The 60948-nt window shown below is 40.8% G+C and overlaps 2 protein-coding genes across 2 annotated transcripts; both read right to left on the reverse strand.

Moving 5' to 3' along the window:
- Positions 1–7750: 7750 nt before the first annotated feature.
- LOC126564049 (protein bicaudal C) lies at positions 7751–11741 on the reverse strand. The gene is made up of 8 exons (XM_050220957.1): positions 11531–11741; positions 11402–11451; positions 11191–11340; positions 10645–11097; positions 10135–10245; positions 9860–9967; positions 8745–9785; positions 7751–8384 (listed from the first exon to the last, which is right to left on the reverse strand). The coding sequence occupies exons 1-8, from the start codon at positions 11733–11735 to the stop codon at positions 7752–7754; spliced, it is 2751 nt and encodes a 916-aa protein (XP_050076914.1). The 5' UTR covers positions 11736–11741; the 3' UTR covers position 7751.
- Positions 11742–18503: 6762 nt separating this feature from the next.
- On the reverse strand, positions 18504–60618 carry LOC126565026 (uncharacterized). Its single transcript, XM_050222166.1, has 7 exons — positions 60556–60618; positions 34314–34519; positions 31842–31977; positions 27916–28049; positions 26593–26715; positions 24263–24455; positions 18504–18706 (listed from the first exon to the last, which is right to left on the reverse strand). The coding sequence occupies exons 1-7, from the start codon at positions 60614–60616 to the stop codon at positions 18573–18575; spliced, it is 987 nt and encodes a 328-aa protein (XP_050078123.1). The 5' UTR covers positions 60617–60618; the 3' UTR covers positions 18504–18572.
- Between the last annotated feature and the right edge of the window lie 330 nt (positions 60619–60948).

Here is a 60948-nt window from a genome sequence, read left to right on the forward strand (position 1 = left end):
CATCGAATTGCTCAGTGTCGCAAAAATGAGCTTTCCCAATCGAAATCGAATCAAATGCATCATTTTTATTTACTGCACTCTCCGGGACCATCGCACCATTTTCCTCCAGCACACACATACACATGCGAGCATCAATTCGCGTGTTTTCTTTTTATTTTGGAACACCAATCTTCGTACCTACTGGTGCTAGGTGGCAGGTAAACGCGTCCCAAACCGAAATGTCCGTCTAGAAATTGTAGACTTGGAAGCTTTCACCAATTTTACTCACATACAGACTTGCACACCGCATTGGAAATCACTTACCTGGTTTTGTTTTTTTCCTCGTCTGAGGATGGATGACAAGCGAGTGCACGAGGTCATCCGGTAGAATCAATTCAGAAGGTGCTTTTGAGGTTTTTTTTCAGATTTTTTTTTTTTGGAACGAAAAAAGAAAAACTTCAGCGACCTGGCATTGCCGATGGATGGAAGATCAGCATGGACTCGATTCGAAGTACTATTCTCCTATTTTTAGTTTCGATGCATGGAAGAAAAAAAGGGAACACAGCTCGGAGGTATGGAATTGAAAACTTTGTACCATAAATCTACGATCATAAATTTGCTCCAACAGAACTGCGTTTACTGGAGCAGCACGCCTTGCTGCAGGAGGTGATGTCTCTTCCAGGGTGAAGATAGTGCTTCACATTGCATTGGGCAACGGGACATGGCAAAGAGAAACGAAACAGGGAGATGCTCTCACACACGAGGTATTCGGTAAGCAAAACGTCACTTGACTGCACTGTGGATGAAAGGATTGCTGGGCCCCGACGAAATCATATTCCATATTTATTCACCACTGTTGGAATTTCTTGTTTTTCGTGAAGAACCATTTGGTTTATCGGGATTTTGTGAGGACAGGACAGTGAGGGTAGGTTTGTAAGCCGGTGGGATTGATGTCTGGTGTCGAATTTATTGTCGAAGGTGACATGAAGCGAAAGTGATGATCGTAAAAAGGATTTTTCTTGGTTAAAGGAAAATGAACATCCAGTCAAGTCAATAGCTAAGGACGACGGTAATGATGAAGAGTTCAGACACGTCAATGCTAGCTGAAGTGCACACAATTGACGTTGCGTTTTATGATGCTCAGAAATTATGGAGACTGCTGAAAGACTTTGGATGTTATAGTTAGAGAGCGAGTCACTTAAGAATCTATTTTTTGGGAATTTATTTAATAACTACAATTTTAAGGATGGTCACTTCAGAAGCAACTGCTTAAGTTTCAAATGACACCCTTGATGAATTTTACTGTAAGATCTCCTCTCTTGATTCTTAGTATCGCTTTCCACCGCTAGAAAATGAGCTCCACGAGTGGCCATTGAAAAATGCTTCACTCCTTTCCCGCTTTTGGCAGTCCTGTGAAATTCTGTCATCAAGAATACATTTATGTGCACTTCTCAAAACGACCACTGCTTACAACGTTGAACGATGTCCTCAAACGACTTTTTTATATTCTGGCGATTCATGTGAACCGTCCACTGTCTTTCACACAGCAAAAAAACTAGACTGTTTTGGGATAAACAATCGCATGCAAATCGAACCACAACGCAAGAAAAAACCTCCCGACTGAAGCTTCTCCCCAATTGCTGGCAGATGGCGCTCGGCAGGACTGATTATACAGCTTCAACAACTTTCAAATGGGAAACTGATCCCCTGATGTAGGGAGAATGGAAGAAAGAACGGGTAAAGATACCAACAACCTATATGGTACATTCGGTGGATCATCCTCAGATCCAACGAGATGGCTTAACGATACACGTCATGCTCCGTTTCGGGGGTTTCCGAAGTTCGGTTCATCATTTATGCAAATAATCAATACGAGTTTTCCAATTTTCCGAAACTACTGCTTTCCTGTGCCTCTTGACTTTCTGCGCCTCCCAACGGTGTGATGCTGACACGCAGTGACTGGTGCGTTATGGTTGGGGTTCCTTCCCTAACCTCCCAACGCCTGGAACGTGGTACGTTGTCGACCAAACGACCGAGCGACCTATCCGTCCGGTTGAATATCTGTTTTACGTTTTGCTGAACCGATCTTGGCCAAAAACCCAGCAAGAGGAAGGGAAAAGGTGCTAATACGCGTGTATGTGTGTTTCGGTACCGGTACACGCAACGAAGGATGCAGTTCTGATGGTTGCGTATGCAACCGACCGACTCGGCACAAGTTGTTGATGAGAAAATGCACTGCAACTGGTTCGAAAGGCAGACAGGGACAGGGGAGTTGCTGTTGCATACCCGGTGGCTCATCTACATTTAAATGAAGATAGCAAATCGAAGCGATCCCGATGACTGTGACTGTGGACAGTATGCGCTCGTGTACTCGTGAATATATTGGGCGGTACGAGGACTGCCACTAGAAGAAAAAAAACCTGTCGAGAACCCTCTCAAATCGTATCGTTGGAAGGCTTTTTGGTGACTGGTGTTTTCCTTTTTTTTCTGTGTATCTTCATCATAGAAATATTTGTCCTTTCGAGGGACAGTAATGGTGGGAAACTGATTCAACCATAGGACTCTCAACAGGAATGGGTGGAAGAAAAACAACAATCTTCTCCTAAGAGCTGACGAGTTGTTTTGGGGAATGCTGGCTTTTCAACTAACCAGGGAACGAGATTGGATCGGAATAGGTTCACGTCACTCGGGACGGTGGACGATTTTATGAGACGATGAAGCACCAATCGACCGGCAGATAATAGTTATGAAGGCTTTACGTATATGATTGCATGGCGTATGGGTTTTCGAAAACGAGTGGACGATACAATATCGTTCGAAATCGAATGGTACTGCTTAAAATATAGTTATTTGTAGAGATGTTGTGTATGATTTTTAATTTGAGGCTTGATTTGATTTGAATGACGTTGAGTTGGTGCTGTCGGCGCATTTATACTCTTGAATATATGCAATCATATATGGAGTGATTAATTTATTTTAGAAAATTATAACAACTGTCGCCAAGCGTAGAACCTGTACGCGCCCACAATGAGCTGCGAAGTGTTGGCACTAGCCAGGCACCTCATGTGCTGACCAGCAATATCGACTTGAAATTTAATAAATCGAACGCTGCAACATTAAAAAAAACGAAGCAAATGTAAGCAATTTTTAGGTATATGAGAACGAATAAATCGAGTAAACTTACTAGAACTCGGTCCCGACTAATGGAAATTCCGCCTAAATCTATCATAAGAAATGCTCTACCCGAACGCGACGAGACAAGAGCTTGGTCCTGGTCAGAAAAACTGCAACGACCAATGGCAACCTTATTGACAAAATTGCCTTCATAACCACTACTAACCACTTCCTTAGTTTGCGGATTGTATCCGGAAGATTTTGTCAAAAGATTTTGGAACTCTAACTGTTATCACCACGAAGATTGAATATCCCTCCGAATTTATTTGTCAAAAACATGATTAGTCTCTATTTGCTGCACTAATTACTTGTTCAGCCTCACCGTAAAACATATCAGAATTTTGAAACATTATTTGTTTTACAAATTCATTTCAGGTGTTGGTGTCTAAATTGTGGTACCTAGCCTACACATTTTTGAGATGATTGTACTCAATACTGCATACTCTGATTCTGATTGCCACAAGGTGTTATATCACAAGTTTTGTTAGGCTGTGTTCTATCAAGCATCGGACATTAGAAGATCGATAGGGTGTGTTGCTGAAGGGAACAAACCACAACATCCGCTTTGGGTGGACCGATCTCGCAAAAGAAAGACCGATCTCGAGCACTCGCGTAGTTTCTTGTTATGTCGACAGATCTACATGGATCAGACGTATAGGCTTTTTCCTGGATCAGTCAGGACTAGTTCCAACCAATGGTTTTGCGTATCCGAACCCTCGTGGCTAAGGCAAAACGGGACACTTCTCCCGGATTTCAAGGCTGGTCCGACGTCTCGGGCTTGCTCAAGTCGAGCGGGTTAACTGTTTTTCCTGGGCAAACCAGGAGAAGTATTGAACTGCGGCCCAAGCTTCCGAAAATGTGGGGAAGCACTGCTGAACCGCGGGACCAACATTTGTAGGAAAGGGAAAGGCGAAACTTTCCCGAATCCAAAGACTTACAGAGTGCTCTGGCACCTCTGGCACCATCGGTCTGTTGTTTTTTGAATTTTTTAATTTTGTATTTATGAAAATGTCGTCTATAGTGTGGTGTGGCTTTTTTGAGTGTATTTTAATTTTTTTTATTTCTTATCCAGGTCCAGGTTGTATTTCTATGTAGTGTATTTTACGTCAACACTGCAAAGATACCCCAAAAGCTTAATATTTGTTTATTTAATAAAGGATTGACCTGATTGTATTGCTAAAATACTTAACTTCATTACAATAAAATACTAAAATATTATAAGGATGGTTAATTGTGTATCTGTCAAACACTTGCATAACTTTAGGCGTTGCGCTCAGAAGAGAGCCTTTTACTGCTGCTATTCTTTGATACTTTGAAGCTTACAAAATACGTTTCGGTCATTCGCAAAAGATATGAAAATAATCCTGAAAGCAATTATTTAATCCATAAAATTTACCAAAATAACAATCCACACTAACAAATCTAATGCCATAATAAGTATAAAATAAAAATCAAATAGGTCCATTACGTTAAGCTTCACAGATCAGTTTATGGCTCGAAGATATCGACAAACTTTCAAACCGGTAAAGAATATATTTATGTTGTTGTAAAGATGTTGTAAAGTGAACGCATTGAACATAAACTAACATTATGCTGAATATTAATCCTTACATGTACACAGCAGTATCCCCTATACTTACATCACTTCCCGGTAAAACCAGCTCAAACACAGTACTCGGAAATTGAAACACCACTTAGGGGCCCAGGGTAGTTTCTCAACGCCAAACCCAACCCATCCCAAGCTATGAGCACTCTTTAATTACGGCATTATCCCTGCTTCTACTATTCCCGACCTTCAACAGCAACAACGCTAATTATATCATCTCGCCGATGGTTTACGGTTTCTGCGACACCTGCGTTTCCCGCAATTCACCTCACCGGAAGCAGGGTCCGTGCCCGTGAACACCAAGATCATCAGCTCAGTCGCTTGCGGAGGTTGCCTGGCTCAATAACAATTTTCTCCCGCACAGTTCGTGTTTGCCCGTTCAATTAGCTTCCTGCTGATTGCGTTTCGGTGTTGTTTAAGAAAATAATTCTTGCCGCTGTTTGCTTACCGGCACACAAAAGTGGGGTGTTCCGGTTCGGGTTGGGCTTAAAATGAAATGATAGAGTTTATTAATCCCGCTGACAACCGGCACATTCCAGGGCGAGTTCTCAACCTGTATAGAACAACTGTTTCGGATCTGTTACATCGTGGGAAAAGCTTTTTGTTCGTCTGCGCTTGTGAATTTTGCCCAGCAATCCAGCAGCCGGTAGAAAGTAATTAAATAGTTCCATCAGCCAGCAGAATGGTTCAGTAGCGAAAGACGCGTTGCAGATTTATAGGAATTTTATAAAGCATTAGGGCAGAGCGAGAGCATTAAGATGTGATTGAAACGTGCATTTTCGGATGATACGTAGTACTAACTCATGGAAACGAATCGCGGTGCTTTCGTGTAAACATGCAAAAATATTTTTTTTTCTTTTTATAACATAATTTCAGAACAATTGCTTCAACGATTTCCATATTCTAACAATCCGGTGTGGGAAAGGTGCAATCAACAAGCTGGCTTGATTTAACATGATTTTTTTTCTCGCGCGAATGTAAAATAGGAAGGAAGGAAATATTAAACGCATGCACTTGACAAAAAAGTGTGAGAATGAGATAAATTTCGAAAGGAATGCAGCAAAAATTATAGTTCTTATGGATAAAATGAAAAAAGGAAAAAAAAGATGAACATAACAAACGACAACACATTCGTACTAAACCGCACACACACACGTACACTTGCTAAGGGGTAGAAAACTTTTGTTCCTGGGTGGCAAAGAAGCAGCAGCAGCAAACTCAAAACCTTCTTGCACATAAAGCAACATGTCAACTAAAGTGTATGTCACCGGTAGGCAAAGCACAACCTGGATTTGTGCAGTGGAGTTTCTAACCGGAAGCAAATTCTAAAGAACTGACTGTTGATGAACCGTTGCTACCGGGTATGAAATGATTCATTATCTAAACTAGTGCCACAGGCACCACACGGGACACAAGAATCGTTATTTTGTTTCTTTTTGCTTTTACCCTCTCTATGCTTGGAATATGAATCTGAAGAATTGCTCCAACAAACGAAAAAAAAGAGCATGAAAAAGAATTAAATAAATTATTTTCAACACTTGTCCGCGCTTTAGTTTGTTTTGGCGTTTTTGCTTCTGCTGCTTGCATGGCCTCCCGGTAACAAAAATGCAACAAGCTTCGAAAAGCTTGCACCACCGACGACAGCGAACAGTAGTGATGCGGTTTTGTATCTATTCAAAATTAAAATCAATGCAATTATGTGAAAGGCATGCAATTAGAAAGATGCAGATGCAGCCTTGGGCTGTAAGGATCGTGCAACAACTGGGACAGCATCGGAGGGAACGGGAGGACGAGGAAGTTCGTGAAAGAGGGGTGCGGTTTTTTTTAGGATTTTTTCACGGCCGACTGAAGTCATTCTACTGCGTGTTGATTCCGAACGGTTGCTGAGTATCGTGCATTTAACGCTGGATGGCGCTTAATGGCGCTCCCGGGGAAGGTAGAAACGTATCCGTATCCAACGTGGGCGAAAGCGGAAAAGCAGAGCGTGGAGACACACTTCTCATTGCACTTAAAAGCTCGTGTTGCTCGTGTTGCTTAAGCATCGGAGATGGAATTAAAACAGAATTCAAGTATAAAAAGCGACTCCGGGGATTTGTCTTGTCTTGTGAGACTTGTGAGTGACTCCTGTGGGGGTTGACTAGCAGTTAGTGTGTTCGTTTGCGCGCACACACACACACGCGCATATGCTCGTGTACATATGCTTTTCCGACTTTTTTTTTTGTTGGTCTCTGTTTCCTTCCCACGCCAGTGATCGGAACTGAGCGTTGATCCGGTACCGGTGTTTCACAAACAGGATTAACGGAGCGGATGCAGTTGCATTTAATTGCAATTATTGTACCGGTTCCTTCAAGCGCTCGGGTCTCTTTTTACTTCCGTTTACTGTTTTTCCTCGGGGTACTGCCGTAGGAACGCTCGACCGTGGTAACATTTGGTCCGCAACATCCGGCTGTGTCAGTTTGAATTCGTGCCGCTCTTTGCACTTTTGTGACTGTCTTATTTTGGTCATTGGTTGCAGTGACTTCTTATTTCAAACCACCACTACCACGGCACCCGATATCGAACGGAAGAGGATTCCATTTTCCATTTTTCTGTCCTCTTTCCGAAGCCTTTTATCTTTACGATAAAAGACGATAGTTTGAGGGCTTGGTTGTTTTTTTTTTGTGTGTTGTGTTCGCTAGCTATTTCTTGGTTGGTGGTTTAGGAGCGTAAAATTTCACTTCCACTGAAGCGAGACACAGATGCGACACAGTTGGACATTGCAACGTGAGATATCCGGAATTGAAACTTCTTTAGAAAGCAGAATTGTAAGACATTCGAGTGACACTTCTAGCACCAATCGAACCTCATGAATTGCTGTGGTTTGCAGGATTTTTTGAAGAAAGCTTTTAATTAAACAGTAGTTTAATTATTTCTTCTTTTAGCGCTATGTTTGGCAAGCTGCCGTGTTGTCGTCCACAAACCAGCACCCAATTCCACTACTATCTCCATATCTCTACTGTCCACTGGAACTACGTCGCTCTGCACCGGGCGCTGCCGATCCGGAGAACCGGGACAGTGCCGACGGTAGTCCCGACGGTGACAATGCCGATGATCCAAACAGTCCACTGCCCGGCCGTGCACTCAAATCATGTATCGCCATCAGTATGCGGCGCCTTGCACCGAGCGGTTTAATGTCCAAATTAAGCAGATCCTGATCGGTAAGCGTCTGGAAGACGGTCATATCGATTTCACCGTTGATAAAGTTCTTTATGTAATGCTCCAATCCGAGACCGGTCAGTATGGTCGTGACATCGTTGTATTGGGCCATCTGTTCGCGCTGATGTCGTGGCGTCACCTCGATCATGGTGGTCGTCAGATTGTGGCGCGAATCGGTAGCACCACTGCTCGAGCTGCTCGTACTGATGTTGGCTGCCCCGTTGCCGCCACTACCGCTGGAGCTGCTCGTGTTAGCCCAGCTAAGATCGCATGCCTCGACTGGGGCTGGAGACGACTGACTTAGTCCTAGGCCCTGCCAGGACAGTGTCGGTGTGCGAACTTCGCCCTGCTGCGGTGATATGTGCATTGCCTTGTAACCGGCCACAACTCGCGGGTCAAGATTGAACAGGAATTTGTCGTTTAGGGAGCCCTGGAAGGAAACGGTATTGAACAAACGTTAGTGAACAGATTGCACAAATAATTTTAGTATACATGCAAAGTCCAATTTCTGGTAGTAATTTTGAAGAAGCTTTTTTGTTACAGTCTAGAAGCTTGATAATCAGTAAGTAGATTCACCTCAATATCATGAAGACTCTGAGCTCGCTTTATGATTTTAAAGAAAAATTATCGGTGCTGTTCTGTTAATGTCTTACAACGTAGTTGGAAAGTCGAAACGGTTCGGATGGAATTTGAACCTCGGTTCTGTGGTGTCCTCGCCGTTGTCACCTACCCGCACCATAAAATATGTAAGGACTGGAAATTACCAGAGCTCCCACACTTGTTGCCTTACCTTCTGTTCAAACGCTAGCGGCGTTCGTTGCTCCAAATCTGACTGATAGTGAGGACTTTCGGGCGTGCAAATGGAAAGACGGCAACGGTTCATACCACTCGTTCCCGAAACGCCCGGGCTCTGATGATCTGGCGAGCTGTTAAGAAGCGAATTTGAGGACACTTGTGACACTACCGATCCACCCGTGGACGAATTGTTCTGGTATTGCTGATCCAGTGAGTTACTGGAACAGTTCAAACTCTGATATCCACTCGAATGGATGTCGTTGTGGCTATTGTTCTGACTAATCGTTAGACTGGTAGACGTAGAACAGTTCCCGTTCGAATGTACCGACTGCTGGTTGCGTTGATGGTGCGAATGTCCCGAATGCTGATGATGGTGATGATGATGTGACAGTTGGTTCTGCAAGAAAGATCCACCACCACCGCCACCACCTGCTCCCGGAGGAACCGATAACAGGTGTGGGCTAGCGAGGTGGGTGAGCTTACTAGCAGAAGAGCTTCCGGCGATTGTACGATCCAGGCCGGGCGGAAGTGACAATGGAAGTAGTTGTTGATGATGAGGCGTCGGTAGCTTTGGCGACCCGTGTAAATGGAAATTCTGGAACTGTCCTCTCATATGGCCGAATGCGTAGTCCGCCGTGGGTAAAGCAGCAGGCGAGGCAGCTGACGTCGGTGAAGGCCATCCAACGAAAGAGAGCGCATTAATCGGAGACAGTGGCGAAAACGGTGGAGCAATCGGACCTGCCAGCAGTGCCGATATGTTCTGGTTCGTTTGCTGCGGATGTTCGTTCGGTCCGAAGTACGTGCGCGGTACTTCAGCAACAACACGTGGTCCCGAACACTTCAGCAGCTGATGACGTGCTTCGTAAATGTTGGCGATGAACTTCTCAATACCCTTGATCACGATACAAAGCGTACTTTGGCGCGATTTTTGGCGCACGGAGATGAACACGTCGTGCGTTAGCATGAGCTTGGTAATATCGTCCGAATCGACCGTGTTTTCCGGATAGTCGAAGATGAGTGCGATCGGTAGACTTCCCTGTTGTCGTGGAAAAAGGGAGTAATAATAGTTAGAAGGCAAAGAGGGGCAAATGGACACCGACTCCCACTTACTATTAATTGCTGCCTTGCGAGATAGACACCGTTGATGGAACCGGTTATGGTCACCTGGGAGCGCTTGATTGGCTTGATGTTCACATCGTTTGCATCCGGGAACATTATCTGCATTGTGGGGAATCCCACGAGAGAACCATGGGGAGAAAAGCGGATGTATTACACCCATGCTCGTAACATCATCATCATTATCACCGGTATGTAGTCGGTGTCGTCTATTCGAAGAATGGAAGAAGCTACCGCCATACCCATTTCAATATCGATTGGACATTTACCTGTGTACCAGTGCGGTTCATAATTTCTCGCAAATTGCACGATGCCCGTCCAAGTACGATCGGATGATGTTGGGTCGAGATTTCTAACTGCATCTGCACGGGTATTTGGCTCTGTAAATAAATTTATTACAGTTAGACAGGTGGAACGTACAAGCGCTAGATACGAGGATGATTGCAATAAACGCCCCAAGTTTCTTGAGGCCGTATGTCATTTTGTGCAAAAGGCTCACTTACTTATTTATGGAGGTATATTCTATTTAATACTAACTCCATGTTTTCAATAAATACAATACAATTAATTATGGACAGGTATTATCAACGAAACTATTTAATTATATTGAAGTTGCTTAAGAATTCAAAATAAAAAATCATTATTCAATTATTATTGCAGTTACCAAATGTCTTACTATACTGGGCCTTGAGTAATTATTGTTTTGGAGCTCTCTATCAAAAATATCAAAAAAGTTGAATGTTTTTTTATTTATTGTTACTGAAAATTATTTCACTTACCGCCATATTCTCACACATCAAGTCCATCAGCCGCCGTGTAGCTTCTTTCACCATGCGTTCCTCCTTCTCTGAACCCTTTACCAGCACCAGCGACGAGTGCAACTTCGGCCTGGTCGAAAAAATCACCTGCACACTAAACTCTGCCTCAACCTCCTTCACGTATGGCGTATCATTATCCGGCGGAGTTTTTCCCGGCGCCAGAATAGGCAGCTCGAAGGAAATCAACAGCGGTGTCGAGTTGCGAACTAACGATCTCGCCCGTTCGACACCTTCGATGCTGCCACACATCGACACCTGATTGCTCTTCTCGGTCGGATTCGAACGGTTCGAGTCCGGGAAGTGGATGTGGGTCGTCGTTTCTTCCATGATGCGTTTGATGTTATTGCCACCGCGCCCAATGATGAAGGAATGGTCCGTGTACGATACGTCCATCTTCATAATTACGCGGCTACCCTGTTGTTGGTCGTAGTAGCGTGGCGTACAAAAGAAGGATTAGTGACTGCAGTTTCACCCTCTAGAGTTAAGGAATCATCAACGGATAGTTACCCTGGAGTCAAGCCGGGACATCACTTTATCCTTTGCTCGGAGAACGTCCGGCATTTTGCCAACGATCCGAATGTGAGGATCCTTTTTCGTCTTCGCGCCAATCTTCAACCGGCATGGCCAGCTGACGTAGGTGGTGGTCTCCTTCATGATCTAGAACGATAAATTCACTAGGGTACCCAAGGTCTAGATGAAGCGACGAGTCAATACTTACATTCGTGAAGAACTCCTCTGCACTATTCATTCCCTCTGAATATGTTTCCACTAAATCGAACATGAAACAAGTATCAGTAACCAATTTGCCTTTAAGTAAGCTTCGTAAAAAAAATGCTACACAAATTACCCTTTATCATATCCTCCAGCTTCTGCCGGTCCACCTTGAAACGTTCAACGTGCAGATCGTCCGGATTGGCAACGCCCAGCTGCGCCGCTATCAGTCGCAGATCGCCCCAATCACTCTCCACCGACGAAATCTCGCTCGTCGTCTCGCTCGGTGGTCCACCATTCAGAAAGATGTGCTTATTGAAGGTCGAACAGGATGCCATCATTTTGCACACAAACTTCCGGTTTCGTAACGATGTTTGTCAGCCCTGATCGCAGCACGCAGTTTTAAGGTAATCAAGACTGGCGACTAGCTTGAACCAATTTTGGGGGATTTTATGAGCAGGAAATGCTTTTTAATCGGAAAACTAATAGAATGTTTCCCTCCTTGATCCGGAAGGACGGTACGTAATGTCACTTTGTGCCACAATATTCACGCTGCGTGAGTAATGTCTGTCGGTGGTCTATGTCGCTTGTACTATTCGCAACGGATGTCCATCAAAACGTGGTCAAAGTCTTCAAAACTGCCTGGTTACACTGGGTACGTTCAATCGTCGTCTACCAAACTGATAGCAAAGTAATGTGGAGGTGGACCCGGACCGGAAATTAAAAACCAAAGCAAAAATGTTAGTGTGGATTGTTCTTAGCGTTTATTAATATTGGTTTGGAAGTGAATGATTTTGAAACAATTTTCAATGATTGATTTACGAGGATGTTTTCTAAATGCGATGGATCAACTTCAACCACAGGACCCACTTATAAAGACATGAATTCTTGCTTGTACTTCCGATCCGAGAAAGAATTTGCTTATTTGTGTCGTATTTTCAATATATAAATATAAAGTTCCATCAGTTATCAGAAAACTTGGTCAAAAATAATCCAAGTAGAAGAGACCTGTTAGGAGCAGAGTTGTGTATATCTATGGTTTCAATTTTTCAACCCCGTTTTAATCCTTTTTCACACCCTGACGAGTTTTCACCACGTTCAAAAACAAATCATGCCCGTGACTGATAGTGTTGAAAGCAAAGGCAACATACAAAAAAAAACCCTCCAGAACTGCTTGCCAGAATTGCGTTTACCGTGAAAAAGGACGCGTCAGGAAAAGTCTGGATAGAACAAAAAAAAAAAAAATCATCACATCATAAAGCGTACCCAAACGAACGCGATAGCGATTATCAGATAACACATAAATCATACCGACAACTCCTCAGTCAGCGTGCATCCTTGCTGCCATTTGCCCGCCACTCAGAACTGTTGTTTAGCATCGGCCGTAGGCAGCAGTTGCTCTGCTCTATTTTTCCTAACACTGCTCACCATGTTCCACTGCGAGGGGTTGGAATTCGCCACATTCTAGGTCGAACCCTTTTCTGGTGGATGCAATACGATCCGCGTGTGTGCAACCACCGCGTACAGGCGTCCATGTTAACCGCCATAGTGTGACGTGTTTCCACCGGACATGGCCATTGCAAGTGGTCGGATGGTTGGCCTTCCGGGAAGCAAAAGGCACACACTAACACGAGTGACTAATAGCCGGCGAAGGCAATTTGTAACAGTTTTGAACGTGGAGATTTATACGTTTTCATTTGTAAAGTAATAAATGGTCAAATTCGAGGCGGAGGGTTTTGATGCTTCGTAAATCGATCAATTGTTGCTGTGCATTGGGCGAAAGATGAATGTTTGGCAGGATGCACATTCGTTCGGATGTGTTTGCATCTTATTGCAATAAGGCTAAACAGACAGCAGTTAGAATGGTTTAAATTTAGATACAAACACACTATCATTAAAATGATATACTGTGAGGATTTGAGCGATTAAGAAATTTAAGCTTCTTAAGAAATTATTATGCTTCCTTCCAGTTATGTGACTATCAAAGAAAATGGCACTCTATCGCTCTGTCTTTGAGCCATTAAAAACGGATTATTTTTAACTTGAAGATGAGATGATTACCTGAATTTTATGTTAAATTGAAACATGAGATTGTGTGATGAAGAGAAAGCGGATTAAATTTTCACGGATTCGACGCGGATTCGACTGATGATATCGATAATCATTTATTTTTGCAAAGATTATTGCATCAAGACATTTTACTTATATTTATAGTTTCAAAACATTCCAATTCTTGCACATTCACATCAGGTTAATCATCACGATCTATCGATCGTTGACCCAAAGGTAAGTTCATTGACCTAGCGGACCTAGTCAGCTTGGTACGAAAACAAACTGTTGCACACAAACTTGTACTAAGCAGTACGCACATTTATTCCTCATGAAACGACTTAGCTGCGTGCGCAGCTATTAGGTACGCAGAGCCCACACGATCACATTGCTAGTGCACAGCATCCTCACGCTGTCTCTCTCACTCGCTCTTTCGCTCATGCTGTCCATGTTCTAAATCCCAAACCCAACACCAATACACGCAAAATGAGAAATATTTACCTCAGAAAATCCTTCCCATTAATGCGCTTTTTACTAAGCAGCTGTCGGTCCGTTCCGTAGCTTCCACGGCTCGTAGTCAGTCACTCAATCACGTAGTAGTAGTGGTAGCTCAATGTCCAACGGCCACCATCTTTTTCACTTGCACTTCCAATCTTCGCAATCTGCGTTACACACAAAATTTCACGTGCCAAAGTCGCCGAACGCGCACCTTCAAAAACTTGGATCGCTGATCGTGCTTCCTTACCATAGGAAGTCAATTCGCTTCGCTCCTTCTTTCACTTGCTATTTTATCGTACTTTCGCAATTCCGATACGTACGATGCTACAAGTAAACGTTTGCTAGAAACGTTTTGCAGTGCCTTTTTTTTACAATTACAACACTGTACCGTCTCACGTGCGTGACTTTAGAGTCGTCTATGTTCTACATAGAATACTGATAAAATCTTTTTGTACTTTGGGAAATCGGAAAAGTAGTTTGATGGGATCGATCTTTTCATTGCGATCGTACCGGCGATCTGTGTTGAACTGAGTGTCTCCACTGGCCGGGCAGATTGATGCGATCACATTGGGATAGACAAGTCCATGTATAAGTGCGTGAGCTACTAGAGTTGATGGAGAGCACACAAAGGCACCAAGCGTATTGGGCTGTTTGTTTACATCCCTACCTTTAGTAGTTTAACTTAGTGTGCTGAATTAGTCGCTTAATCAACTGTGGTAATTGCAGGGGCTTTGTGATATTCAAAAAGAACTTTGAATGATAAACTTATCGAAACTATTATTTTTTTAAATTTAATCATTCACGTGAAAGTCACGCTACGTTCATCAATATAATAAAATGTGTCACTGTTGTTTGCATGTTTCTTACCATCATCCTGCTAAACGTGGAACGAAAACAACAATTTACTTTAGATGAAAAATCATGCATCTAAGCCTCGTGTCCTGGTAGACACTAGAAAGACACATTGCCTCCATCCGGTCAGCTCCATGTAGTTCCAGTCTGTGTGCATCATCGAAAGTGGATGGGAAAGACAGGGCACATGTAATAAACGAGCTCACACGTCAAATATGTAACATGTCGATAACGAAGCGCAACACCAAGCAGCAAGATCTCGACGGGCAATAAAAAAGTGACGAACTGAAAGTGAACACTAAAACACAAAAGCAAAAGGGAGCGAAAGCTTGTACTCCATACCTGCACCATGCGACAGCTTGTTAATTGAAGTGTCATTCTAGCCCGGACTTTGATTAAGCCGTTTTGGCGTGTGAGCTCGTTTAATTAACTACCGTGCATCACTAGTTTGTTACGCCGAGTGCGTGAAGGTGACGTGTAGAAGCGTTTTTTTTCCGTACATGTTTATGTTACATGTGCTTATCTTGGGGAAAAAAAAGAATGGTTGTGATGGTGATTCTGATTTATTTAATTAAGAATTTCATTTCAATATTGGATGAAGTTGTTAGAAGAAAGAATATTCCACAAAAAATTGAGCATTGTTTTTTTTGTAAACTTACACTTAAAGTTTAACTATTATTGAGTAAAAATTATAAAAAAGACAGAACATCTGAAAGTGCTTAAAGAAGAAATCCAATTCGTCTATATAGTCTAAAATCTTAATTACCATGCAGGTTCAAACCTACAAGTAGTGATGACATTTATATACAAAATAAATATTAGTTCTAGTTTCATATTATGTCGTCACCATGGGCATACCGACTATATTAGATTGAAGCATGCTTAAGCAATATGTCTTCTTCTTCTTGGCTTAACGATGTTCTAAGGTCATGCCGGCTATCGAAACGACTTACTCGACTCGCTGATATTACGTAGTTTGATAGTCAGTCCTCACAATACGAGGAAACAGTCTGGAATTCATTTGAACCCTGGTCCTGAATTATGAAAACCGGTGCCGTTGTCGGTGCATCATGCCCTGGTCGCCCTATGACTATGAACATGTAATTATATAAAAATAAATTTAAAAAACCACAAAGCTAGACTTGATTTATTTTTAGATAAAATAACAATCTACAGAAAAGTCCCTTAAATGTTATAAAGATTCATTAAGATTTACATTAAGTCAAAGTAAATTAAACTACTCAATGTTTCAGTGCAGTTCAGTTTCAGCGGTTGGAAAATATTAAAGCAATTGTAAGGAACTCTGAAAAAATCTATGCAAGAAGAGGTGACATCATGAAAAAATGTCTAAAATATCTATCTATCCGAATGCGAATATCTACCCCTTGTTAACACGTGAAAGAAATAAAAAGCTATTGTCCTTTATTTATCTCCCTTCTTCTTCTAGGCTTAACGCAGGCCATCGAATTGCTTAGGCTTACTAGACTTGCCGATACCGAGGATTTGGATAGTCAGTCCTCACTGCAAGGGAACGATCCGGATGGGATTTGAACCCCGGCTCTGTCGTTTGAAGACCGGTGTCAATGTACACCACCGGGCCACCCCTCGCACTAAAATGTCTTTTTATGTTAAATTGAACACATGACAAATTAAATGCTCCTAATTATTAGCTTGGATCAATTTTTCCCAACCATTTCATTACTTATTACATTCTCATTTGACCAACAAATTTTGATTCATTTATCAAACGATAATCAAAAAAACCAAACGTTTATTTAAAAAACAATTAGGTATAATACCAATTTTATTTTTGTACGAAAATTTTCACATAAAGTAATATTATAAACAAAAGCATTACGGCCAGGCAGTTCATACGAAGGAAAAATTGTTGTAAATGATTTAAAAATTGATCTTAGTCTAATTCATATAAAAAGCATCTAATTACTTCGCTTCGCCTCTACAGAAACAAGAAAATTTCTCTGCATGTCACTCAAATAATTTAATCCAAAACTTAAACCCAAAATAAGTGCATTATATTCGTTACCGTCAACGGAAGAAACTTCTTCCCCGCGGAAGCAAGTACATTCTTCAACAAAAGTAATATTTTTCCCCAAAAAAAATTAGACGTGTTCCATTAAAATTATTATCCGTTCGTCAGAATTTTGCCTCAATGGATATTGATCGCATTCGTAGTAAACCATTGGACCTGGCATTCCTGAGAGTCCAATTCTCCCATAATAGTTCACCGGAGTCCAGCTAGGTAGGCATAAAGAACAGGGAACACCGTTCAGTAGACTATACTTTAGTTGCTGGTTTTGCAATAGATGATTGTTCGGATCAAAAGGATTTAAAAAGCTTTCGTTAGTATAACATTAGGTTTCAGAATACTCATATTCTGTTGAGCGTACATTAAAACATTGCAGTTCAAGACTTTACTTGTGGAATTCGGCTTGCTTGTCTTAAAATCTTCCTATTTTACGACGTAGATGAAATTTTTTTTGAAGTTTATTTCGTCTTTCTGAAGAACAGTTTTGATATTTGTTTTTAATTATTTTTTACTGAATGCCATTCCTTTAACACTCATTTTTTTTAAATGAAAACCACAGGTACAATGCGGGATTAGGATAAGCTCAAGCAACGTAATTGTGATAAGGGATAGAAATAATAAGAGTAGGGGAAGTACTCGTAGAAATTTACCAAATAAAATAGCAATAAGTTTGTTTTAATACGCGGAGAAAAAAAACGGATATTGTCACAGAAATGTTGAATATTGAACAGTCAAGGCATTCACCTGAACGTTGAAAATTTCCTTGTACATCAAACTGCTTCAATGTCCGAAACCTCGTTACAATAAATGAGCAAACAGGAATCAGAAACAATAACCACCGGTTTTTTTTTAACATACGAATTTTATTGTTTAAATTGCAACCTGACAATCCACTCCAACGCTTAGTATTAACCACATATTTATCGATACAAAATGAACACGACCGCCATCGTGCTTAGCAGCTCATGTACCTTGCTTTCCCACACGTTCACGGTTGGTGTGCCAACAAATGCATGTTTGATTGAGTTTTGATTCTATGTACACTTCGTTTTACACTGTTTTACTTGCTTAGCTTGTTTCATTTACATTTGTGGTTGATTTCTCTACGCGTTTGAGCCCATTAAGACTGCAAATGGGGGTTTGGTTTCTTTTTTTCTTGCTTAAAAACCTTCCTTTTATCCCATTCTTACCTCGCTAGTGTACATTTACCACTTTGAACTACTTACGGCTAGCATATGTACAAGGTATTGTTAGCATTTTCTTGAAGTACCACTAAACGAAACGGTTCGCGCATTTCGTCTAGGCACTAGTTCAACTAAACGCAACACATGTGTAAAACATTTAAACTAACAATGCTCTTAACTCATTTCTACTCAGTTGTACAGTACAAGCGATTGTAGTCATTTTCCTTAAGCTTTTCATTACAGACCAGGCCAATTGTGTAAATGCTTGTGTGTGTTTGTGCGATTCATCCATTAGTGTAATCCATCCTACAAGGCATTATTATTCATTCGCTTGCATGCAGGCTTTAGTTTGGCATGTTGGGGTTGAGTTTTTATTTTCACATCTCTCCCAAATAATGAGACTTTCGCGTGTATTTTTTGTTCTTTTTTGGGTGAATTTTGTGGAAATTGTGTACTGGGAAGCGCTACAGTTGCAACATAATTCCTGTTCGTCGACACGCAACACGGCCACTAGCTTATATTTTAATCACTTCCTTCAGGTTGTACAGTCAGGATATGCCGATCCGCAGTGAGTACAGCAGAACGGTGCAGATTGTGCAGATGTAGAATGCAATCCAGCCCACCTTTACGTACGCACCGACCTGCTGGGTGGCTGATGATGAGGACGTGGGTGTTTTATCCGCTAAAAAGAAGAATAAAATAAGCATTAGCAAATAGGCTATCTTTAATTTACATTTAGCAATGTTGCATATTAAATATAAAACATAAATTATTTAACAAGATTTGGAAAAACAAACCGAAATTAGAATTAAAATAATTTAACGATAAAACGCCTAAAAGTATGCAATTCAAAGTTAAGAATTGTGCGTTCGAGAGACTTTGTACCAAAAATAATAATTTTTATTGCATACTTGCCTATTTTAAGGTCATTTAAACTAAAAAATATCATAAAAAAGAGGTACTAATTGGAATAATTTGAATTGCCCGTACAAAATGCTTCGATTTTCCCAAACCGATCCCAACCACGAGCCCTTTAGCCAATTTCTACCACAAAGGAATTCCCAAATTGGCTTCTCATCAATGCACCGCAATAAAGAAACTGTTTTTCCGTTCCGTTTTCTACCGCCAATAGCCCTTTCATTCTTTGCTGCTTTGGTTTAGAAATCTATGACCGTCTCATTTCCGCAACGTCCAACAGTGTACAAGTCGGTGCGAAATATTATCCCATTGGCTTCCTTTCCTTCGGGTTTCGGGACGGGGGAAACTTTCGGGGAACGGAAATTCAAATCATAAATACTCGACCGTAGATGTTTTTGTCTGCGTCGGCTATTTGATTACCAGTGAGGTATCCAATTCGCAATGAACTTCAAAGATATCCTTGGAAGCACTCGGGTTTCGGGTTACGAGGTTGGGCGAATGCAAGGAATTGGGATGCTTGTGGCGAAACTTATGATCCATAAAACTTGGGGTACTGCTGTCATCCGGAACCCTGGCCAAGACAAGACGTTGGTGTTTTCCCGTCTACCAGCCGGAAGTCTGTAATGGTGGTGATACTGGCGGTGGTCAATGGCCGGCGTATAAATGGTATAATTTTCCACCGAAGCTTTTCAAATCAAAACTAAACCCCCCCACCAGGTTGGCAGGGGAAATGTTGCACCGAACGGAACTGGACATACATACACAATGTCGATGAAGAATGAGGATGTAACTAGCGGGTATGATTGGGGGCGAACTGGTTGAACGAGTTTCGGAAGTCTCAAACCGTATACCGTCCGCAAGGGTTTCGATGCTGGTGCAGCTTGGATAGGCTTGAAGGTTTATTAGTCCTTGGGCCACTGCTAAACGAAGTGGTTCGAAAACTATTGGACCACTTGGAAGGCACCGGAATGAGCTCGGGGAAGCTATCTGAAATTTTGCAGCAACGAGTTTCGGTTTTCCGGTCCTGGTAGGATGAAGATCGAAAGATGGCTTTCCTCTATCCAGTGAAAGCCGTTTTTGCCAATTTCGGAAGGAAGACGGGGTTATATCATCTTAACCGCACACCGCACGTCTATCTTATCTTTTCCCGTGTACGAGTTTCTTCCTTTGTTTTTCGTGTTAGCTTGAGCAGGATAAAAAGGATGAATTTTGGCGTTTAGAATCATTTCCCGGGGGAAAATAGGGCCCGGAGAAACGTAAAATTGGAAAGATATTCAAAGAAAATAGAAACCGATTGGCCGTCTGAATATTTGGACTAGAAATTATTTGGAAGAATCTCGAGAGGAATTCCTTTGGGTGTATTTTATATGGGCATGTGGAGTGGATGAGTTGTTAGGGCTGGACAGGCCAGAAGCGGTGCTGATGCAACAATTTAACCTCAGAAGATAATGCCAATCGGTTAAGGGAATAGTTTTGGGGGGAATCAACTGCAATACACAGATAAATATTAAACTCTCTCAATGCACTAAAACAATTAATGCAAAATTTATTTGTATTTGGAATGGAATGGTATCAAAGGGCAGTTCCATGTGCAGCACCAAAACCACAATCAACGCGTAGCAGTATGCAAATTATCTACGAAGATTAGGTTGTGTTTTGCAGTGTTTTTGTTTTATTTTTTTGCAAACAGTTCGAAAGGAATGCAAATTACAAAAATGTTTGGGCTCTTCTATTTGTGTCTTTGAGTATTCATTACATTTTTTTTATGTATGTATAAAAGTCTTCTGTTGTTTTCTGTTGTCCTTATTTTAAGAGCATTTTTTTCTATCATATTACGCTTTTTAATAAGCGTTCTCCTCACGACAAACCGTGGAAAATCGTAAAACCATCTTACAATCTCCAGCGACAATTAATTCTTCTTGGCTTAACGACCTCTAAGGCTATGCTGACCATCGAAAAATAGACTGCCAATACCACATAGTTGGTTAGTCAGTCCTCACTACGGGACCAGCGACGACTAAAACTAGAAATATTACGTATCAGATAACATTTTGGCACTCCATCACGAATTGTTAGTTGATTGTGTCAGTAGCTATTGCATGCAGAAGCAAATAACTCTAATGCCTTGAAACTTAATTTAACGCATTTGATCTACAAAAATTATTCATTTGATCTAGACGTTCTAGCTGTTAGTCCTTTTAAAAACTGTTATCTGCTAGTTAAAAGAAAAATTATTAACATGTCTCTGTCCTAGCTTAAAAGTTTTCAATCATCTCATTGATTTTTAACTAAGTGTTTCCCATTTATCTAACAGATTATGTGATAACAATCTGTAATCTTTTACATTTGCTCTATGGCACGTTTAGTTTTACATAATGTAAATAGCGTTTTTTTCTTCAGTTTTTGCGGAATCCGTTCATCAAGTAGTTTCCATCATCATACGCATCCCGCAGACACACTAAAACAGACCCATCTCCATCAGCAGCGTTTAAGCTTACATCGAGCCTTAAACCGAACAAAACTCTCTTTCACCACATTCACTCAGCAAAGTGGCGGAAACATGAATTATTGTGACCATTTTTCACACAATCTCGTCTTCACCCCGGAAAATGCCCCTCACTATACTACACACACCACTGAGCTTTGCTTTTTGGAAACGAAATTTTCCTTACACTAAACTCCTCGTATATTCCCGTTTGAAACCGCTCAAAGCTTGCCACCGAAGCATCGTACGTAAACCACGCATGACAGAGTACCTAAGAGAGGGAAAGAACCGAACCATTCGGCATCCATTTCCGGTAATGATTTATATTTAATATCGTTCACCAGACAGCAATGTCCTGAGAACGGTCAGGACTAGGGTTCTGTAAATGGGTAAGCCCAAAAATTGGAACATGCACCAGAAATATGTGCATCTTCCTGTAGTGTCGTCTCGGCAAGGACAAACCGGATTGTATCGCTCTAAAACGTTTCGCAAACTCCAGCAAGAACAAGACAAGGTTTCACCGATTCGACCAAAGCGTGTCCTGAAGCGTGTTCGCGCACCGTTTGATGCATTCGCTCTTGGTGTGTGGTGTGTTGAAAGCAATACTTACTTCGCACGTGTCCCCCTACATTAGCATTAGCTGCTTGGGGGCGATTCGGTACGTCGAGTACGCTATGCAGGGAGAGTCTTCGCTTTCTGTGAAGCTTTTGAGCGGGTATTGTATTAACATACTTCTGTGGTTGAATTTATGAGGCGATAAAATGCAGATATGGTGAAACAGTGAGCTTCCGTGGTGGGTATCGTATCGTCTCGATTGGATGTGTTTTACAAGCCCTAATCGAGCGGCACCCAGCAGAGTGCAACAGCAGTGGAAAGAGCCCAAACTATCATACATGTGTGTGGGCCGTTGAGCTTTTCGGAAAAGTATGAGAGAATCTTATCGTACAATCAAAGAGGATCTAACAAGGGAAGATTTATGATGTGACAGAATGTGTAGAAATTTTTGGGATGGGAAATTCAACTAGAGAACGGTCGAGGAAAATATTTAAAATTAAAGGTTAAAAATAAAATCAATAGTTAGTGAATTTCTATTGATTCCACTTGATCAATAATCACACCTGACCCTCTCACAACATCTACAACAAATGCTGCAATAGAACCGGACGACACATTGATTTAAAATTAAATTAAACCGAGCATGGCTGGAATGAGGCATTACCCAAGCAGGAAATGCATTGTGATATGCACAAGTCAACACATACTTGCGGTGTTGAACGACCGGTAATGAGCCTTCATTTTGCATACAATTATATCAGAGATAAACAAACCAGTAAAAATGTAAAAAGCATATAAAAATGCGTTGAAAGGCTGTTTTTAAAAGCATATACTTTCTTCCGCGGATTGCATACTTTATATTGTAGTACAATAGTACCAAGAATTGTTGATTTAAAAGCGATATCTCATGTGTATATTAAATTTTTCTTCTCTGGAATGTTTACACAACAGTCATGCATTTTTATGCATGTTCTCTACTTTATCCTTAAATAAGCATGACTTCGGCATGCAATGGCACCTGCCATTGTTTGTTATCCTTGGCAATTTTTGAAGGATGGTGCAAAATATCGAACAAAGAGTATTTCAGAAATTTTGTTATTGTTTATCAATAAAATTGTTTGCAATTCGGCCTGGCCGTTCTTCGTGAATAAAACCAAATTATTCACTTTGCATTACTAACCAATCCAAAACTTTATCTTATTATAATACTATAAAACTATAGTAAACTGAAGAGGACAGACTGTTTATTGAAAGAAGAGAAACAAGAACAGGAAAAGTAAATAGAGAAGAAAATGACACACAATTATTAAAGGAGAGAATCATTGAGAAGCAAAAGAGGAAAAAAATCTTTAACGTTAGGAAGACAGAATGATGCCAAAATTCTAATAATCAGAAAAAGCATTGCAATGACGAAACAAGATCGTTTGTGTCAAAAACTGTGCGGCGCGCAGGAATCGTTAAAAGTGAACGAGAACAAAGGGATCGTGCGGGGACATAAAAAAGAAATGACAGAAAGGAGGGAAGATACGTCGGAAACTTCGAGAATTAATAATCGACAATTGAACAATCATTTGAAAATGTTCAATCAATTCCCGGTATTGTTGTGATATAATGCATCTCATGGGAAAATAATACAGATTTTTTTCGTACAAGCTGCTCAACTTTGAGTAAAGGCATCGAAATTAGGATTTGAACGACTTCCAACTTCTCTCACTACGCTTTTGACGAATTAAATAACACGCACTTGTCAAATGTTTGGTCAAATTCAAAATCAAATAAAATTATTTACTACATAATAGAAATAATTAAAAATAAAACAATATTACCGGACCATTCACAACTACACCCTTCTGAAAAATATACATGCAACAATCAAAATAGGACTGGAAAACAACCACGAATTATCCACCCATCCACAGCCGATAAGGCCATATGCTCGGGATAAGGCGAGGAATAAGGAGGAAATGCCTTAACCTTATATAATTTAAAGCGGTGTTGACCATACGGCATTGTACCGTCATAATCAATAAATTATAAGTAAATAGATAAATAAATTATCGAATTTAATTTCTTCAAGACTCTTGAACGAGCAACTTTATTCATTTTATGTTTGCGTAACATGTTTACCGTCTTTTTAATTTCATAAAACTTCTAAAAACTTCCAATTTTAAAAGCTGGGTCAAGAAAACAAGTGGATAAATGTATGAAATTTGCACATCAAAAACACAAAAAAATCATTTCCAGACAACGGCATCTGCTTGCATAGTTTTCTAAACTCACCTTTGTATCCATTGACCGTTAAATACATATCGCTCTGATCGGGCAGCTCTCCATCGTACACCGAGTGTTGATAGATTTGATTCAGATTGTGGCCACTGGAGGAACCCGTCGCCAGTATTCGAGGTCGATCCTCTTCCACGTACCATTCACTACTCTCGTCATAGATTTGATGTATTGTCGCTTGGCATTTAAGCTGCAAAAAAAAAAAAAAACGATTTATTTAATGTAAACAATTATGTCTAAACTTAAATTGTACTCCAAATAGAAAACACACACATAAAAGCAACAAAAACATGAGGGAAGAATAAATGATCGATTTGCTTATCGTTGATGTTTGCTGTGCTGGAAACGATTGCAAACGGGCCGAATGCAGGTTAAAGTGTAGCGCCAAAGCGAAACAATAACAATCGAAACAATGTTGATCAGCAGGAAGCATCCATAGCAGATGCAGTTTCCGGTTGGGATCACTGCACCCAGCATGCTACGTGTCCAAATCCCTTGCATTAGCACAATATCCCTTATTCGCACGTTAGGTACAGGTAAGAGTGTGAAGCCCGAAAGAGGAAAATCGTACCGGAAGAAACTTTGCTCCACTTGACGCCTCCTCCACTCTTTCTCTCTCTGTCGAAGCGTCAACGGGCGCTTCCGGTTCCGGGGCCTGCTGTACTCGTTGTTTGAATCAATTAAACTTTTAATTAACAGCATTTGTTCTGCAGCAGGATAGAACGCTTGCTACAGCCGCTCCTAGCGATCCGGATCTTTGCTGTGCTCCATTTTCATTTGTTTGCTCAACAATGAATTGTGCGATTTTTTTTTGTAGTTGCTTCTTCTTCTGTGTCTTACGTTTTCTGTGCTGTTGGCAGGAAAGAGTTCTTTCCGGGAGGGAGTGTTTGTCTTTTAAGAATTATACGAAAGACACGAGAGGAAGAAAAAAAACTCCGAACGATCGTTTCTTGTAACCTAAGGGTTACAACTCTTCTACCATCCGTCAGCATTCTCACCGATTGTCACCCGGGTAAAGAATAATGATAACATTTGCCATGCCTGCCTGACCTGTGGCGCACGTTTTCCATCAAGATTCTTTACAGAAAAGTTCACCGGTTCTCCGGTACCTAGCAGGTGTCCTTCCGGAAAAGATTTGTCACCCCGTGGACGGAAGGATCCCATTGTAGTAGTCCTTCTAATTTACCTCTTTTTATCCAACCGGCCCGTTTTGTTTTGCTTCTGGATGATTTACCGTAGTGTTAAATATTAATTACAATCTCATCAGGGTTTTCTTTCTTCGAGCAGAGTTTTTTCCAAAGGAAAAATCTTAATACTCCCAGCAGTGAAAAGTGATTGCAGGAAAGAACCGTTTTACGATAGATATCCTGGACATGAATGATTTTTTTTAACAATTGGAAAGAGGTTAAAAATAGAAAACTGTACTTTTCCAAACAAGAATCTTGCTTGGTAATTCTTGAAGGCTTGTGCACATTTTTGAAAATAAAAATAAAGTCTCGGATTTGATAGCAATACCATATCGGTAAGGGGCGACTCGGTGGTGATGGTTAGCGTCGGTCTTCGAACGGCAGGATCAGGGTTCAAATCCCATCCGGACCATCCCTCCGTAGTGATGATTGTCTATCCAACTACGTGGTGTCGGAGAGTATAGTCAGCCATTCGATGGCCGGCATGACCTAAGAAGGTCGTTAAGCCAAGAGGAAGAAATCTTAAATTGTTTTTGGCATAAGATGCATTTTCAAGACTGACGACTCAAGTGCAATATAATATTACGACCATTAGAAATAAGGCCCATTCTATGAAACAAAATTCTTTTCTCCAGATTTGTTTCCAAATACTTTTTTATTGGCCTCTATCTGGCTTGGATCCGTACTAGTATTTATTTTAAGCCTTGTATCTAATACATCCTGGAATATAATCAGTTTCAATGGTAATCTTTCTAACCAGAAATTCTAAGCTTACTATATTTTCATCCATGCTTTTACATTGAATGCCTTTTATTTGTAGAATGCTATTCGTGGGAAGCACTTTTTAGAAGAAGTACAGAATTTGAGGAAAATTCTTGAAGTCCCAACTTGTTTGTGATTGCTAGGCTCATATGTAGTTTACTTAAAGGTTCCATTGATCAAGTAGAATATATTGAACAAATCATAAAATATCAGAAAAGAAATTAAATTCTTAAAGAAGAAATAATGGAAATGGAGAACAATCCAAACACCTGAAGGATAGTGTTCTTGATTAAGATTTATGAAACAGACGTTATATTTGAAGCCGACCATTCCGTGTCAATATGAAAAGCGTTATGTTAATATTAATCAATACCTTACCTTGAGTTTTCCTTTAATAAAGTGTGCGTGTGACACCAATATATTAATCCCTAGTATTGACGTTTCTAGTCCCGTGTGCGTATCCTTGATCGGTCGATACTGTTTGTAGTACTGTGGTATGATCTGTCAAAAGGAAAAAGAACATTATGTTGGAAAAAAGCAGCTCAAACAATTATTTAATCAAAAACGAATTTTGCAATACCATTATCGGTAAGTACCATCATAACTAAACAACTTCCACTGCCGAATTGAGTACACTTTAAAAATCAAAAACCAATCCCGCGGACTGGCGTACACACATACACACAGATACATACTATCCAATCAGGAGGGAAAATTAAATTTTCCACAGAAAGCCTCTCCACAGAAACGCAGAAACGCACAAAAACACTCATCTTCATTGTGATGGGCGCTGACAGCGTGTCGTCACAGTGCGGAGCAATGAAAACTCGCGGCACACGCACACATTTGATGCTCGCCATAAACAGGGGGGAGAAAGTGTAAATTCAATTTCCCTTCCGAATGGGATTTTCAACCGCAACCCATGTTTGACGTCTCGGCCAAGATCTGTCCGAAGAGTAAATCACTGTCTGTCTTCCTCACGCTGTCTCTTTCTGCGATCCGTTTTGCGATGCTCATCGTTACAAATCGTTCGATAGCATTCCTTCCCGCGGAGGAAATGGATGAAAATTACGAAAAATTCGATTTCCATCCACCCGAAAGCCACCCGGTGCGCATGGAAGAAGCCGTGGCCAACGGCAAAACTGATGATTCGCCGATTGAGCCGTTTGCTTTTCATCACTTCACACAAATCCTCCCGGTGGGGATGGTAGACTATCGGATGCTTTTTTGCAACCGCTTGCTGAAACCACAAATTAGGATGACTTCTGGAAGGGCAGAGGCAGGCATAACATACGAGACGACGGTGTGATTAAAGATGAAACGGTTGTCGCACGTTTTGTGTTCAAAAATTTCATGCTGAGTGTTTATCGAGAATTAATATAAATCGTAATACAGAGTGAGATTCATAGAAACATCAGAACAAAAACAAGCCAATACCATGGAAAAACAGACTCGATTTTTGTATTTCTGCCATTTATGCTGTCTGTCTCCATGTAAAGCGGAAAAGTATGCAATCCGTAGCACAAACACTCATAAAAACACCATGACAACGCGAGCCTGCGATGTTGATGAATGCGTTTTTGCCCTAAATCAATAGACCGCATGTGGTGTCGGAGGCAAATATGTGATTTCCACATCCCACCCGGGAGGATCGGTCGACTATGTAGCTGTGTGTGGGTGTGATGGGGCAATAAATCTTACCGGTACGTCATTAATCGTCCACGTCAGATTTGCTGGCGGTTTAGAATTAATCGAGGTGCAGTTGCCCCGCAGGATGTCGCCCGGTCGGTATCGGCCCTGCAGTCCCATTATTGATGGTTTTTCCGGCGGTGGTTCTGGTGGGTTGTGTGTTGTGCATGTGTTTTTTTTTTCGCGGTCGGTGATAAGCGGAGAAAGATAATAGTATTGTGTTTCATTAAATAATTGGCATAGCTAAACAAGGAATAGAAAGGATTTTGAGTAAGATTTTGACGTACGCCAAGTATGTAATATTTCTTAATTGGTTTAACTTTAACTTTGGTTTTTCTTGCGTCCTCGTTAACTTATAGTTCATAGATCTTTCTTTTTGGTGCTTTTTATTCTTCACATTGATTTTAATTATTTTTTTTTTTGTTACGGTTGTGTTTTTTTTTATGAATTATTTTTACTTATTTATTTCAGTGTGACGGTTCTAAGCCATCTTGCCATTTTTTATGGATTATTTTGTTTAGTTTTTCACTAGTTCAATTGAGTAACATAAGCTATGTTTTTATAGATTTTATTAAGACGCTAGTAAGCAACACACACCTCGCCAATAAATGCTGAATTGTATTTTCAGGGAATCAGCATTTGCCACTGGTCAGTAGTTTGACAGCGCACCGCAACATCGACGGAAACATCGGGTCAACACATGGAGTTGACCCAAACACAAAACCTTCGGAGTCGGCTCGGTGCTAAATTTCAATAAAACAGTTTAGTTGGCTTCTGGCAATCAATCATTGTACTCTTTAATTGTGTTTTATGTAAGAAAAGATAACTCGCGTCTTTAAGCAACTTGTTCCTTAAATCTAAAAATGTTTTCATTTGCGTTTTTTTCTGATTTACTTATTCTGTTTTCATAATTAATTAAGTGATTGCACACGAAATGAAGAATTTATCTATTTTAAGATCTTTCTATTCTTCTATTATTACCTTTCTGATGTTCTGCTAGGATATTTTTCAAAACATGTTGATCCATAAAATAACTGAAATCTGATTGCAAGGTTTCTTAGTTCCATTGAAAATCTCTTGTTCCATTAAACAATTGCAAAGCTTTAGAAGGGGCCTGCAATATTCAACAAGTTTTCCAAAATCTCGCTAAAGTTATTTACAGTCTGGTCTGGTCTGTAATGGAACGAACCTAGAGGATGTCGAATCCCATTGACCCAATTGATCCTACCACGCAGACAAAGTGAGCTCAATCTCCAGATCCCCGTCATAACTAAAACAGCGTTGCTGGTGAATCTGTACGACACTGAACAGGGATGCCCAATAGTCGGAGCTTAGCACATTGCTTGTGCTGGGAATCTCCCGAATAAAGACTACATTTCTACAACTTATCCGTGGCCTTAGGCCGGTAATCCAGTAGCTCACATATCATCTTGAACCTGCCATCATGAACAAAAGCTTGCGGAAAATGATGATCGACAGATTTTTGTATAAAAAAGTGGCCACTGGTCACCTTCCACTGCTACAAACGATCATCAGAACAATGGTCGATACTGTACTTGTTGGTGCTCAACAAGGTGCCTTACGGACTGCTGCTCGTCCAGATGAATCGTGCGCGCTCAGCCTACTCAGTCTGCTCTCAGATGGAGACTTTGGATTATAGCTTCGCCTAGTGCTCTAGGGTATCTATTGCTTGGAGCATCCTGATGCAGGCTGTGTAAGCCATCGATTCAAACCACTAACTTAACTTCTAATCCCTTCTTTGACCTTGTCTAAGTAATTTGTCAAGTCAAATTACATTGAAGGGATCCATATCCTTTTCAATCCCATTATCCTTTTCAATCCCATATGTTTAACTTACTCTTCTAATCGAAGCAGATCTATGAGATCTATGAGCAATTTTGGAAGGCAGTCAAATTTTTTATTCGTACAAACTTTATTCGTTACAAATTTTTAACTTTAACTTCGTACAAACGTAACTCCTCCAGCATCATCGGTGATATATCCGTCCTCAATGCCCTAAACTTGCTTAAACTGTCTTATAGGCCTGGCCCAGAAGGAATTCCTGCATCTGTACTAAAAAAATGCAGTGTATCGATTGTTCCTCTTCTTAAAAAAACTATTCCCCTTGTCTTTGTGTATGTCCTCCTTTTCTTCCTTGTGGAAACTTGCTTGGCTTATTCCTGCATATAAAAAAGGCAATAAATCGTCAGTCGGTTATTACCTAGGCATTTCCATACTATGTGCAATAGCCAAAGTGTTTGAAACAATTCTCCTTTCCTATTTTCTGTATGTTACTCGTTCTTCCATCATTTCTCGACAACATGGATTCATCCCCAAAAGATCAACATCCACTAACCTAATGTGTTTTACCTCTTACCTTTCGTCTCAACCCCGATTTCAAATCTGCCTTTGAAAGTATCCCCCAATCACTCCTCATTTGAAAATTATCCTGTCTTGGGATCCATATCTCCTTACTTGTCTGGTTCCGTTCTTTCCTGTGTAATCGTAGTTATCGAGTCTCCTTGAAAGGTTCCTTTTTTTCTCCCTTTCTTTCAGGTGCAGGCGTACCGCAAGGAATTTTCTTAAGTCCACTGTTATTTGTTTTGTATATCAATGATAGCAGTACTGTCCTACCACTTGATGATTTCCTCTGTTTTGCTGACGACTTAGAAATCTTCTATCCTATATCCTCTCCTTTTGAATGTATTGTTTTACAATCTATCCTAGCCGTTTTTGTACTTAGTGTAATCAAAACCGTCTGTCCTTCTGTCCGGCAAAATATAGTGTTATTACTTTTACCTGGTCCCGCACCCCTTTTGTTCTTTCTTATTCCCTTGACCAGGTTTTGGTTGAGCTTGTTTAGGTCATTAAGGACTTGGGCATCTTGTTTGACACGGGTCTCTCTTTCTCTCACCAGATTGACTACATAGTCAGCCGTCGAGTCGACTGTCAAGTCGAGGAGGATTCATGGTCTACATAAACGTGTGACCAGTGACTTCGCAGATGCTTGTTGTTTGAAGACTTTATTTTGTTCACCGGTCAGATCGATGCTGGAGTATTGCTCGGTTATCTGGTCCCCGTCGGGAAGAATTCTCACTGATTGAATAGAACGGGTGCAGAGATCCTTCACCAGGTTTGCTCTCCGGAAAATTCTTGGCGATCGATACTCTGCTCTGCCCTGTTACGAGGACAGATGCCGGTTGCTTGGTCTTGCGTCGCTTGAAGATCGCCGTTATATTTCCAAATCCTCATTTGTTACCGCACTTCTCCTTGATTGATTCGATGACCAAACTTTGCTCATTTAAATCCCTCTATATGTTCCCTCCCGCGTCCTTCGATATCGTCCCCCAATTTTTGTTGCCTTACGTCACCTTACGGCGGTGGGCCGTAAAGATCCTCTCCTTATTGCCGCCAAAATTTTTAATTCCTCGTCCCATCACTTTGATTTCAACACATCCCTGACTTTTTTCCGTTCCCGGTTTTTATCCACTTCCTCATCCTTCCTTCACTTCCCTATTTTTTGTTTTGTTTTCTTTTTTTCTCTAATGCTGCAACTTATTCTGTGTACCGTTTAGACTAGTTTAAGATTAGATATTAGACTTATTGTATAGCCAAGGGCAATCATATCAAATACATGAAATTAAATGAAATGATTTTCCTTTTATAAGTTTTCTTATTTTACACGTAATATTATTAATATTCTTAATCTCTTTCCCTTTTATTGTTTTGAATTAACAATTATTAAACATATTATTTTAACTTAGTTGTTTAAAAGTTTTGTTTCCGCTTGATGCATGGATACAAGCACTAGATAGATTATTTTAAAAAGAATTCAATGTTTTTTTTATAAAAAGATAATCGATTTGACTGATTCTATCCCAAGATTTGATATTTATTTTATTTTAGTTAATTTTAAATACAAAATGAGCTAAACTCACCTATGACTTCCATATCACCGGATACTATCATTGTGTGGAAGGAAGGAGCATCAGCCGACACCTCACAGCTGTACTTCCCAGATACGTTTGTTTCGAGTGCCTTTATTACGACGTTACTCATGTTCGATAACGATCGCTGGAAAAGGAAATTTAATAGAGAACATGTTAGAACTGCTGAACTTAAAGATTCTTTAAGAATTATTGCCAAAACAACGGAAGCATCTACCACCGAGTAAACAGCACAGCAAAGTCCTCTCCGAAATACCTACAAAATCGAGTGGAAAACACTTCACTCTGAGACTATTTATTCATCCAAGGACGGACGGGTTTACCGTCTTTATCAACCAGACAACCGGATGAACGAGGTTTATATATTGCGTACAATAAAGAATCGAGCCCCAGCATGCCCCCCCCCCCCCCCCAAAAAAAAACACTACTAAACCATCATAAATCGACGAGATAATTTAGGGTCGGGTCTTATGAAGAGCTCGCTCGGTCTTAGATCTTCGCTTTAAATCTGCCAACAAGCTCATCTGGCAATGGAGATCTACACGGGCCAGCAGCATCCTTACTCGCCCTTTGCGCCATCCTTCTATCCTTCGTTGCACCTGCTGCAGAACCAATCTTTCATATCAGCCTAACCTTAGCGTCCCATTTTGGCTGAAGGTTGTACGCTCTGACCTGGCCTGGTGAAGCAATTCTTTTTTCTTGCACGAAATGTTGCAATTTTTAGCCTTGTTTCCCCTTGCCACAATGCCTTGTGTTTGTGCCGGTTGTAGTACAAAGTACCATGCGCCTCCATTAAACCCTTACCCTCCTACAGCGAATGTAAATAATTTGTCGCAAAAGCTTCGCAAACATCCACAATTCGAACGCGGTCGGAGTTTTTTTTTTTGCGAAGGAAAAAAAAAAACAATATTAGCGGACACAAACTGTGCTAACGCTAAAACATTCCAACGGCGTTGGTTCTGGCAAAGCTGATCGTGCACTTTTCCTCCGTACCCCGAACGTTGTTTGGACGTTATCACAGTTGTTTATTGACTGGAAAGCAACAAAAACAGACATTATTTGCGTCTTATCTTTGGTCCCCTCCAAAATGTGAGCGGGAAGTTTTGCGCTTGTTCGCGATGGGTTGTAGATTGGCCAGGAAGGGGAAAAAAAGAACGCCCGAAACATTCCATTTGACAGCTGGACACCATCTGGGGACAGGAAAAATAAAAGTTCGCTTCTATGGCTTCCACGTAATAAAACAAGCGTGCAGAACCATGAACACTCATTAAACAACTTTAAGAACGTTCGGTGGAAGAGCGTCACCAGGACGCATTTTATTGGTTCGGTATTGCATGTTTTCGTTGCGTTGATAAATAAAATACTTTCACGCTCATAACGCTGCCAGCTACGAAGATGCTTGCTGCCAGCTCAAGCTCAAGTGCTGACGTCGTGGTCGAAAGTGAAGCTGAAGAGAAAAAAAAAGATAATACAAACTTTCCGCTTTTGCTTTTCTCTGGCTGGAATGTTGGCGAAAGAACCGAACACTCAAACCATTATTCCCAATCAAGATGAATCGATCGAACCGGTACAGATTGGTTCGGTTGTCCGATCGTTATCCAGACAGCCCGCATGATGGATGATTATGACTGGGCGAACGAATGAAATGAAATTAGAAATACTGGTCCTTGTGCTCGTGCTTATCTTGAGGCTCGTTTTTTACCTCCACCCGGATGGATGGATTTGAATCGAATTTCGTCTTGTCAAGAGTGCATTAGAAATTCATGAGGGAATCATGAGGGCTCTTGGGCCGGCCTGGAGCCAAATCCAAGCTGGAAGTATTGTTTTTCAAATCAAGTTCGCTTTTGTGACGATGCTTGACGATTTCTTTTGAGCGATATTGAGGCTCGTTGAAAAAAACAGGAACGCAAACATACATATAAATATAAGAATAACTAGATTTTGTCTTCATTTTTACAAGAACTTCTTAAGCTCTTCAAGCATTAACAAAAACAAAAACAAAAGTGATATTTTCTTAAATGTTGCAAGAAGCTAACGTCCATCCTCGGGTCAGCGTTTTGCTGGTTCAACGCGTTCCGGGAACAATAACAATCTTCAAAGGCACGCATTCTTCGCTTCGAAGAAGCACATGCAAACTAATTACTTCCAACCGATTTGATATCCCGTGCTTCATTCCTTTGTTCGGGAGAGTTACGAAAGCTGGCTAAAGAACCTATAACTTTTTTTATTAACTTCTGGAAAGCGTTTAGCTTCTGGAAAGGAAACATCGCTCCAGTTGCATCAACAATAGAAATGCGAAAGTTTTTATTTTCCTGCTTTTTTCCAGCGGCATAAATAGTTTGAGTTTTTAGTTAAAACGTTTCCTGCTGTTAGGTTGCTTTGAATAGAGATTTCATTTGATGCTGAAATAATTGCACGATAGAAACAGTAAAGTGTGGAACATAGTGTAAAAACGATGCTCACCTCAACGTCAACGGCAGTGAACACTTTCATCGATGGTTTTTCTTGAGGCGTGTAGCGATAAAACTCACGCTTGCCTTTGTACCATTTGATTGAATACAGTCGCTCCTTGTCCTCCAGCTCGTAGTCACAGAATAGGTGGGCCGAGTCGCCTTTCCGTACGGCCGTTGGTACGGTGACGCGAACATTTCGTAAACCTACGGATATTTCTGCAAGAAAAGAACGATGAGAAAGTCTTAAGATTAGTTAAAGCAAATCACGCGCCTAGAGGTAGGCAATTTATAATTATTTTTCTTTAATCTTCATCTAGAAAATAATTTATCGTGTATGATGCTTTACAGTCTTCATTTATTGTCATTAATGTATTACTATTTTTAATCTCAATTGCGCGTACTGATTATGTCAGCTTGTCAGTATGCGATTATTTCCTTTTTCCTAGATTACCAATGAAACAATCGTAAATTGTAAGTCAGTATTTCATGTTTCAAAAAAACAATATGGCCAATGTGGTCTCTTAAGAAATTTTAATAAAAAAAATCCATGGAAAAGGCTTGCAGTATTAGTAGGCATTCTATAAACCATCAACTAAATAAATAACGAACGAATGTTCAACCTGTTATATTTAGTCTTCCTTTGCCTTTGAGATTTTCAATTGATTGATTAGATATTTTTGTTAAAACTGCTAATATAATAAAAATATCCATCGCTATTTTATTCTCCAATACATCAACGTAGCAAAGCGCATTTGAATACTTCACTTTCTGAAATTAATTCACTTGGAGCCACATTTCCTATGTTCAATCATTCATTTTTTGGTTGGTCACGTTTCCCGGCAGAAAGCTTCCTGGAGTTCTTCACCGGAGTTGCCATAATTCATTTAACTGTCGTGGTACCATTTCCCTTCGATCAGTTCGACAAAAACCACCTCCCCAAGAGGCCCTCTAAAAAAAAACCCATGACAACCCCTAAGGGCGTTTGTGCGCCCACTTCTCCATAATCTGACATGTGCCTCAACTCAACCGCTCCTAACCACCGGAAGCGCTGAAACATTTCCTTGACTGTTTCGGGTCCGATTGAATTACCCACGAATTTGGGCGAATCACCATCATAATCATCAGCGTTGCCAGTTCCCTGTTGCATTTATGGCTTTTATGGAATGGAAGAAGTGCATAACCGCGAACGAGCACACCAACGGATTCGGTTCGATTTCCCCATGCATAAAGAACATCGGTGCATTTGGAAGAAATGATAGCGAATGATGGACTCAAAGCTATGGTGGCTCAGTAGCTTAAACTCCATTGTGACAGTTACCGCTTAGTGCTATCCAAAGGTCCAGGAGTGTTCCAGAGCTTTCAGTTCATGCAAAGAAGATGAGGAAATGGAAAATGGCTGGATAGAAAGATGAAATGTAAGATTAATTGCAGCTCCGTACTGGGCTCCGAACAGGCTCCCCGTTCAAGGCTAGAGGACTCGCCAACGTCTCAAAGAAGAGGAAAGTTTTGCTGTTCCTTGAAGTAAGCATTTCCCTCGTGCATTCGCTTGTGTCCGTGCTGTGGGCAGTTTCTTTCATTCGTCTTCCCCAGCACACAAACACAGACACGCAAGTAGTGGTTCGGAATTTTAAAGAAGATAAATTGATTACAAAGTTTCAGTTCACTTTCCATGAACTTCGAGGTTGGCTTCTGTGTGTCAGTCCATTCTTTAATAGTGTCATTTAATGTAGAGCAGCACTGTGGGAAAGCCTTAGATGCACTCGAATGGGGGAACAGCACGTCTTTATTAAGTTACAGCAGCAGCAGCAATAGCAAAAGAAAAGTGCGTTATTCTTCCTTAACTTTATGAAAGAACCAAAAGGCAAAAGAAACCTCTCTGCCCCCTTGAACCCACCCCGGAGAAAAAGAATTAGGATAATCGCATTAGTTTCGCGCTAGTGTTCATAACAGCATCAGCGAACACAATAACAATTTGTATAAAGGTCGTCCCCTCGGTCGTCAGCCATTTTGTAATGAGTTTTAAAGTTAAAAGGGTACGATCCGCACGTACTCTGCACGTGAAATAGAATTCGTGTTTTTTTTTTCGCTTCTCCCCGTTTTACAGGCTGTAGCTTATGTCCAGATCGTATCACATTTCCCGCGATGATCCAAATAGGCTTTGTTACAGACGACGGCCTTCCAGGAATACACTTTTTGGACACAACATTTCGGCTGCAGCTGAAAGAAACAAGTGACATATAGCGCTGCGTTGTTGTTTGTTCGTGTTACCACGAATTGGACGACAGCTGGAGCTGGTCAGCAGCCCGCCCTAAAAGCCTACTGGAAGCCTTATTGCGCGATTCGGCGAAGGACACATGCATCCGTGCGACATTAGGCACATGGGCGAGGCTTTTTGGCCGAACGTAGCCGGTTACAAAAACCTGCTTCACAGCGTGGCCGCTTGCCGTGTAGAATTGTTGATTAGTTCATCCATCTTTTCAGCCCAACAACAGCGCCAGTTTCGGCCGCTGGACTAGTGCGCGCGAGCGTTGCACATCGGTGCAAGCATGCAAATGTGCAGTGGAAGTGATTTTGAGCGGTTTCACTGAAGCGTAATTGGAATGTGACTGAGGCCAGAAGCTGCATTTTCTCGCTCGCCAGCAAAGCGGGTGTGGCACGTATGGTTCACCGTATGGCTTTACCTCGGTACGAACAATTATTGTTGTTGAGGTGAAGAATTTATGCTTGCACGGTGCATACACATACACATCGCTGCGCTTAATGTTACTGGTAATGTCGTTTACGAAAACGGAATTTCCTTACCAATTGAAATGATTTAGTATTAAACGTGTTTTCGTATGAGGAAAGTTATGCTTAAAATAACAGCAAGCTGCATGCAGCTGTGAGGCTCAATTTTTCACTCCTCTGGATGTCTGAAGAAAATGTTAACAGCATGTCTATCTTCTTTAATGATATCCGTCTAGATTACAGTGCATAACGTAGTAACATGGACACATTGTCTTAAAGGAATATCACCGGACAAGATGGTCATACGTGAAATAATCAAATAAATTACTTACAAGTTTAATTTAAGAACCGCTTAACTCATTATAAGAGAATAAAATTTATTTATTTATTTATAATTAATTATGACGGTCCAGATAAGAGAATAAAAGATAAAACATAAAATTAAGGTATGCCTAAGCAAGGCACTATAGGAAATTTTGACAAAAAGTTGAAATTATGTGCAGAAAAAGCCAACCAGTAGTGGAGTAGTGGTGACCGTTTCGGTTCACCGTTCCGTTCCAATCCTCTTTTCAAAATAGTTCTTGAATCTTTACCCTCTCACCCCCACGGCCATGGACAAATTGAAATCGTTGAAATCCATTTGGAGTGGTGGAACAATTTCAAAGTTACGATTTCAGCTTTTTCTTCGTTAATTTGTGCATTTAAATACTGGTCTCAAAGCGATAAAATTTTTCAAACACTCAACCAAACCTAAAACATAAATTATGACGTTTCATGTGGTTCGCGGCTTTTAGAAGTAAATTAGAGAGTAAAAGTTCATAATAATAGCGGAAACAAATTAGCAACAGAATAAACCAGACATTGGTTTGTGGGAGCCATTGAACCTCGAAGCAATTTGAAAAACAATATCGAAGAATATCAAGTAAATCGATTCGTTAATTTTCATCACATTGCCCAAAATCATATTCTATTCTTACACTGCACACTGTATTACACGGCAGCTCTTACAACGTAACAATCGGAACAAAATGAATAAAGAAAACAAATAAAGCAACCGCCACCGTCACAACCACCACGAAACCACCGTTTTTCCCGAGGAGTTATGAAAAATGAGATTTCACCATCCGGGCGGAAATGAATCGAGATGAAATTGGTTTGAGCAATTCTTGCGTTGAATAAAATATCGTCTTCAACCTTTCTCGGGAACAACCAAGAGCACCGAGCGCAGGTAAGCTGGCGAAGGTTGTTGTCGGTAGAAGATAAAATTGGAAAACAATTTTCACCACCGATATGGAGGAGTTTTTTTATCTGCAGGCTTGAAGACTTTAGGAAGCTTTAGGAGTATTACACGAAAATATTACATTCATACTTTAAACTTTACTTTTTAAAATATTCGTTTAATTCTTCTCAAAGCGAAATGGCATTTTGTTCACTTTCTAGTGAAGAACAATTTTCTACTTTCTTTGATGTAAACTGTTGTGTCTAATTAAATACTCTTGCTTGTTCGACTGTTCGTATGCGACTGACTGTATTTCCTGCTTATAACCCAATACTCTTATTCTACTTATGACTACTTACGCACTACTCTTACACCTATACACTAATACTATTTACACACTACATTCTCCCCCTTAAACGAAGTTTCTATCCAATCTTTACACTTCTCCCCCTTAAACGAAGTTTACTTATTTTGGGTATTTAAAACGTGGTTGCCCTTCTAATCTTTTTGATCTTCGTACGGGTGGTGGACTCGACTCACTTCTTTTTCTTTTGTAAGACCATTTGTTTGATATAGGTATTCTATTTACTATAAACTTATCATGCATTGTTTTTCGTCTTAATTGATTTTTGTGTACTTTACGTATTATTCCATTAATGCTTATTAGGTACACGACTTCTCCTATTCGTTTTTTTACTACAGCTGGAATCCATCTCAGAATTTCTTTAAAATGATTCCTGTAATATACCTCTTCTTCTTCATGAAATGCATCTTCCACAGTTCTTTTCACAATATCTCTTGTTTGCTCCTTGCATTCATCGGTAATCTCTCTTTTGTGTGCTGCTGTAGGGTTAATTTTTGCGATAAGGGTATCAATATTCCATCTTGCACTAATTTCTCTATGTTTTCTTCTACCTTTGCCACAAGTGCGTACGGCACCGCATATGCCTTATGAAATATTGGAGTGTAGTTTGGTTTTAATATCAAATTTGCTTCGAAATCTTCGATCGTTTCTTTATGATTGCCATCAATCAAACTAGGAAATTTCTCTCTCATTTCATTATTCCAATTACTCTCTTCGATTTGGTTTAACTTAAACGTTTTTCTCCATTCCGGGAATAAGACATCTAAACCATCTCGCCCTAATAACGCACTTCCTTTATCTCCAGTTGGAATTATTACAATTTGCAATTTAACCGTTTTGTTTTTTCGTGTCGCATCCACTATCATTTTACCCAAAGGGATTAACCTTTGCCCTGACGCCGTTATGAAACGTAATTGTGTTGGTTCTAACTTCACACTTCTAAATTTATCGAGGTAAATGTCCTCTGGTAATACCGTATTACACGCTCCGCAATCAATCTCGAATACTACATCAATACCGTTAACGTTTAACACACACTCTTCTGGTTCACTTAACTTATTTTCGTTTGATATGTGTGCGAGCGGAACCTCTCTATCGTACGTTTTCAAACTTTGCACTCGCATGTTCTTATTTCTACACAACGACGACACATGCCCGATCTTCTTGCATGTAAAACACTGCCACAATCGTGCTGGACATGTTTGTGGATTGTGTAGTCTCCCACACCGGTAACACTTTCTCTCGATTGCGTGCACGTTGCTCTGCTTGTGTGGATGATAACTGCTCCCGACGTGGTTGTAGTGCTGCGCACCGACGCTACTTTTTGGCGCGTGCCTAATTGCCGCCATTTCTCTGGGCTGCACCTTTACCGCAAAAGTCTCGTTCTGCTCTTCCGCCGCTTCCCACGTTCTCGCGATGCTTTCGGCTTGCTCGAAAGTCAGGTCAGACTCTCTTAGTAGGCGCTTCCTCAACCCGTCGTCCCGTACACCAGCCACCAATTGATCACGCAACATTTCCGATAAAAACGATTGGAACTTGCATGTTTGTGCATTGGCCTTCAACTCCATAACGTACTCAGCAATGGAATGTTCTTTCTGCATGCAGTGACGGAAATTGTAACGCTCAGCCACCACATTCACTTTTTGCTCCAATTGTTCTTTAAGCTTTCTACACAGCTTTTCATAATTGCACAATTTCGGCTCCTCCGGTGATACCATCTTCGATATCAGACTGTATAGTGACGCTCCTCCTAGTGTTAACAGCATCACTGTCTTTTTCGACGCCTCTATTTCGTTCACTTGAAAGAAAATATCCATTCTTTCCAAGTATTCACGAATACTTTCACCCATGACGAAGGGTTCTATTTCACCAATTAAAGACATTTTTGGACTATTTTACTTCTGCTGACTATAGACTTTTGCACACGGACCGAATTATCCTCGTCGCCAACTGTTGTGTCTAATTAAATACTCTTGCTTGTTCGACTGTTCGTATGCGACTGACTGTATTTCCTGCTTATAACCCAATACTCTTATTCTACTTATGACTACTTACGCACTACTCTTACACCTATACACTAATACTATTTACACACTACATAAACGATCCTTATCGCGATGGAAAGTTAAGGAACAACCTTTTTTGTTTCCCATCCTCTAACAGGGAAAAAAAACCCCATCCCAAATATGCGGGTGCTTATCACATGCATGATGTTTTTTTTTTCATTCTTCTTCTGAACGGTGTAAATAGCAGATGAAAAGCTTCTCCCACGAAACCAGTTCCATTTCCCGGGCAACAAATTTGACGGAAAAGCTCAGATAAAACCTTACACACGGAGGCATATCAGCATATATGTGTGTGTGTGTGTGCGTGTCGTGCCCTTTTGCTGCGCTTTAAAAGGAAATATGGAAATGGAAGACATTCTTTGTGTCTGTTGACGGATGTTGTCGTGCGCGTTGTTGACCTAGCAATGGCAGACTCGTGGTTGACAAGGCGTTGCCAGTCGGAAAAAGTAAAGGTGGTTAAGAAGGGGAAAAAAAGGTAACACACCCTCCTAGTAACAGCGAATTTTCCCTTTCCATTTTCATCGGAACTGCGAGACGAGACATACCATACGGTGGTGTGTGAACTTGTGTGTACAAAGCATTACCAACAAGCAGAATGTGGCCGTGACAAAAGGGTAGCAAAAGGGGAGGTTGTTTCATCCCCGTCCATCATGCAGATGACTTGGCGCGACGATTCAAGTAGCTGGCAACGGGAAAACTCGTTATTCAGCCCACTTATGAGGTTCACCTGAAAAACGGGAACTTGCTTCTCACACCGAGTCGCTAGATTATCATTAACAACTTGTCGTCTTCGTTTGGCCTCTTGCAAAACGATCAGACCACAGCCACCACCACCTAACGCAGTGTAAGACACGTGGCAACATGATAAGCAGTTTCCATGTTGTCGTGGGGCGTGATCGAAACAAGGTTCGGTAAGATGGAGAACTCGAAGCGGGAAGGCTTTTCAATTCCATAAACACGTTCGATGGGGTAAAGCGAGACGATAAGAAGTGGCACACAAGCCCTTCAATTTAAAGGAGGCTCGTTTCATTGCCACGTGTGAGTGGGAATTGTTTGAGGCGTGCGTGCAAAGACGGTTTAAACTCCTTTCAATAATTAAACGGTGTGGAAAAACAATAGAAGCAGCGAATCGCTTTCTTTTACTTCGAAGAATAAGAATTCTGAAATTATTTTGAATGAGTTGTAAGGTATGTGCTAAGGATGTTCCTGCTCCCTTAAGATTCTGCTGATTCCGATATCGAATCTATTACATACAAAAAATGACAAGAACATACCCACCAGACACAGTAAAACAAATAAGCTAGTGAGTAAGGGTAACTGGGAAACTTGTAAAGGCGAGTTCCAGAATAAGTTATCGCCAATTCTTAAGACAATAACTTGCTTCAGATCCTAATTATTTATACATGGATTATTTGATGTTCTTTTCTTGTACTGTTTAGTTCGCAAACGTTTTCAACCGATAAATATTAGAGATCGTTTTGAACAAATGTGTAGAATGTATCAGAATTCTTCAAGCTTTGGAGCTTTGCCTCTTTGTTTCACAACGTCATTTAATGTGGAAATATTTGAATTATGATAAGAATGTATGTTAGGAATGTCGAAACTATCAACAAGAGTAAACTATTTGCCGTGCGGTTTTATAGTTGCCCAGAGCCATTTAATCGTCAAGTGTACATTGTTGCCTGCCATTCAACAGATGAAATACGATCGCAGAAGATGGTTATTCCAACCAACTGGATTAAAACAGTTTTACTAGTTGTACAACTCAAGTCTCTCTCTCTCTCTCTCTCTCTCTCTCTCTCTCCATTATTATTCGTTTTATTTATTACTGATGTAATCACAATCCTCCCACATGATTGTTTTCTTTGTTAAGCGGATGACTCTAAGATCTTTAAACCTTTAGCGTCTACTGCTGACTGTATGTCTCTTCAAAATTCTTCTGGTGCTTTTCTAATCAACTAGTGTTATGTCCTGAAAAGTGTAACGTCATGTCGTTTAGTCGCTCTCATACTCCAGTTAGAAATGTTTGTTCTTTCGATGGAATAATAATAAATCGAGTACAGTCTGTCAGAGATCTAGGTGTAACATTCGATAGCAGATTATCTTTCCTCGAGCATATTGAAACGATCGTGAAAAAGGCTCACAAATCTATCGGGTTAATAAAACGAAAGACACCTTGTACAATCGATTCAGTGTGCCTAAAAGTCCTGTATTGCTCACTGGTCAGACCTGTACTCAAATATTGTTTTGTTGTATGGTGTCCGGTTTCCAACTCATCGATCGACCGCAATGAAGGAATACAGTGATCATTTATGCGATATGCTGTAGGACTCATGTCGAGTAATACTTCTGAGCCTCTGCCGGAATATGAGCAAAGATGCCAGCTGTTAGGACTTGATACCTTAGCAAAACGACGCAGAGTATCCCAAATCATGTTTGTTGCTTCCCTTATGTCGAACGGTGTTGATGTTCCCAGTCTCGTATCAGCCCTACATTTTTACCTACGGCTTTCGGAGTTAATGATCCTCTTTTGCGTGTGGTACGTTATTCAATTATTTAATTTTTACAACCACTTGTTTGACCATCACCTTCCATTAGCCACCTTCCGATCCAGACTCCACGATAATATTTGAATTAACTTAATATTTGTAACTAGTTGTAAACTCTCTCTCTCTCCTTTTCTATCTCTCTCTCTCTCACTCTTTCTTTCTCTTTCTCCTTAGCTATCCCTAACACCCCCAAGACCCATATGGTGGGGGCGACAACGGCGCTCGTCTTCACACGGCAGGACCGAGGGACAAATCCCATCTGGACTTCGTGGTGAGGACTGACTATCCAACAAAGTGGAAGCAAAAAGTCTAGTTAGCCATTTGTGGCATCTATTCCATAGCAGCCTGGTAGGTAGTTTAGCAAAATAGAATGATAAGAAGATAAAATCGATACGTTATGCTGAATAAACCAGTACCTAAAGATTTTAATACGAGTAAAGTTCTCCAGAACAGAACAAATCGGAGTACCGCTCTAGTCTTCTTCGAGTCACTCCGTGTCGCTCCGAGTGTGACGACACTGGTTGTGAATAGGAAAAGATGCTCAAAATTATGGAAAAGTACCGTCCACTCTCTTAGTTCCCAGTAATAGCTTTGACTATGAATCAACTCAGCTCACACTTAGAAGCACTTTCATGATTCTTCATTCCACCACATTTGGGTCTGCAAAAGAGGTACAAAGGTCGATTACTTTTGAACAAGTTATATTTGCAGGATGTTTTTAATATAATTTCAATTTTTGTACGAGTTGTTTCATCGAATTCCTGGATGTCCTCTCATGTTCGTCAATGAGCTTCAGTAAGTACATTACTTGGAACAATCGAGCCGTATAGCGTACTAGTCAATTATTGATTAAAATTAGTTCCCAGGCAGTTACGAAAGCTGTGCACTACATCAAAATTCGAATAAATATACATACAAAGTCTAAAAGCTCTTTCCCAACCTACTCCCAAAAACTACATTGGAAAGTAATCCTCTTAAAAAGCTGTGCCCCACCCAAGTTCGTTAAACACACTATCGAACGTGACGTTCGGGGTACATTTAAGTCGTGGCTGGCCTGAGGGACATTTTGATCTTCCCTCGATTTTGCCCTTGAACTCACACACTCTCTTGCCAATTCACATCCCTCACACATACAGCCGCAGACACTTACTTACAAGTGAAGCTTACTGTAAAAAATTTTCGTTTCCTTTCGATCGGGACAAAATGGTGACGGCGCCGGTGAAGTGATGCCGTTCCTTACGGGTAAAAGTTGATAAATTCAATTTAAATTCATAGAACTCGTAAAATTGTAAAAATCACTTGACTCGCTGAAAAACGAACTTCATAACTCAACGGCACCATTCTTGGGGCAACATTCTGCGATCGAGAACGTTTTTCGTAGGAAAATGAAGTTTCCTATGGAAATGAATCTGTTGTGAGCTTCGGAAGGATCCAGTTTCAACGTAAGTTTAGGTTGGAAAACTGGATGAGTTTTTTTCCCCATGTGTACTCTGCATTTTGTTATTCTTGTGTAGGCACACACAGAGATTGAAGACTCTTATGAGCGAACTCATAAACGTTGATGCAATTTTGCCTCAAGGATGTTTAATGTTGAAACCTGTTTAATGGTGAAAGTAAAGCGGTGGGTTTCTGGGTGCTGCAGAATTAAAATGCCTGCAGATTGTATACCCCACTTTGTGGAATGTTTCACACGCTTACGGAAGAACTCTTTTATCAGACTTTAAAGTTCTTCTTTGGGCCAAATGATGATAGTCAAAATGACCTCACTACGTGGTATTCTAAGTCAAGCAATACGGTCAGGCAGTTCTTACGAAAAAAAAACATCAATAAATGATAATATTTAATGAAGATTTCACCAGTCATGATTGAAATCGTAAGTAACAATAAAACGAAACCATCTTAATAAAGAAAAATAAAGGACGCAACTTAATCTGCTTAGAATAAACAAACTCTACCATAGTATTGAGTCAAACAATTTAAATAAATTTGAACCGAAAGTGTAGAGAATAGATAGAATCTATTAAAAAAATTCAAGATAAAATAGCTTGTTTATCTAAAAAATTTAAATTTATTAACATTTATCCAACCATTCACAATCCTCAGAAATCCTGACAAAAATGATTGAAAAAACCAACGAGCTATTTTCAACTATCGTCAGAAAATCGATCAGCAAACAAGCTCTGCTAATAGATACAGAACAATGTTTTAATTAAACCAATCAAGTGATAAATACCGATTATTAGTAGCGTAATAAATGATTTTCGATCCATTGCTTCCGGGGTGGACACAAACCGGTTCCCGCTGCCGTCATCACGCTCAAGTCGAATGAAATAATCAACGTCGAATGGGACTCCCCATCGTTCTGCACCCATGCTCCCCCTTAAATAGAACCGATCTTGTTCTTTACTCGTGAATTCAACCACCTAACTACCCTAAGTCAACATGGAATGGCACAGCGAAAGAACACAATTTAACGACTGACACTATTTTTCCAACCGACCGTGTGACAAAAGAAACATCGATGAAAGGACATTTCGCCCAGACGAAAGCAAGAGAAGCGGGAAGCCACACATACACACACCATCATCGAAAAGGACTCTCCAGAAGTCATCGACAGGAACCAAAAGAGGTTGGTCTTTAGTGGAAAATGAATGAAATAGCTACGAAGGAATGAGAAGCAGACCGAACAAAAAAAAAGAACCAAAATGGCCACGAATTTTTCCATCATCTAACTCTCGAGAACAACGGACCAAAAAATAAATCCACACACACACACAGGCAGAGAAAAGGATGGTTGGTTATTTGGGACGATCGTGAAGAGCAACCAGGAGTAACGAGCATCGTGGTGAATGAGCAACTAAGACACACAAACACAAAAAATCAAACCCCAGTGCTAGTCGCCGGTGACCACCGGAAGGATGGCTTCCGGGAAATGGTCACCGACTGGTGGTCAGAATCAACAAGGAGATAATTGATTGTGTGGCCAAGGCCGTCGCACAGAACCTGAGAAGCTGCATGAGATGGACACCGCTGGATGAAAGCGTTTTTCTACACGCCGGATACCACGTATGATGTGGCTGTTCCAGTTCTGAACCAGTTCAGCGTTGTTTTCTGGCGAGAATGGGGAGCTTTTGCCGGTGCCGTCCGGACGCTCCTTCCGGTGGAGAGTCTGGTGGAGGGAAGGGTGAGGGGAGAAATTAATCACCCTCAGTGGAACTTTTACGAGTGCCGAAAATTGTTTCCGCGACAGAGTTAACCCATTTGCTGGAGGACAGGTCCGTCGGATGTTGGTTTTTTTTTTTTTGTTTTGCGTGCCCTGTTCAGTAGCAGGCTCAAAGGTCAATTTTAGCTACTTAGACTCGGTGATGATAAGTGAGCCCACCAGCCTTGGTTTGGGTTGGTACTTGAGCTTCAACTTTCGCTACATTTTCAACACATTTCTAGGACCTTTGTCACAGTAAAGTTCGTCATTGAGAGTTGAAGAGACTTTAAGTTAGCTGAAGCATCGTGTCAGTTATTGGGAGGTTGAAAAGGTCAGCAATTGATTTATTGCTAGCTGAGCGAACGGTGGAAGTTTTCACCTGCAAATTAGAAGCTGTTAGAATGTTAGAACATCCAGCGTGTTGCGTGTTGTACCTTTGGTGTATATCGTAAATTAAAAATATCTTTGACGGTTATTGAAAATTCTTTATAGAAATTGAATCAAATGAAATGTTGAACATTTTTTTTTTAAATGTTCTTTTAATTTGTGTAACAATTTGCTTCACATTAAGGAGCCATCGTTATCAGTCGATTTGATTTGTCATTTAAATTTGCCAATGTTTTAATTAAGTATCTCCGTTTATCTTGGTTTATCTCAAATTATTCAACAATACGACTGAACTACTTCAGCATGATCAAGATCTTTTTTTATGAGGTAAGCATTCACTTCCAGACCAAGGATCAAATCCCTCTCATTCCGTTCCTCCTTCTTCTTCTTCTGTTTCTTCTTCTTTTTGGCTTTACGACCTCTAAGGTCACGTCCCGTAACCTGCTGTTGGATAGTCAGTCATCTCTGCGGGAAGATGGTCCTGATGGGATTCGAATACCGGTCCTGCCGATGAAGTCTCATGCAGAGAAACGAACAAAGCAGCAGGCGCTGGGTAGTGTCTGTCGCTGTAATAGCCCATGTATGCTAAAAAGCTCTCATGTTCTCCCGTTTGGAATTTGAAGTTCATCACCAGATCCTGAGGACCATCTTCAGAAAACTGATTCAACGTGTCTGTAGTGTATGAAGAGACAACTGAGCATGCAATGTTCCAGAGTCCTTGCTTGATTGTTGCAAGACATCGCAAGACTATTCTGGTTGCTGAAGAGGTGATCGTCACCATCATCATAGCTCTGCCATGATCCAGTGAAAATAGCTGGGGCACGATAACAGAGAAGATCAGGGTGATCCTTATCAGGGTGATTGTAACGGTGTTTTTAACCTTCGAGAAAGAGCATGCTGCCCACACAGCCAGTTGATCACAGTCGAAAGCTGGAAGCTCATCGGGGATCAACAGTTGTAGTGAAGCTAAGACGTCCTAAAATCCTCCGCAAGTTATTACAACACAGTGCCGTGACAAAGATCTTGTATGCCACTCATTTTCAATGACATAGCCTCGTTAGTAATCTGTTAACGAATGGCGAAAGGGTTGAGCAGGTTATAGTCGGTAATGCATCTGCTATCCAAAATCCATGCTACCAAATTTCCAAATTTTACAATCCTCTAGAACAATTAGAATCCCGAGATATTCACATCTATGAAACTGAGTTAGAATTTCCCATAAGGAATACTGCAAGAGTAAATTGCAGTACAGCGTCAGATAAACAATATGAGTAGTATAGCCATTCTTCCTTTTTCCTGAAAATATTTTCACATTGTATTTCTTCCAGCAGTAGCATAACGAAAAGTAAGAAGTTATGAATTTTTTGAATAAATTTTTAAAATACACCTCAGGTATTTTCTCGAGAATTCAGGCTTATTTCTTCAGTGTCAGTAAAAGCATTTAAGCTCTTTAATTATCGCCGTGTTCTGTTCACATGTTTGGCACTGATTCAGTAATCCGTTTGTATGGTTGCTGGCCAATCGGCCAACAATTTATATGAGTACCATGGGTGCTTAAGTATTTACTACTATACCACTTGAGAATTGAAGGCTGAGTTTCTTCGAACTGGCAATCTTTCACAAAACGTGGGGCTTCGCTGGTTAAAACGGTCAATCATTTCTGTCACAGTACATCGAATCAGAATTCGTTCCGAAAGACAATTTTAAAACGATATCTCTCAAACATTTTACATTGATTAGTCCTGCGCTCAGCATAACGACGTTTGAATAACTCCCATTTCTATAAACCCATAGTAAACCATCGAAATTGAAACAGTTCACGCCTCAAACACACCGCTGTCGCATAAAAACACTTAAACTTAGTGTTCATAAAAGTCCAAAAGTTTTTCCCGATCGATTGATGAGCGCCTTGACGGTGATTCCGTGCAAAAGTTCATCGCCAAACACCCACGAAAAACCCGGTGAATAACAAATTGAGCCATAAAGACGAACACACGCGCGCCCACTGACAGCCTTTCGGTGCGGCACCCGATTCGAATCTCGGCAGTCCAACGGTGGACTTGGTGAATGGTAAGAACTTAAACTTTAAACCCATCTTCCGGAACGATTTACGATGTATCATAAAATTCATCGACTCGTTTATGTTTCGGGTTAGCTCCACCAGCCCCCTTGAACACGGGCTTCTTAGTGAGAACCGAAAACTCCGCTATTGCCACTTTGCCGATGGTGTGGATTTACTCGGAAACACGTGTGCATCGACATGAAATTGAAGACAGTTGGCTGAAGACTTTCGTGGGTGCGTTTTCGTTCTGGCGCTCGCGCGCCCAAAAGTCAGCTTAAGAAACTGAATCTAATTTAAAAGTTTAATCCTTTTCCGGGGCGCCCTGTGTGTATGAGGGTGCAAGATGCCGGTGTCATCATCCGTGAAAAGTTTGCGTGTTTGCTGAGCAACTTCACAACTGCCGGTTGTTTTCGTTTCACGCTGCATAAAGCATAACAGAGACACCTCAAACACCCGGTCTGCTTCATCTGGCGAAGCGTATGTCAAACGATGCTTTATGTTTTTCCGGCTTCCGGTTGCATAAGCCGCGGGTTTTAGAGCACCAAGCATAGCAGGTTCCCCGGCGACGGCCGGATTTGTACAGCCCTTAAATCTAACCCATCTAGTCCCAAAACATTCGGAAAACCCATGCGCGTGTTGCGTAATTTGTTTGCATTTGTGCGAAAGCTTGGTGCTAAAAACGCGCAAAAGGTGCTCGTTCCTTTTGGCCTCTGACGCCCTCCGGTGGTGGGTAACAGCTTACCTTCGGCGAACGTTTATCCGTGGGTGGATTGGGAGATTAGTGGGAAATTGTAATCGTCGTTTCGAGTGAAAATGAGTGGATCTCAACCCGTGTGTGTGTGCGTGTGTATGAGTGGATATGGTTTTGGTGTCAGCGAGCGTTCCAGTTAGCATGAAGCATAAATCGTGACCAACCCCCGTGGCATTGCAACCCGTAACTGTGGATTGTGTGTGAAAACTTGCATGTTTCCTAGCCTAATCCAAGTCTGTTGCGGGTGGTAAACGTACCGAAACCAGTTTTGCTAATGGGAACACGAGGATAAAGTTCGGCGGTTCTATACCACGAGTAGGAATGGTGCAAAATGGATGGAGTTCTGTTTTAAATTGCACCGAGGATTATGCTCTAAATGGCATGAATTATGTTGCAACAAATCGTGCATTTATGCAAGCCTTGATGACAATTTTGGATGGGACGTTTTTTGGGAATACCTTCTTTCGGGTGCTGTAAGGCAAAGAATAAATCTTTTTGGAAGGGTGAATGAATAATTGTAGAAATTTAATTAAAATTTTATTTGAAGTAAAAAGAAGTAATGAAGTAAATTTTTAATTTTCATATACAAATAATAGTACAAGAAGCTACGAATGTAAAGGAAATTTTGAGGCACTATTGTCAAGTATTATAAATTTTTCTCAATAAACTAATTTATGTTTACATTTGTTAAAAAATATTTAAAAAAATAAACAATAGCAATATACAATTAAAATACATTATAGAACCTTTAAAATATGCTTTTTTCTTAATTGTTTTTAGCTTAAAGGATCTTTTTAACAAATTTTAATGGCTCTACTAGTACTTTTGGCTACTTACAGTCATTGCTTTTAAGTGCAATAACTACCAATTCGTACTGAAGAGTAACACATGAGGCTACCTTTCTTGAAAAATGTAATTGAACTATTCAATATGACCCAATAATAATGATTTTCATCCCAAATTCACGACTAATAACATTTTTTTCCTATTTTACTATTACACCCAAGCCAGATTGTATCATTTTCATTATCAGTTAACTCTTTTTTACCCTTTTACCACTTGTTTTCTTGTCTACCTTCATTCACCGCCTGCACATGGTGTGTCTCTGAAGTAGTAGTATCAACACATATTTTACTCTCCCTCTTTAATAAAGAATCAACCCCGCCTGTTAGCTGACCTGTATCCCTTTGTTGCTGTTTTTTTTTTTCGTCCAAACTTGTTGTTTGTTGTCCTTCACGTTCATCTGGTTCAACTACAGCAAGTAATACCAGTGGACGATTACGAGATTCCAGCGTACCGGACCCCAACAAAAGTGCCACGTTTGGCCGAAGGATTTGCACACGCCATAGAAACGCCGGTGCTCCCAAAGCTGTCACGTTATTATAGCAAATTTAGGATTTTTTCGGGTTTATTTAACCGGCTGTTTGTATGCGTGTAGAAGGATTTCGTTGCGGTCCCCCTTTGGTTGGCCGAACGCAACTAACGGCCCAAAATCAGGCAGAAACGGCTGGAAGGAGGAGGTGGAGAGAAAAAGGTTCTAAACTACACTACCCCGAAAACCCGGTACGCGAGCTGCTAAATTGAAAACGAATCCCCGAAAAACCAATCTTCAGTTCGGTACACCTGTCCAGACGGACTGTGTCCAACCGAACCGGGGCCCAGTGGGAAAAAAAACACCGGTGGATTACGGGTGGAAAACAACCATCCACCAGCGGGGTCAGTGTGCTTTCTTATTTGTGGCATTAGCAGGAACGAATACAAACAGCGAACAATAACAACAAAAACACACAAACACAATCGATCGGCGCGGGCGGCGACGAGTGGGTGGACGGCAACCCTACCGAGGTCTCGTACGGAATAACCATATTTATGGGTATGGGTTTTTTGGGGCGCAAAAACACCGGTGGTGGCCACAAAAGCAACAACGATCTCTGTGGTTTTTGAACTTCGGAAATGTGCCAGCATGAAGCTAGCGTTGAGGATTAGGCGCCTCCATGTCATTCTATGATGGGAATTTCGAACTTTGGAGCGAGTTTTATGGAAAATTGTTGGATGGATTTTTTTGCAAACAATAGCCTAACGATATGGCGCGGGTTATATAATTAAAATATCTTAATTCGTACAGATTTGAAAGGATTAACAATTTGGAAATGGAGTTTTTGTAAGGTGGATAAAACAACTTGAAGCTCCATAAAATAAATCGGTATGTAACAACAGTTACTGTTCATAATTTCAATTGGATAAACTGTAATGTAGATAAAGGTTTAACACGTTCGTTACCGAGAAAAACATATTGAGTGATGGTGGGCTGCTATTTCTAGTTTTCTCTTATCGGAATAATCGTTCCTTCCGGCTAGGAACGATTGATGGTGGCACCATCAGCGGCACTTCTAAGAAATCCGGAACTACGTGAGGGTGATGTACGCATAGGTGACCGCAAATATGAAGTCGTCCAAAACTTTACCTATCTCGGGTCAAAAGTCAGCACCGAACCGGTCATTTTACAGCCTGAGAAAACTTCTCACCTCAAAAAACCTTTCGCGACTGTCAAAGCTGGGACTGTATCGTACTTTTATAGTCCCAGTACTCACAGACGCCTCTGAGACATGGAAACTGTCCAAAACAGACGAAGCCCTCTTAGCAGCGTTCTAGAGGAAGAAGCTCAGAAGGATCGTTGTCCCTGTATGTGTGGAAGGACAAAGGAGTAGTCGCTACAACGACAAGCTGTATAAACTGTATGACGACCTCACCGTCGTGCAGCAAATTAGACTCGTCAAGATCCGATAGGCTGGCCATGTTATACGCATGGCACCGGACGATCCAGCTCAGAAAGTCCTTTTAGACCTTCCACACGGACAGAAGAGGCGTGGTAGGCCCAGATTGAGGTGAGAGGATGGCGTGGAATTATTCGCCATCAAGGCCGGGATAACAGATTGTCGGCGACGACGGTGCGGGACCGTGAGCGGTTCCGGACTCTATTGCGGCAGGCCAAGACCACGAAGCGAATGTAGCGTCTGATAAGTAAGTAAGTTTTGAATAAAATTTTAAACCCTAATCCAAGCATTAAACTTTAATAGTGAATAATTCCGGCTTAAAATAATCATACTAAATCATTGATGCAATTTCACTATTGCTAATAAATAAATTAATGCATGAATTTAGGCTACATAATTCAACACTAATTAAAGGCCCTTTTCGATTGTGTGTTTTTGCACTCACACGCCATAACAATGCAATATGCTGATGGATAATACAACCACCGAGTCCTTAAAGTCAACAATCAAACGCATTCATTCGATACGCGTTCGCAACACATACTCACGGAAAATGTTGGTCTGTTATCCTTGTTCGGCCTGTTAAAATTAGCTTTCCCACTGTCCCACGGAAGAAAAAACAACAACAACTTCATTAAATTCCACATTCCACCATCAAAACACACATTCGGGATTGTTGACAAACGAGGAACGGTTTAGAATAAACTGAGCTCGCTCGCTACCCTACCTCCAAAGCTCCGAAAAACGCTCCAACGCGTACCGATGCCGATCATTAGTGCAAACGTCGCCGGCGTCTGTTTTGCTTTTGGGAGCAAATCGCGTCCGCTGGCGCTTAATCACTTGTTTCCGCGGAAGCATCAGACAGGCCGGTTAGTGGCAGTAGCATAATTAAACTAATGCACAGCGAAATACGCGGCTGGAAACATTCGGCATTTTGATCACGGTGAATGTCACTGTCTTTTTTGTGGTATAAAACCACTGGCCGGGCTTACATTGCATTCGATCATTCCGGATCTTTGGGTTTTTTGGAGGTTGCTGGTGCACACAGCAGATGCTCGCTGGTAGGCTGCTCCCCCGAAAGCAGATGCTCATTATGCAAAGCAGTTACAGTGGCGTCCGGTATGTTTTAGATGTTGCAGCGCACTCTGCTTGCAATCGCACAACGGCTGCAGCGCGTGCAGTTTTTAGCCCATTCCATTCCGAGTCCATTAAGTGCAGTGTGTGCAACGAATGTGAAGCGAGCATATCGGTAAGTAGATTTAAAAGTGGTTTTTATAGCCTTTTAAAATCAGCTTTTTGCCTGCAATTTTTTAAATTATAGCACTGAAGTGAGTTTTATGAGTTCTTATTTCAATTTAAGGTTCATTTTTAGCATGTTCTCGGACAGACATGTTTCACAGCACGAACTTTTTTGTGTAAATTTAAACCACTTCGCTTTGTTTGAGTCTGGGTGTTTGCGCTGTTGAGGTTTCAGTGTGAAAAGTACTACACATGCATTCCAGGGCGTAAAATACAAAAGACATATCTGCTTTTGAAGCCTGACATGACAGATCGGTAATTAGTTTTTTGTTAATTATTACGACTGCTTTGTATTGTTGGTAGTTTGTGACACAAGCATTTTTCTATGCCATAAATTAGTGCCCTTTACTGGAAAAGGCAGTATGCAAACAAAAATACGAGCCCTGATAGAGAGCTTGTCATTTAGCAATCGTTTTACTTTGATTCATTCGGTTTGAACATTTTCACTGCACAAGTTGAAGTATGAAGCAGTATGGCATCTATTTTTGACGCGCAATACTATTCGCACTAAACGGAACGCCGTAAACAAATCAATTTTCATGTGCAAGCTGTTACGAAGCTGTTGAACCAATTGAATAACGTTATCCAATTTTCTCATGCATCCTGGCTGCAGTAGTTGGTGGTGTGCTCATACTTGTCAGGAAGAATACCTGTATCGTTCGCGCTGTTTGTGCGCACCATCGTTCAGCACGAAACGAAGCCCGGTTAAGACTTCAATTTTATAGAAAAATCAATTTTCGCCTCCATCGTCGTCGGATTGATACACTCCAGGCTGTCCGTTGTTGATGTTGTTAGTTGGACTTTTTTTTCCACCTTCCACCGAGTAGAGTTTAGCCCGTCAGTCAATATTGCTCGCACGGAGCGCACATGTTGCACATGTCAACGAGAGCGGTACTTTTTCGCGTAGCCCCAAACCAACCGAGTCAAAGGTGGGAGACCGTGCACCAGTCCCCACGAACAAAGTTGTACGTGGCAATGGGTCCATTTGGAGCCTGTGATAAACGTCGTTTGATTGGTGATGACGCGCGCGGTGCATCATCATAAAACTGCAGCTTTGGAAAGGACCTTTGTGCGTTAACTTTTTCCTTAGCTTGGGCGATTTGGGGTTGAACACGGTTGCGCATAATTTCGAAGGAAAATAAAAGAAAAGATTGTTTTCATTCACTGGAACATCAACTTTGTAAAAAGGGTTTTCTCATTCATTGGTAGACGAGAAGAAGGAAAAGAACAACCCTAAAAGCAAGCTCCTCGTAGAACAATTTGGGAACGATTTACAGAACGTGCCTGGAATAGGGAATGAGCTAGGAGATAAATTACCTATTTTTTCTCCTGCCAGTATGAGGGTTTCAGCCATTGAAACATGCTGCTTTTCTCATAATTTAAAAAGATGATCACCAGAATCGATTGCAGTAGATATTAAAGGCTTTTATATGCTTATGAGGGCGGCCCGTTGGTGGAGGCGATAGCGGCGCCGGTCTTCTCACGGCAGGACCGGGGTTAATATCCCATCCGGACCGTCCTATCCAACTACATGGTATCAGCAAGTCTAGAAGGCCATTCGATGGCCGGCATGACCTTAGAAGGTCGTTATTAGGGTTAGTCTGACCGCATTGCTATCAATGTTTTTTGATTGAAATAAAAGAAATCGCTTTACCTACCCTTGACAACACTTTTTTTGTAACTTATACATGCTCGTAACCTTGAAGACCATAACACCTCATTTTAAATGGCTTGTTTACCGAGATACATCGTTGGTCAAGAAAGATAAGTCATTTTATGATGAACGCATCGTCCAAAACCCTTTCATTTAACGAAATTCATCTGCTAACAAACCTTATGCACAAAAGGGGATCAACATAGAAATCTTATCGACACAGAAACATGCTTGGATCTCACCAAGTGAGAAACTTCGCCCTTCAAGAGACAACACCGTTCTTAGGTCTACTCAGAAATTTCGCCATTCATGTGTTAGACTTTTTCATCTTCAAAGGATTTCGTCTAAAAACGAACATTATCGTCCAAAGCGCAACATCGTCTAACCTATCTGGTTGAAGCCGTGTGCTGATACATCTCATTGTCTACGGAGTGTCGTCTATCAAGAGGGTCAGTTATTTTCGATTTTTTAGAAGACTCATGAACCCAAGATCTTTGCGTCCAATGATCCTAATTATCAGTATTATTTGTTCTAAGGTTTCACTACATTTGAGGAATTTTGTGTACCAACACATCATTCTCCACTGTTCACAGTTATAAATTATGATGCAACTCCAAGGTATTAGTCAGGAGCACTGTTAATTAGCTATAAGCCCATACGAAACTTTGTATTTCGAAAGAAAACGTATGAAACACGAAAATAAAAAGCATAAAAATGTATAAAAACCATCAAAGTAAGAACATGACTCAACTATCGAGTAAATTCATTTCAGAGAAAAAAAAATAAAGATATCTGAAATTCCGTTAGTGCTGATGTTTTCCTACAGATAAGCGTATGTTCATTGTAATCTATATTTCTTGCTAGAAGACATTATTTTAATTAAAACGATCTCCGGTAACTTTCATGCAACGAAAATTGCTAATTTTTGAATTTAAACAACCGTCCTACCTTTGCGCTTTATAATGATGTCTTCTTAGTAAAGTGCCATAATTCCACTGACTGTTTGCTATAATAAATTCACTATACCCTAACGGATCAAATACTTCTGCTTGCGTTTGCTTACGTTTGCATTTACCACTCTATTTTGCATGTTTTCTATGCACATGAAAGTAAGAGACAGTCACCGATCTAATGGTGGCCTTTGTTTTCACTCTTCGCTTAAACGCTTCAATAAATGTGTTTTTCTGTATGTGAATGCATCCTTGTGGTTGGAAATAAATCCTGTAAAAGATGAAGCCCTTCCTGTGTGAGTGTGTTTTTTGCAAGTGAGTGTGTGTGTTTACTGCAAAAACCTCAACACAGACCACCAATGATCCACAGGGATGTATGCTGGTTAGTCTTTTCCTTGCTGGTTGATCAACCGTTGTACCGTGCTGGTAGCAAACGAGAAATAACTCATAATCGTCATTTTCACGTTCGATTACGCTCGGAGTAGAGAAGACGAACGACCTCAAGGGCGCGAACGAAACGCAAGAAGACACCGGTCCAGTGGACGACTGATTGAAAAGCCTAGGATTTATTTCTTCCCTTTTCTTGCGTTGTTTGATTGGGGTTCGGGGATGTCAAACGATAAAATACGTGATAGAAAATTGAATTTCCACATCCCGCCACTATCTTCGTCGCCATCACCCAACGAATGGGCTATGCTCCAATGGTGAAATGTTGCACTAGCTTCACTCAGACATCGGAACAGTTTCATCTAAGCATGTCTAGGGCGCATTTTATGCGATGAATCTGGTCGAACTCATTCCGGTCCCCAGCAACGGCCGATACATGGGTTTTTCCGGACAGTTCGTCGGAATCATTGACGTTTGAAGCCAGTAATGTAAGACAGCATTCGGTAGCAGAAGTACTCTGATCTGGTAAGCATTGGGTGAAAATCAATCAATCATTAAATTGCCGGTATCTATCCCCGCTCTAGGCCTGTTAGGTAGTAGGAAGGAAACAGAGTGTTCTACTGCTGTGAGAACATTTTGAAAGAAATTTCCTTTCACATCATCGGACATTTATTGCAAACATGATAATGTGTTACATCGGCCCGGATCGATTCAGAATAAAACGATTCTCTTCTTGTTGGATTAAGCTTTTTTAAACAGCGATTAACAGAAACCGAATGAAAACTTTCACTTGGTGGAAAGTTTTAACATCGTTTCATTGATTTGATAGAATTTCAATAACAATACAGCAATAAAAAACATCTTCTTGGGAAATCTGTATCGATTTCCCTACACGAACAACACATGTTGAGATTGAAACCCATCGTCCTCACACCAGACCCAAGCGACCGAGACATGTAAGTTGCACAAGACACACACACACACACACACACACACACAAAGGAAAACTGCTGCAACAAAAAACCGGCTTCTCACACATCACTTACCGATGGTATCGTCTGTCAGTCGGAGGAGGAACTCTGCTCGATTGGCTTCTGCCGGATGAGCTGGAATATTGGCTCCGGTCTTTGTGCTTTTTCCATTGTACGCTTATACCTTGAAGAACGTTGCGGCGAAAGGATTAGCATAAGCATTCTGAATCAACCAAGGATTGCTAAACAAACTGTAATTTGTGAAGCGGTTGATTGAGGCGAAAATCTTTTCGTTTCAAGGTGGATCAATTTTTAATCAGAACCACAAACACGTTCGGTTGCTTCGGGTGCAAATTGGAAATCTTGTCACTGAGATTGATTTCGTGCTAGCGAGAAAGCAACGCTCTATGTTATTATCGCTTTTGCTTAGAGTGATCTGTATAAGAATTATTTAAAAAATAAATTAACTTTCCATACTGTCTTCCACAGAATGATTACACTTTATTTAAATGGTTCGCTTAATTCAACACTTGTAACCAATAAACCGAAAAGAAAATTGCACCTTCCCACCCGCCGCGACCGCGAAATTGTGCGCAAATTCTCATTTGCTCTCTACCGTGTGATACGATCTTAAACTAATTAGCTTTTCTCGTAGACCGACGCGATTCGCGACCAACGAGTCTTTCATGGTGCAGTCGGTGTACCAACGTTGATGCATCACGACCCATATCCCTTATTTCCCAGAAGAGAAAACCCCCGCTACTCCACAGGCTCGGTGTTCGCGTGCAAATGACACCGGTACAAGTTTGCACGTGCCCTCTGCTGTTGCAGCTGCTGCTGCTGTTGCATCAAAGTATCACATTCGCTTTCCCACCTATCGCAAACGCTCGGGTTTTATCGGGCACAAAATAACAATCGCATTTCGGTGGAATAATAGCATGAAAGCAGTGCAAAGGGGTTTGTGTGTCCTTTCTTACCGGTTTTGCACGTGTTACGGGTGATACCGGTGTACGATGCATTCCCATCCGAATGGGTTCCACAGACGATTCCGGGAGCGGGATCGGAGGTTATGCTTCCGCTCGAATGGTTGCGATTTTCCATTACGATTTGCTACGTTTGTGAGTCTGTTACAAAATGAATGTAAGGATAGGGTGGTAGAAGGGTTGGTTGGTGCGGCAAAAGTAGTGGGTGAAGCTTGTGAATACAGGAATGGAACACTCAGGTTCATGTAAAACCGCAATGGGTCACCAAATCTGGGGTTTTAAAACTGCCATAGTGAAGTTTTATTATGCATTCTGTATGGTGTCAACAAGAATTCTTGTTGTTTCTATATTTTTTCATCGATTTTTACATTTTCTATATTTTTCTTCCTTTAATGTATATTCTTCTCCAGGTCATTTGAACGGAACAATAAAAATTATTTTCTTCTAAAGAAGAAAAATATTTCTTACCTATTTTTTTCTTTGTTATCATGAACCTATTATTCATTATGTCTTGCAGAAATAGCATACATACTATAAACATTAAAGCTCCCCACACATCTAGTAACAATTAATGAATTGCCTGAATACACGAAAAAAGTTATGTACATGGAGAAAATCAATCAATAAATAAATCAATAAAAAGTATCGATCGAAATGCCAATCAATTAAATGTCCAATTATGAGAAGTTTAAACTCCTAAACAAGTTAAGCTAAAACTTGTATGTAATTTTTAAGTATTATAGGTAAGTGTATAAAATAAATAATAAATAGTTTAAGGTCGACCGAGTGGTAAAGGGGATTTTGGCGCCACTTTTCCAGGATTCAAATACCATCCTTTCTCGGGACCGGAACGTTCTCTCGACTGACTGTCCAACTACGTGGAAGGTCAATCATTACGTTCGTTACGCTTTTATCATGTATTTCTGCTGATGCAATCTCCTATCTTCTACGTTCATGATTTAATTTTCTACTTCGTATCGTATCTATTTCGCTATTTGATTTGTAGTCATTTAAATTTTTAGCACTAATGTTTGTGTGTTTTCATTTTATTCTCTTATGGATTTGGAGCATCGGAAGGGTTTAGATCTTTCATTTTTCTAATTTTTATTTTTAAGAATTTTTATTTTCTAGCTTATTTAGTAGAAGCCAGTTTTTATGCTTATAGTTATTCGAATCTATAAATATTTTAAAATCGTTAAACTTATTTTAAAATCATCGAATTTCAAACAGTGGATGATTGAAAATGAAAAACATAATAAGTATGTGTATAAAAGCTACATACAAACAATGTTAACCCGCAAATAAAACAAACAAAAGTAAATAAACATGCTTACTTCATTACTTCCAGCTTGCTACACAATTTTCTTATCTTCTCTCACGATCTTCCACATCGACAACGAAAACTCAATAAGGTTCCACGGAAATTTATAGCATCTTCTAGGCAAAGTCATGATGAAAACTCTACACACACAACACACAAGTTAAAACCATTTTCATTTTCACCCAATTTCTTTGCTGACACCGTTCCCATGTTTTCTACCCAATCCAATAAACAGCTAGAACTACGAGCTCTGTCGTTCATCAGCTATTCAACGAACGAAGCGAATGCAATTGATCGCAAAATAAAATTTTCGAAAGAGAAACAGAAAAACATCTCCGCAGCACGCAGAATTTTCCTTCACACACATACGTTTGCTCCCACATAAAAAAAGAAGCCAAGAATGTACCAAGAACACCGTCAAGGCAGCAAATGAAGTGAAAAAGCAGCAACATATCAACTGAAAGAAAACATACACACAGTTCGCACCGTGGCGTAACGGTGTGACGATAAATGGATATTGGTGGAAGTATTTGAAATGTGGAGAGTGGGTGGGATCGATTTCCTCCCCACAAAACCCGGCACGTACCTGCCACTATCAGCAAACAGAGGATGGGGAGTCGTAAATCCATTACCACCGGGAGCCACATTTCCCAGCTTGGTCGGTGGCGTCGTTGCCCCGCGTGTCGTAGATCTTCCTGTGCCAAGGCGCAATACACATGCGGTCCAGACGATCGGTCGATGTATCAGGGGTATGGGTTAGTAGAGAGAGAGAGCGAGCGAGCTCACACCCCGTTTGGTAACACCCAAAAATCTATCCCGGGGTGCAGAACGTTCCCGGTCGGAAGCGAACGCAAACCACGCGCTTGCGGTTTTCGTCGACTTGTGAGGCTTTTTCCCGAAAATCGTTGTTCTTTTGGTGTTGTTGCTGACGGTTGTGAGTTTTTTTTGTTTTGTTTCAATGCGATGCTGAGATACTCCA

This window comes from Anopheles maculipalpis, chromosome 3RL, assembly GCF_943734695.1.
Source record: "Anopheles maculipalpis chromosome 3RL, idAnoMacuDA_375_x, whole genome shotgun sequence".
Lineage (NCBI taxonomy): Eukaryota > Metazoa > Arthropoda > Insecta > Diptera > Culicidae > Anopheles > Anopheles maculipalpis.

Coding starts and splice junctions, on each gene's coding strand:
- LOC126564049 (XM_050220957.1), bottom strand. CDS start 11,735: ATGATGGCATCCTGTTCGACCTTCAATAAGCACATCTTTCTGAATGGT. Junction 11,341..11,401: donor CAGAGGAGTTCTTCACGAAT/GTAAGTATTGAC, acceptor TTATCGTTCTAG/ATCATGAAGGAGACCACCAC. Junction 9,968..10,134: donor TGAACCGCACTGGTACACAG/GTAAATGTCCAA, acceptor CCCACAATGCAG/ATAATGTTCCCGGATGCAAA.
- LOC126565026 (XM_050222166.1), bottom strand. CDS start 60,616: ATGTGGCTCCCGGTGGTAATGGATTTACGACTCCCCATCCTCTGTTTG. Junction 28,050..31,841: donor CGGTGATATGGAAGTCATAG/GTGAGTTTAGCT, acceptor ACAACCCACCAG/AACCACCGCCGGAAAAACCA. Junction 18,707..24,262: donor AACGGTCAATGGATACAAAG/GTGAGTTTAGAA, acceptor TCTTCTTTTTAG/CGGATAAAACACCCACGTCC.